At 42.6% G+C, this 67,708-nt stretch overlaps 1 protein-coding gene across 1 annotated transcript; it reads right to left on the bottom strand.

Moving 5' to 3' along the window:
• Positions 1-11,176: 11,176 nt before the first annotated feature.
• Positions 11,177-47,617, bottom strand: Ccdc81 (coiled-coil domain containing 81). Its single transcript, XM_028873416.2, has 15 exons — positions 47,052-47,617; positions 42,328-42,389; positions 40,770-40,926; positions 36,123-36,379; positions 33,090-33,169; positions 31,300-31,421; positions 30,189-30,312; positions 26,211-26,301; positions 25,666-25,812; positions 23,997-24,101; positions 20,768-20,940; positions 19,256-19,334; positions 18,841-19,061; positions 14,640-14,765; positions 11,177-11,438 (listed from the first exon to the last, which is right to left on the bottom strand). Exons 1-15 carry the CDS (start codon positions 47,128-47,130, stop codon positions 11,297-11,299), a joined length of 1,965 nt encoding a protein of 654 aa, XP_028729249.1. The 5' UTR covers positions 47,131-47,617; the 3' UTR covers positions 11,177-11,296.
• Positions 47,618-67,708: the final 20,091 nt, after the last annotated feature.

Raw genomic sequence — 67,708 nt, 5'->3', positions numbered from 1 at the left:
GGAAGACATAAAATTTTTCAGATAATATATACCCATACACCGTTTCACTCTGTTTCTTGGGATAGATGATTTGTCACTTTTCTTCAGTTGTCTCATTTGTCCAGTGTTCTTCAGATTCCTTAACCTTCATTCTCCTAAAAGACAAAAACAAAAACCTTTCCCAAGACTAATTTTGGGGATGTTTCCTTTTGACAAGTTATTATCTGATTAAATGAAAAGGCATGTGTTATTGATACAAATTAGTTTAAATTGGATGTTCATGCTGGTTGATGAACTATCACATCCTCAATTAAGAGGTCTCTCTTGTTCAAATCGAACCTTTATCAATTTTGATGGTACCCACAGCTTATCTTCTCCTGTAGAAACAAAAGCAAAACCTCGTCCCCAATGTAATACATACCCTGGTTTCCATTCTGAGGTCAGCACATCCTTAAAGTATATAGGCTGATTTAATTCTGTAGTTTTTTCTATTATCCAATGTCTCTCTGCAGCTGTTGTTTCTTTCTCATTAGCATTCAGAAAATTAAAAGTTAGAAGAGCATTATGCAGTCTATTTCTGGGGGTTTTTGTTACCCATTTCTGTTTATTTAGCATATCCTTTAGAGTTCTGTTTGATCTTTCTATAACTGCTTGACCTGTAGGATTATGTGGTATGCCTGTAATATGCTTTATATTGTAATAAGCAAAAAACTGTTTCATTTTAACAGAGACATATGATGGAGCATTGTCAGTTTTGATTTGTGCAGGTATACCCATGATGGCCATAACTTCTAGCAAATGAGTGATTACAGAATCAGCTTTTTCAGAACTCAAAGCAGTTGTCCATTGAAATCCTGAATAAGTATCGATAGTGTGGTGTACATATTTCAATTTTCCAAATTCTGCAAAGTGAAACACGTCCATCTGCCAGATTTCATTTCTCTGAGTACCCTTTGGGTTACATCCTGCTGGTAATGGCGTTTGATTGTAGAAGGAACAAGTAGGACATTTCTTTACTATTTCTTTGGCTTGTTGCCAGGTTATGGAAAAATCCTTTTTTAAACCTTTACTATTAACGTGATGTTTTTTTATGAAATTCTGAGGCCTCCAGCACATTTCCTATCAATAATTTATCAATCTCATCATTGCCTTGTGCTAGAGGCCTGGCAGACCAGTATGGGATCGAATGTGAGTTATATATAAAGGATGATTCCTTTTCCTGATTGTATCTTGTAATTGAATAAATAGTGAAGTTAATTCTGAAGCATCAGGGATAAATTCTGCAGTCTCAATATGTAACACCACTCTTTCAGCATACTGAGAGTCAGTTACTATGTTGAGAGGTTCTGAAAAATCCATTAATACCAACAGAATAGCATACAATTCTGATTTTTGAACTGAATTATACGGACTTTGAACCACTTTACTTAAATTTTCTGATTTGTAACCTGCCTTTCCTTCTTTGTTGGCATCTGTATAAAATGTACGAACTCCAGATATGGGTTTTTGCCGTACAATTCGAGGCAAGATCCAATCAGCTCTCTTTATAAGATCAATTCTATTGCTTTTGGGATATTTGCTATTAATTTCTCCCAAAAAATTACTGCAAGCTCTTTGCCAAGGTTCACTTTCTGTCCATAATTTTTCAATGTCCTCCTTAGTTAATGGTACGACAATTTCTGCTGGGTCTATGCCTGCTAATTGACGAAGTCTCAGTTTTCCTTTGTAAATCAAGTCAGAGATTTTTTCCACATAAGTTTTTAATTTTTTATTTGGTTTATTTGGTAAAAATATCTATTCCAATATAATATCTTCCCTCTGCATTAATATTCCAGTAGGAGAACGCCTAGAAGGTAAAATAACCAAAATGCAATCCAGCTTTGGATCAATACGATCCACGTGTCCTTCATGCACTTTCTTTTCTACCAAGGCCAATTCTTTCTCAGCTTCAGGTGATAATTCTCTTGGACTATTTAAGTCCTTGTCACCTTCTAAGGTTCTGAACAAATTAGTCAGTTCATCATTTTTTACCCCAACAATAGTTCGTAGATGAGAAATATCTCCAAATAATCTTTGAAAGTCATTAAGAGTCTGTAGTCTATCTCTCCAAATTTGCACCTTTTGGGGTCTAATTTTTTGTAGCTCTATTTTATATCCTAAATAATTAATAGAATCTCCTCTTTGTATCTTTTCAGGAGCAATTTGTAATCCCCAGCAAGGCAAAATTTTCTTTACTTCTTCAAATATTATTTCTAAAGTATCTGCATTTGAGTCAGCTAGTAAAATATCATCCATATAATGATAAATTATAGATTTAGGAAATTTTTTACGTATCACTTCCAATAGCTGTTGTACAAAATATTGGCACAGAGTTGGGCTATTCAACATTCCCTGAGGGAGGACCCTCCATTGAAATCTTTTAACCAGTTGAGAATTATTATAAGTAGGCACTGTAAAAGCAAATCTTTCTCGGTCTTTTTCTTGTAAGGGTATTGAAAAGAAACAGTCTTTTAAATCAATAACTATGAGAGGCCATCCTTTTGGTAACAGAGTAGGCAAAGGCATCCCAGATTGTAGAGAGCCCATTGGCTGAATTACTTTGTTAATTGCTCTAAGGTCTGTTACCATTCTCCATTTACCAGATTTCTTTTTAATAACAAATACAGGAGAATTCCAAGGGCTGGTTGATTCTTCAATATGCTGAGCATTTAACTGTTCTTCTACCAGCTCTTCTAAAGCCTGGAGTTTCTCTGTTGTTAAAGGCCATTGCTGGACCCATACAGGCTTGTCTGTTAACCATTTTAAAGGTAGAGCTGTTGGTGTCTTTGGAAGATCATCAGTTATTGTGCCCTGTTCTTGTATAATATGGATGGCTGGTGACCACTCATTAGAACAATATCTTCTAATATTTCTCTCAGTAACATGTGCTAGTTTATGATTTGTTTCTGAGATTGGAGGGATGTTAATCTGAGTATTCCATTGTTGCAACAAGTCTCGACCCCACAGGTTCATAGTTATGTTAGCCACATATGGTTTTAATTTTCCTCTCTGTCCTTCTGGACCTATACATTCGAGCCATCTTGCACTCTGTTTCACCTGAGATAATGTCCCAATTCCTAACAGTTGAACGTTTACCTCCTGAAGAGGCCAAGTTGGATGCCAAAATTCTGGTGCAATTATGGTAACGTCCGCACCTGTGTCTACCAGACCAGACAACAAAACACCATTTTTTTTATCGTTAATTTTGGTCTTTGTTCATTAATAGAAGTTTGCCAAAAAAATTTCTTTATGTTTTCTCCTGAATTTTCTATTCTCTCTGTTTCATCATCCTGACCAGCATGATTTATTCCAATAGGCATTTGGTTATTTAATCGCTCTCGAGAGCAGGCATTTCCTCTATGGCTGCAGGAAAGGTTTGAACAGGATTTGCACTGGGGGCCTGCCTGAGGCCCCTCTGGGAGTTTCCCGAAGACTGAGGCAAAAGGATTACCCTGTCTGTCCTTTGTTGATCTACATTCGTTGGTCCAGTGTTTTCCCTTACCACACCTTCTGCATACTCCAGAAGGAAGGGGCATTCTGTTGCCATTGTTCCTTGAAGAAACATTGTTTCTGGGAATGACCTGTCTACAGTCCCTTTTCAAATGTCCTTGCTTTCCACATCCAAAACATCTAACACTCCTCAAACCTTTTGAAATTACTTCTCCTACCCATGTATCATCATGCTCATCAACCTCAACATTAATTGTTTCTCTAATCAAATCTTCTATAGGTGCAGATCTTGCCCTTAATGGCCTGATTATTCTTTTGCATGCTGCATTCGCATTCTCAAAGGCCAAAGATTCAATTATTGCCTTACTAGCTTCTGAATCCGAGACCATTCTCTTTACTGCTGAAGCCAGTCTTTGTAAAAAATCTGTAAAAGACTCTTTTGGGCCTTGCATCACCTTTGTAAATGACTCAGATTTTTTTCCTGGTTCCTCAACTCTGTCCCATGCATTCAAGGCTGCCGTTCGACATAAAATTAGGGTTTGGACATCATATAAACATTGTGCTTGTGCTGAAGCATATTGGCCTTCGCCCATAAGCTGATCCTGGCAAACTTGTATTCCTTTATCCCTCCATTGTTTTTCTATGTTTTTAGCCTCCTCCTTAAACCAAGTCAGAAATTGAAGTCTCTGGCTGGGTTCCAGAACACCTTGTGCAAGGTCCCGCCAGTCCTGTGGTACTATCCTATTATATGTTGACCAAGAGTTTAACATTTGCTTTACATATGGGGAATGCATGCCATAAGATACTATTGCCTCCTTAAACCTTTTTAAATCCAACATTTCAATTGGAGCCCAAGTATTTTGTGTAGCCATTTGATCAGGCATCTGCTGTACGGTTACAGGATAAATTAAGGGTGACTGTGTGAAAACAGGCTTTCTTTCTGCAACCTTATGATCCCGACTTGAAACAACTTCACTGTTAATTTCTTCTGTCTGAATTTTTACAGGTTTAACAAATTCTTCTAAAGCTTTTATCCTGGCACTTAAATTGACTATCTTTTTAAATATTAAAATGTGGATTAGCATAGTGATAAGGTGCATAATTCCACCAATACTAATATTATATAGTTGTTCCATTGCCAGACTGCCTAAAATTTCGAACAAAAACCAATTTTCTTCCAATGTACATATAAAACCCATTTGTTTTTTAATGTGGAAAAAATTCTCTTTTAGATAGTTTCCTTTAAAATATCTGATATGTTATGACTTACCAAATCTGCGTAGAACAGTAGAAATCCGAGGGGATTTTCAAAGCAGCCACCTAGTGTCCCAGGTGTAAATCCAAAGAGAAAGAGAGAGAGAGAGAGAGAGAGAGAGAGAGAGAGAGAGAGAGAGAGCAAGAAAGCGTAGCTGGCTAAAGTTTAAATGCAGCCACGTGTTCCCTCTTGTGCCGAGTCAAGGCTTGGGTCTGGCTTCCTTAAGCTCCGATCACGTGCGTTGGCTTTACAGGCAGGGCCCTGTTCGGCAGGGCAGGTCTAAGTTGTTTGTAGCACCGGCTTTAAGCAAGCTGCTCACAGACCTAGGCCCGGCTAGAAGCTGCCACTCGGACTAGGAAGCCAGCAGCTCGGACTAGGAAGCCGGCAGCTTGGACTAGGAAGCCGGCAGCTCGGACTAGGACTCCGGCTGCTTCCTGCCGCTTCCTGCCGCCGCCTGCCGCCCTTGCAGGAAAGCGGACCTGCCGTCAAGCCAAGCAGTTTTTAATGGATTCTTGTCACGTTGGGCGCCAGATGTTGATGTAACCAACCGTCTTATTAAATAAGAAACACAGAAACAATGTAAAAGAGAAAGCCGAGAGGTCAGAGCTCAGAGCTAAAATCTCACCCTTCCTCCTGCTGTCCCAGCTTCGCGAAAGAGACCTACTTCCTGTCTGTTCATTTTTTTTTATAGTATGTTGTTCTGCCTTCTCATTGGTTGCAAACCCAAACACATGACTGCCTCGTCACTGTCTGAATGTACAGCCCCCTAGGTCTTAAAGGCATATGTCTCCAATGCTGGCTATATCCCTGAACACACAGATATCTATGGGATTAAAGGCATGTGCCACCACCGCCACACTCTTGCTATGGCTCTAATAGCTCTGACCCCCGGACAACTTTATTTATTAACATACAATCAAAATAATATTTCAGTACAATTAGATTACCACCACAAGACACAGTCAATAAGACAAAAAGACAGCCAACAGAATGGGAAAAGATCTTCACCAACCCCACATCTGACAGAGGATTGATCTCCACAGTATATAAAGAACTCAAGAAACTAGACATCAAAATACTGAACAGTCCATTTAAAAAATGGGCTAAAGAGCTAAACAGAGAATTCACAAAACAAGAACTACAAATGGCTGAAAGACATTTAAAGAAATGCTCAACATACTTAATCATCAGAGAAATGCAAATCAAAACGACTCTGAGATACCACCTTACACCTGTCAGAATGGCTACGATCAAAAAACACCAATGACAGCCAATGTTGGAGAGGATGTGGAGCAAAGGGAACACTCCTCCACTGTTTGTGGGAATGTAAACTTGTACAACCACTGTGGAAATCAATATGGCGGTTTCTCAGAAAATTAGGAATCAAACTACCTCAAGACCCAGCCATCCCACTCTTGGGCATGTACCCAAGGAATGCTGATTCATACCATAAAGATACATGCTCAGCTATGTTCATAGCAGCACTATTTGTAAGAGCCAGAACCTGGAAACAACCTAGATGCCCATCAACAGAAGAATGGATGGAAAAAATGTGGTGCATATAAACAATGGAGTACTACTCAGCAGAGAAAAACAATGAAAGCATGAAATTTGCAGGCAAATGGATGGAACTAGAAAAAAATCATCCTGAGTGAGGTAACCCAAACCCAGAAAGACAGTCATGGTATGTACTCACTCATAAGTGGATTCTAGATATAAAATAAAAAACAATCAGACCTCAACCCATAGAACCATACAGGCTATATATATATCATGGAGGTCCCTAGGACGACTGTGGCTTATAATAAATTTCGGTTTTACTCAATTATTGAAAAAAAATAGCCAAACGAATGGAAACACATGAACTATGAACCAAAGGCTGAGGGGCCCCCCAGCTGGATCAGGCCCTCTGAATAGATGAGACAGTTGATTGGCTTGATCAGTTTGGGAGGCAACTAGGCAGTGGGACCAAGTCCTGTGCTCATTGCATGAGTTGGCTGTTTGAAACCTGGAGCTTATGCAGGGACACTTGGCTCAGTCTGGGAGGAAGGGACTGGACCTGCCTGGACTGAGTCTATCAGGTTGATCGCAGTCCTCGGGGGAAGATTTGCCCTGGAGGAGGTGGGAATAGGGGGTAGGCTGGGGGTAAGGGAGGGTGTGGGAGGGGGGAGAATAGGGGAACCCGTGGCTGATATGTAGAACTGAATGGTATTGTAAAATAAAATAAAATAAAATAAAATAAAATAAAATAAAATAAAATAAAATAAAATAAAAAGTTAACATTTTCTGATGAGGTTTTCACTGTACATAATTGTAATACATATGGTTATAGTGTGAATATGTAGTTAACAAAAGAGGGAAGAAAAAAGTGCTTGTATTTGCAAGGACCTGAGGTCAATCTCCAGAGCCCACATTTATTTAAAAAAAAAAAACAGGAGAGGAGCTGGAGAGATGGCTCAGAGGTTAAGAGCACTGCTTGCTCTTCCAGAGGTCCTGAGTTCAATTCCCAGCACCCACATGGTGGCTCACAACCATCTGTAATGAGATCTGGCATCCTCTTCTGTATATATAATAATAAATAATTCTTTAGCTGGGCAGTGGTAGCGCATGCCTTTAATCCCAGCACTCGGGAGGCAGAGGAAGGTGAATCTCTGTGAGTTCGAGTTCAGCCTGGGCTACAGAACAAGTTCCAGGATGGGCTCCAAAGCTACACAGAGAAACCCTGTCTTGAAAAACAAAACAAAATAAAACAAAACAAAACAAAAAGTTCCTGATTGAACATCTTGGTCAGCCCTTTGATGGGAACCTAAGTCCTCTTCAGCAGTGCATGGAGCCTAAGAACAGACATGAGTAAAACAATGAGAGAAGGGGGCACCTGCCAAGCCAGCCAGCCTCTCCCCACAGTGCATACTTATTTCTGCAATATGACCAGGATGTAGAAATGACTGGACAACAAAATGCATCATGGGAGATCTCCAAGGGAATGGCATTCCTTGGGACATTAACTAAGTCCCTGTTGTCATTAACTAAAACACTCTGACAACATTGCTCTGAACCTCTGAGGTGATGTATACTTCCATAAAAGTCTAAGGTTGGCACTATTGGGAGGCAGGATTGAGAGAAATCAAGCCCAATTCACTAGGAAACTCGCGCTGCCAGCTGGCTTACATCGTACCAGAAGATGCTGTGCATGCTGCTAGGGGTGAAAAGGTGGCAATGGCTCCACCAGCACTGACTCCAGATGCTAAAATACTCACCAGCCTGGCAAGATGGGGCCACTGGCACCATAGCGGCAAAACTGTTACTGGAGGTAATCAACTGCTGTTCTGATTGGACCTGAGGTCAGCCCCACAGAAGGGAATTCATGCCTGGCACTGTAAACCTGGTCAAAACTCCATAACTAAGGAGCTCATAGGTCCTAGTGGGGGAATTTGCTATTGTTTGACTAAATGTCCATGCTGTTTGTTTGTGCCCATAGATGTGTGTGCTCAGAAACTTTGATTAATGCTGCCTCAGGGATCCAGCCTCCAAGGCAGCACACAGGGCTTAAAAGGAATCCATGGCATTGGTGTAAACTAAGACTTTTCTATCTGAGGGGTTTTAGGAATCAAGACACTGATGCACTCCCTTGGTGGTTCCTTTCTTTATTCTCTCATGTTGTTCTCACCATGCTGTTCTCTCATTATGTTGTTCTCTTTTGTTGCTCTGCTCTTGTGTCTTTTTACAGCTTATGTACCCCAACAAACTCTTTCAGGCAATACAGGAGTCATAAAAAGGTTACATTCCATTGGTAAAGACATGATTAAAACAGAGTCATCAGCTGGGTGGCAGTGGCGCACGCCTTTAATCCCAGTACTTGGGAGGCAGAGGCAGGTGGATCTCTGTGAGTTCCAGGCCAGCCTGGACTACAGAGCAAGATCCAGGACAGGCACCAAAACTACACAGAGAAACCCTGTCTTGAAAAAAAAAAAAAAAAAACAACAACCAAAAAAAAAAAAAAAAAAAAAAAAAGAGTCATCCCAACAACTCAAATGCAATACATCTAAGTAGCCTGTGATGAGCAATCAAAGAGCATTTTTCTCAGCCAACCCTTTTGTTGACAGGCTGCAAATTGTAATTATAAATAATCAATTACTTTATTATCTATCTTGAGAGGTAATCTTGTAAGGAATTTTAAAAGAATCACAAACCTAAACTGCTGAAGAGCTCCAGAAAATAAGAAAATTGTGTACTTGCAACCTATCTGAGGGTATTAGCTGCTTTGACCTTATGCCCTGCAAACTCTCAGGCAGAGGAAAAGCAATTTAAACTGACTCAATGACTATGTAAACATATTGAACTAACACCCTGCAATTAGAAGGTATCTAGAGAGTGCTGAGTCTCCAGGCAAGAGACACCATAAATCCTCTAATTTAGGCTCAAGTCAAAATTCCTGAGCTACTGTAAATCTTTTAGCATCAGCTTAAGTCTGCACTTCCAACATACTATGACACATTAAAACTCAAAATGTACTTTCTGCCCTGTGTGTGACTCCTGACTATCAAAAGAAACCTGTAGCCCTTATTTTGGGGCTACAGAGTCAAAATATTTTTTGTAGCCTTAACTAGTCAGAATTTATTTTCACAAATTGAGGTCAGGAATGGGTGCAAGGAATTAATCACTTGCCAGCTGGCAATAATTAGGCTGTTTTGTATTTACAGCCTAACCAGACAGCTCAGCTGTGTCATTGTGAACTACAGATTGTTTTTCTGGGAATGTTTACCTTAAAAACCATTAGCAAGGCCTCTGGTCTAATCTAAAGGTATTTTGAAACTTTTTCTTAACCTAATGGTGTACATGAAATCTATGACTTCATTTCTCAGCATTAAGATTAAGGGAATTTGAGCCAGCCTGGCTCATGAATTCAAATGTTTTCCTAAATCATAAATCATAAATCATGAGCTGTGATCTAAAGCAGCCCCTAAGTGGGACTCATAGGCCTTGTGGAACTCATAGGCCTTTACTATGAAACATACCCTTGTATTTATTTTTATTCATCAAAACTCTATCAATTATACAATACAGCTTAAGGAGGAATCATCTTCCTGACAATCCACAGATATAAATGCCCAATAGATCGGGATGTTTTCATGAGATAAACACACTACAATACAGGCAGTGGGGGACTCCCCACATCCAATATACACCATGTCAGATACCAGAGAAAAGACTGTAGCAGCAAACATGAAGAGGGACAACAGAAGCAAAAGACATTCTGGAGTTTGTAGCCTTGTAGCCTTGCTTAACAATGTTTGCCCATCAGAGAGTTTTCCTCCTGGTGGGCTGACACCCTGAACCCCAACTGCCACCTGTTGTTTCTCTGACATGGCTACCAGCTACTGGCATTTGATCAGGGAAGCTTTTTTTTTTGCAGTGAGGAGAGACTAAACTGGTCAAAGTGCCAGGTATAAGTAACTGTGAGTGCTCAGCTGGGTGGGTCATTTATATCAACCTCCCCCTACCCAAGATTCAGGGAACATTGCTGAAGAGGAGGTAGAAAGGATGTAAGAGATATCAGATAGGGAGGAGAGCTGTCAACTGTTGACTTCATGGCATGGCTGCTGCACATATCAACTTGCAGCAACTGTGGTTATCTGCACAAGACCTGCATAAGATCAGTGACTCGCTGGGCGGTGGTGGCGCACGCCTTTAATCCCAGCACTCGGGAGGCAGAGGCAGGCGGATCTCTGTGAGTTCGAGGCCAGCCTGGGCTACCAAGTGAGCTCCAGGAAAGGCGCAAAGCTACACAGAGAAACCCTGTCTCGAAAAACCAAAAAAAAAAAAAGATCAGTGACTCAGAATTCTAATGGATCACCTAATGGATGAGGGAGAAGTTCTTGAGGCAGTTGATGGCTACTGAGGGAGGAAAGTCATTCTCCCTTGGGGATATGCCCATTCTCCTGTGGACAGCCCCACGTCCAAGCACATATGGGCAGCATTAATTGGATTCAAGAGGTTAGTTATTAATAACAAGAAACAAAGGAGGACATAAGGTTGGTAGGGATGTTGGGTAGGATGTACTAGGGAGAACTGGAGAAAGATAGTGATAGATGGATCTGATCAAAATATATTGTATAAGTACATGAAATTTTCAAAGAATAAATAAAAACATATTTTAAAAGTTTAGATTTGGGGAGGGGATAAAGTGCGCCATTATAAATAATCATGCATACTCAGCATTTTAAAAGCATTTATTATATTTATTACAGATGGGAAAATACGAAGTTTCTAAAAGAAGTCACGGAGCTATGTCAGTATCCCAGCAAGAAGTTGGGTCCCGTTCCCAGTCCCTATAGCAAATGGGCTCTAGGCTAAGAATTATTCTGACACTGTCACTGCTGTCAGAGCCAAGTTCAGGGAATACGCAGGGGCGAGCGGAAGGCAGAACACAAAGGAAGTAATAGTCGACAAGAATTCAAGAAAGGGTTTAAAAGCACTCATTTTTTTTCCTCTGAGGTACAAATATAGACACTCTAAATATTCAACCACTCCAAATAAATGTTCCTCAGAATACATAGGTTCAAACTTTGTGTTCTACACGAGCAATCGAGAACCCTGCAGGAACTTATTCAGGGGCCATACGTTGCTCTCGCCCACGTTGGTGGTGCGTCTCTGGCACTGCCTGCAGCGCCGGTACTTCTCACACTGGTCCAAGAGGAACAGCTTGTCAGAAGCCCTGGGGAGAAGAAAGCAAGAGCTGATGTCATCAGGTGTCCCCCAAGTCCCTGGAAGCAGAGAGAAGGAAAGTGATACCCCAGCTCTGCCTTTTCAGCTCTCAAAGTCCACCTGCTGCCTGCTGCTGCTCATCCCACATCCTGGCATCTATTGTCTCCTCCTTTTCACTAAATCAAAGGCTGTGTGCAAATTCCCAACAGTTTGACCCTTCCTTCATGCCTAGCCACACATGCCTAACACCAATACATGAAGTCCAAGGTCACCCTCACCATCTAAAGTGTGGCCTTGGTGTTTTGCCATATTTGCACTATTCTCACTCCCTGGAGACCTTGTCTGAGAAGGGGATGAAGCTACTGACTGACAGGTAATCCCTAACACCTGCGGAGAACTAAGGGTAGCCTTGCAAAGAAAAGCCCCAAGAGGCCAGAGCTTCTGGAGAGTTAAGCACCAGAAAGAAAGCAGAGACAAAGAAAGGAAAAACAAACTGGAAGTGGAGATGAAGGACATCGGTGACTGAGTCTCCGTTTTGAAAGTTCTTGGTTCTGCAAGTCAGTTCCAAGCATGCTCTCGTGACCCATCAACATTTCTGTAAGGACACAGAATTCTGTAAAAGTCACAAGGCTGCGTCAGTACCCCCTCCCAAACCCAGCAGCCAGCAAGAAATTGGGTCCCAACTATGAGGAGCTGGAGGGAGAGCTGTCAAAAAAGTGTTGGCTGTGCAAGCATGGAGACCTGAGTCTGATCCTCAGAACCTGTGTACCAGCCAGCCTGGCTTAATAGACGAGCTGCAGGCCAAGGAGAGACCCTGTCTCAAAAAGCAAGGTAGATGGTCCCAATTAAGGTTGACCTGTGACCTCCACCGGCTGATGCTCACAAAGGCACATGCATACACACATGTGAGAGAGGAGAGAGAGAGAGAGAGAGAGAGAGAGAGAGAGAGAGAGAGAGAGAGAGAGAGAGAGAGAGAGAGAGAACCTTAGAAGGAAAAGAGTAATCTTGGAAGAAATAGGGAAGACCTATCTGGATTACACCAGAAACGGGACAGAGCTGGCATGTGCTGACTGCATAAACATAAATCTTGCTTTTGTTTTTTGTTTTGTTTTGATTTGATTTACATCAACTACTTCCTTCTTCCTACCTGCTTCCTGCTTGCATCACTGCATACCACAGCCTGGCTTCAGTAGTGACGTCTCACTTCTGATGTGTTACATACACCCCCGGAGCACATTTGCTAACTGGAGCTCACAATCATTTCCTGTGACCCCTCTATCCGCTATCATCATGTTGGCCAAGCATTCTTTGTGAATCTAAACAAAATCTTGCTGGCAGAAGCCTCACTGCTTCTCACTGTTTTTCCAAAAGATTGGAAAAAAAAAAATAGTTTGAACTCTCCCACTCCCACACTCTTCCTCTTCTCTGAATCAAACAGCCCCACTTCTCCCATGGCAGCTGATTGTCATACTATCCCTCATACTTTCTCCATGATTAGGAAATCAGATGAGAAGTGCCTTTCAAGAAACTCGAAAAGGAAAGTGGCAGATCTTCATCCATGGCTGTTCAGCCATGATTAAAATGATGATGATGATGATGATGATGATGATGACGATGATGCTGGAGCTGGAGAGATAGCTTAGCAGTTAAGAGCACTGGCTGCTCTTCCAGAGGACCTGGGTTTGATTCCCAGCACCCACATGGTGGCTTATAACTGTCTGTAACTCCAGGTCCAGGGAATCTGACACCCTTCTTCTGACCTCCTTGGGAACTAAGCACACAGTGGTACACAGCCATATATGGAGGGAAAAAAAAACTTACACATAAAATAAATCTTTAAAAAGAATTTTTTTAAGTCAAGGTCAGAGAGATCAGTTAAGAGTGCTTGCTGCTCTTCCAGAGAACCTGAGATTGGTTCCCAGAACCAAAAGTGCCTCATAGTTGCCTGTAACTCCAACTCCAGGGGCTCTGACACTGTCTTCTGGCCTCCTCAGATACACATGTGTACACACACACACACACACACACACACACACACACACACACACACAAAATGAAATCTTAAGCAGCAGTGGAAAAGCAGCTATTTAGACTGGTTTTGGTTGCATTTGATCCTGATAATTTGATTGTATAGATTGGATCAGCTTCATTGGAATCTTAACATCTTAATGAAATCTTTTTTTCACTTTATAAAATCTCACCTTAAATTTCTAAAGGATTTCTATTATTTCCAAAATATAACCATTTCCCATCTTTTTATTTCTTTGCCCCTAAAACTCCTATGCTAGCTTGGTCAGGCAATTATTTCCTTTCACAGTTTACAAATTTAAAAATATGACTAGTGTTACAAGCCTTTTCAAAGTTAGTGCTAATTATAAATGACAGATTCACACAGTAAATACACAACTGAAGAGAAGCCCGGCTCCCCTGTGTGCAGCTTGTTCTTCCCATTATCCATCTTTCCTTGATTCTGCTCTTAGAACCTAACCATAAAGGCCAGGCATGGGGGTGCACACCTTTAGTCCAAGCACTCGGGTAGCAGAAGCAGATGAATCTCTGTGTGTTTGAGGCCAGTCTGATCTACATAGCAAGTTCCAGTCCAGTTAGGACTACATAGCAATACCCTATCTCAAAAAAAGAAATCCATAAAGCTTGGGAGTGTTCAGAGCAGAGCTCATCTTGCTTCAAAGCAGCTCTATCCAAAGAGAGTTACAGCCTTCAGCAAAGTGGAACCACCAAAGCAGAAGCAAGGATCAGGGCAGGGTCAGTAAAAACTTAACATACAACACAGTGTTTTTCAGACCCTTGCTCATAAAAGACATTGCTAATCGATTACAGCAGCATTTCTCACTAAGCAGATGTTTTTCTCCCCAGAGAATTTTGTCGAGGGCCATACTAATCAAACGGAGGCACTCAAACCCTCCGCCATCCTAGAGTTAGACATGCATTGGTTCTCAGCCTGGGGGTGACATAGTAGATACCCTGTATATCAGATACTTCTATCACGATTCATAACAGTAGCAAAATCACAGCTATGAAGTAGCAGTGCATTAATTTGGGGGGGGGGGGCAGTACAACATGAGGAACTGTATTCAAGGGTCGCAGCAGCATGATGGTTGAGAGCCACCGGGATAGAGGAAAGAAAACGTGAAGCTGATTTACAAGGAAGTTTCTTGCGAGCAAAGAGCAGCTGGTTCCCATTAGGTCTTACCGCTCAAAGGCCTTCTCCTCCAGATCCCGCTGCTTCTTCATGCACAGGCTCCTGTCCCAGTCCTCCTGCAAACACTGGTTGATTCTGTTCACTCGGTCCAGCTCAGCGACTCTGTCTGCCAAGTGCCTGGGGAGATAAGAACAGCCTGACTCCATTCATAATGCTGGGAAGGGCCTATGACCGCCCTGGGAGCCCCAATTCTTTTCTGCTAAATGAGACAGAAGGCATTCTGGTTCTGTTCAGGAGTCTTTGAACTGTGCAGAAGACATGGATGCTGTAGAAGCATGGTGAAACTGCTAGCTGTCAGATAATGGATGGTTCTAAGATCTCTCATCTTGAATCCTGGCTTACATTAGCAGGATTTAAGTCCTATTCCAACTAACAACATCAGCTTCCACAGCCATTAATGTCCTTTGGAGCTAGTTTGGCTCATCTGAAGGATCATCCTAAATGGATTCCCTATACTGTGTGTTTCTTCCCAATCAGTCTACACATTGCTACAGGCATTTGGTTCTTGTAGGTTTTTTTTTTTTTTTTCTCCTTTTCAGAGAAGTTCTCTGTGTGGTTCAGGGTGGCCTTGAACTCTACATCCCCCTGCCTCTCAGCCTCCAGCGTGCTGGGAGCACAGAAGTGTGCTATCACACGTGGGTGCCGCAGGCATTTGAGGAGACAGTGGAGAGCCATACAAATGGAAGTGGAGAAAGAAGAAACGACTTGTAAGCCAGAGGAAGGAAACAACTACCCAGCGCTGACAGGAATGCGTGATGAAGGACATGTCACCCAGGAAGAGAACGCTTGGCTGTGTTGCCATCCCTGCTCTCCACACTGGCCATCCCTGCTCTCCACACTGGCCATCCCTGCTCTCCACACTGGCCATCCCTGCTCTCCACACTGGCCATCCCTGCTCTCCACACTGGCCATCACTGCTCTCCACACTGTCCATCACTCCTGTCACAAATCACCGTAAGTCTGGTTCACATTATTTATGTGAATCTGCTTTTGCAAAAAGCGAACCTTTTGCTGTCAGTTCCTATTAAAGTGTTCCAGGAGCTTCATTAAATGTGACCACTGACTCATGATACTCTGGCAGACTTTATGTGAAAGTGACACCTGCCACTGGGTGTCAGGGCCCTCACAAAAATCAGTACTGTCTTCACCAGGGTCACTTTTTCCTAAAGCCACCATTAACCTAATTGCCATTGTGTGGCTACCATGCAGATTAGATGATAAAATATACCCAACATGCCATACCCATCACAGAATGGAACTCTTTGACAGGTATCTGTTTTTCTCCTGAGCTTTTTCTTTTTATCCCCATGTGTGTTGATGGAGAGGGAGAGAAACAGAACTACTGTTTCATCCAACAATGGGATGGCTCTCAACGCCATTTCTCCTGAGACAAGCCAGGTGAAAATATACACTTACTGTATAGTTCCATTGCATATCTAAACTAAATATATATGATATATATATATATACATGTTTACACACACAGTCCAGTTACATCTCAACAGTTATTTTTTTTTTTTCCGAGACAGGGTTTCTCTTGTGTAGCTTTGCGCCTTTCCTGAAACTCACTTGGTAGCCCAGGCTGGCCTCAAACTCACAGAGATCCGCCTGCCTCTGCCTCCCGAGTGCTGGGATTAAAGGCGTGTACCACAACCGCCCAGCTTGCTTAACTATGTTTTAACAATCCTCTTATGCTGCCACGCTCTCTCCTCCCGCCATCAAAATGCCCACAAAGCCTTTCAGGAGGAGTGAGTTATAACCTTTGACTCTGCAAGCCCCAAACCTGGTGATTTCTAAACCACAGAATCTGTAGAAAATGAAATAATAAGCTTGGGTAAAAAATAACACTAGAGTCAATGTCATACACTCACACCATCACGGCCCAAGATGCCGAGTCAGAGTCATGGGAAAGCCTTGTAGCACAGGCCTTTGCAATTACACTCCCACAGAACGGAGCAATGTCTTCACATGCAGTGCTTTGCTGGCTATGACTCAGTAACCTCATCACCGCTTCACCACCCTGCACAGAGGCAGAGCTACTGTAGCCTTTCTGCAGCCAATTCTTTGTGCAATTTAATAAAGATTTTAGCATTGTCTCTTCTAAGTAGAACATTTAGGATCGCTTGTTTTTATATGCTAATTAACCGATGAGGAGTCAGCCCAAGGAAGACCTCCAAACCGAGCACCTATTGAAGGGCAAGATGGATGTCTTAGTTAAGGTTTCTTTGCTGTAATGAAACACAAAGACCAAAAAGCAACTTGGGGAAGGAAAGGGTTTATTTGGCTTACACTTCCACATTACTGTTCATCAATGAAGGAAACCAGGACAAGAACCCAAACAGCATAGGAACCTGGAGACAGGAGCTGATGCAAAGGCCATAGAAGGATGCTGCTTACTGCCTTGCTCATCATGGCTTACTCAGCTTACTTTTTAATAGAACCCAGGACCACCAGTCCAGGGATGGCACTATCCCCAATAGGCTGGACCTCCCCCCATCAATCGCTAATTTAAAAAATGCACTACAAACTTGCCTACAGCCCGATCTTATGCAGGCTTTTTCTTAATTGAGGCTCCTCCTCTCAGATGACTTTAGTTTGTGTCAAGTTGACATAAAACTATCCAGCACAGTGGGTCAGCAGATAAAGGCTCTTGCTGCCAAGCCTGATGCGCTGTACTTGATCTGGCTGATCTTCCAGAGGACCTGGGTTCAATTCCCAGAACCCACGTCGCAGCTCACAACTATCTAACTCTAGTTCCAGAGGATCCAATACCCTCACACAGACATACATGTAGGCAAGACACCAATGCACATAAATAAAAATAATAATTTTAAATATAAAAAGGTGTCCTGGCAGCCTAGGTAGAAAGGGTGTGCTTGTCAGGCTTGGGACAACAAAACCTATCACTGAGTATGGAAATATGTCATGATTTTAGAAACTTGATATGTATCAAAGCAAAGCTCTTGTCCTTGTACAGATTAGACTAAAACAGGAAAGTGTGTAATGCAGATCATGATTCTAACAGGACAAACTTCACAATTTAACTCCTCCCACACCCTCTCTACTAGCAGTCAACCCCACGGTGTCACCTTCAGTCTGTCACTCAGCTCATGTCCAGCCAAGCCAGCACAGAATATAACAGACCCATACACTATCCCACTGGGACCATTCTAATATTTATAAAAATGTAATAATAGGACTTTTGGTAAGTACCACTACCTTCTAAAAAGAGTGGATTCCTTGGCCAGAAGCCTTGGAATGGATGATAATTTTGGCTCATCAAAGATATGAGCTGATAAACATTTACAAAGAAGAAACTAGTTTCCTATGACAATCTGGGTTTTGGGAAGTAGGAAATGGATGATGAAAGGCTAGGAAGGAAACATGAAGATGCTGTGAGACTGAGAGCCAGTGGGACCTATAAATTTTCCCCAGCAGCTAGGTGACCAACTGGACATTCTGAGAAATCACATGTCAGATGTTTGAACTTAGAGATCCAGGCACTGAGACAGAACCCTCTTCCCCACCCTCCATGATGGAAGCAGAAGATCCTGGGAACTGAGGAAGGATCTGGCATCAGATCTTGATTCACATGAGTGTGGCAGCATATTTCTAGCTCATTTAATACAACCAATGGGCAGTGCTGATGTTATGACTCTTTTAAGAAGTTATACTGTTGCCAGGAGTGGTAGTGTACACCTTATATCCCAGCACTTGGGAGGCAGAGGCAGACAGATCTATGAGTTCAAGGCCAGCCTGGTTTACAAAGCAAGTTCCAGGACAGCCAGGGCTACACAGAGAAATTCTGTCTCAAAAAACAGAGGAAGAAAGAAGAGGAGGAGCAGGAGAGGAGGAGAAGGAGGAGGAGGAGGAGGAGGAGGAGGAGGAGGAGGAGGAGGAGGAGGAGGAAAAGAAGAAGTTATACTTTGATATAAGGGGAAATGTGGAGCTGGGACTTGAAGGAGAAGTGGAGATCAAGAGAGGGTACTTTTTTATTTAATAACATTCTCTTCATTGGAAGAATTATAAATATAAAACTGAGTGAAATATGTAACAAATTTAGAAGAATGGCTTGCATAACTCCTCAGTGTGTTAGCCACATTTCTTCTCTGCTATTGTTACCAAGAAAGAAAGAGTTGGGGGGGAGGAAGAAGGCAGGGAGGCTGGGGAAGTCAGACCAGGCTCTCCTTACTCTCTCTGTGTCCTCTGAAGCATCTGCAGATCCCGCCTCTGGTCCACCAGCTGGTTCAGGATGGCGTTCCTCTTGAGGCTGGCAGCTGCCTCCACCTGGTGCTTCATGCAACTCTGCTCTCGCTTTCGCCTGTCCACCTCCATTTCACCCTCGTCCTTACCAAAGATGGGCTCAGCAGAATCGGGCTCAAACATGGGCAACTGGGAGGGCTTGTTCTTTAACTGAAATGGACAGCACATAATGGACAGTTCTACAACTTAGTAAAATACCAACACTGAGGCTTATGGGAATGAACACGGGCCTCAAAACCTACCAAATGAATAGCATGTATGTGTGTTTACGTCACTGTATGCTTATTTAGAGAATAGTGTTGATGCAGTGCGTAATTTTTAAGTAACGATCATCATCTCCCTACCTGCGCATCCAAAGCTCTCTTGTAGTACTGTGTTTCTTCCATCTTCTCTTTTAGGTATTGGGCTCTTTGTGCAGCAAGCCTGATATTTAAGAAGCAGAGAGGGCGAGAGAGCCACTTTACAGTTTGAATACAGCAACACAAGTTAGCCTTATCAAAACGTGTTCGGTATTAACAGGAATGTGTACATGATGCATAAAAACTCATCATCCATTCTGGGAGCTCTCCTGATAAGAAAAGGTAATTCAAGTCTACAGGTTATTGGACACTGTGTTCACATAAGGCAGACAGGACAGGTGGAAGTGGAGGGTGGGCCGTATCATCCAGATGGGATGAATATGTCAGGTACCCTCCCCACCCCATGCACATACACAAATGCTTTTTTAGATCTAGACAAGAAGGCAATGCCTATACTTTCTATAGGCAGATTCAATATATAATTCTTCCTTAAGAAAAGTAATCTACCCTATTATAATTTACAGTCATCATATAAAACCTTCCAAAAACTAGTAATGATCAATAAAATTGGTATATGGAGCTGATAAATTTTAGGACAGTATATTCTTTTGGGCGCAGAAACTAGCTTATTGTTTATTGCAGCAGTCTCTGTTCATGCTACACAATTACTGTTCTGGCTTCAGCAGCAAAAGTAGGAGCCCCCTAAGGCAGATAAAAATCTCATGCCCCTGGCCATACCCAGGGCCTCGGACAACTCAACCTGAACAATAAGATTCTCCTTCCTGACAATTTAGAATTGAGACTAATATTCTCCAAGCTCAGCCGGGTGGTGGTGGTGCACAACTTTAATCCCAGCACTAGGGAAGCAGAGGCAGGTGGATCTCTGTGAGTTCAAGGCCAGCCTGGTCTACAGAGCGAGTTCCAGGATAGGCTCCAAAGCTACACAGAGAAAGCCTGTCTCGAAAAACACAAAATCAAAACTATATAGATAGATAGATAGATAGATAGATAGATAGATAGATAGATAGTTTTGTTTTTGTTTTTTATATATATTCCAAGCTCAAGGTGGAATAAAGGTGGTGCCAAGTAAAAAGCTGTGGGTGTGAGCAGAGGGAAAACTGATCCACATTGCTTTTTAATCCCTGGTTCTAATGCCACCTGTGCCTGTGCCCTTGGGCTTAATGGAACATGCTACAATGCTTATAGCAAGACCTCAGCCTTGCCATGAGGTCCCTTGAGCATCTCACAGTTGGCAATGATGCCTGCTCAAGCTATGTTCCTCCCTGAATCTACCAGAAGCATTGGCAATCATAAAAGTACAAAACGCTTCTCTGTAAGTACAGCGCTCTCAGAGCCTGTCATTGCCGTAACTAGAGAAATGGTGGCCTTCTCTTTTTGATGCAGTTATGCCTGTGGTACTGGCTGTCATTTGGGTGAGCTTGTTCCCTCGGCTACAGAGGTAGGTGCTAACGAAATGTTGAATGCTTATTCAATCCCACAAAGAAATTAGCGTCAACACAAAACTTCCGTCTTTCCAGGCCCGTGTGCTGGACTCACTCCTCTGTGAGCTGCACTTGTTCCAGGCGATCCATCAACTCTTTGTTTTGTCTTTGCTTTATTTCCTTCTCCCGTTTGCTTTCCATTTGTTTCAGGAGGCTTTGAGAATATTCCTCTTGCTTAAAAGCATTAATCTCAGGACTAAGTGGTCGTTTTTCAAACAGGAAGGATTTCTGAAATGAGGCACAAGCAATCCTCTTACCCTCATGCACCAAAAAGTAAAGTTAAGGACACAAACTAAAATCCAAGCATGACTTAATTTCTAGCATTTGCCCACCCCACTCCCCAGACGTTAGCCAGCTAGTATTTAGACAACACACAGAGTAATAATGACATGAGCATGGTCAGTGATAACACTGAGCTAACACATGTTCCCAGCCCCTCTCTCGGAAAAGATCCTGAGCTGGTAATAACAACATCCTTACAAAGGAAGGGAATTCTGTGTGCAGAGGCATGGGCAAGGACATGGCGGGGGTGGAAAGAGTCTACTGCATATCTACTGTGAGCCTAGACATTCTAGAACTGGTACTCCTCCGTCAAGATCAAAGATCAGAGACCTTGCTCTCGTCAGCTGCATTCTGCTGTAGTAAACAGACAGAAAGTGACAGAGTCATCTGGTCATTTAAGGTTGTAATAAGTGCTGTGAAATCCTGATCCCAGTGAGAGTCGGAAGACTGTACGAATTGCCTGACATTTTTCCATGGAGAGGAATAATTGCCTCCACTGCAAATACCCAGGGGTCCTCTGTCCCAAACAGAAGGAGTCACAGGTGCTAAGAGACCAGCCATGGCCAGGGAGAGAAAGTGGGGGATGCGTTGCTGAAGCATAGTGAACAAGAAGCACAAGTCAATAAGCTAAGGGGGGATGGGGGAGGGGAAGAGGAGCCACACAGGGCCTGATAGGGCAGAGCAATTTGCCTGTGTCCAAAAATCTAAAGCAATTTGGATTTCATTTTGATTCAATGGGACACCACTAGAGGAATTAAACGGGAGAGTAATATACTTGGATTAGGAATTTTTAAAGGTCATTTTAGTTTTGTGTGAAGAAATGATTGTAGGGGAGTAATTATTGGAGGGCAAAACAGAAGTATGCCTGTAATGTGTCCTGGAGAAAGACAGTAACATGGATGATGAAGAGCTTGGTGCAAATATTGGATATGCCTGGGAGACGAATGCAACTGGACTTGTAGATAGTTGCTTTTGCCGGAGAGAGAAAGAAACCAGAAACCAGTCACTCCTACAGTGCAACGCACAGAAGCTAAATTGTGTAACATTAACCTAGTCCAATCAACTTACTAATATGAGAAGACAGAGAAGAATGGAGGAGGATAGAATCAGAAGCTCTTAGTCTTTCTATGAAGAGGCAAGAAGTAGGCGGTCATAACTGTAGTCTGTAGCTTATCCAGTAGGGAGGCAGTGATCAGGTCTAAATGGTAGCCTGGTACTTTCTTCCCCTCCCTGATGCCCTTGCAGGAAAAGCTCTTCCTTCCATTTTTTCATTGCCTTACTCTTACATGCAGGAATCACCCCTCAATCTTTTCAAAGATTTACATGGTGGTTAGGCTGCACTCATCCCTCTGAGTGTCTGTCTCCTCTAGACTAAGATCTCATTACAATACGAAATGTGTCTGCTAGATACCAACAGAATGGCCAGTCCAGAGGAGCTCCATGTGTGTCTAATGGTGAACAAAGTACACTCCTATTATATCTAGGTGGAGAATAGCAGATTGTATCAATAGTGGTATTAAAAAGATTCAGGCAGGCCGGGGCGGTGGTGGCGCACGCCTTTAATCCCAGCACTCGGGAGGCAGAGCCAGGCGGATCTCTGTGAGTTCGAGGCCAGCCTGGACTACCAAGTGAGTTCCAGGAAAGGCGCAAAGCTACACAGAGAAACCCTGTCTCGAAAAACCAAAAAAAAAAAAAAAAAAAAAAGATTCAGGCAGGAACAAAGGTAGATTCAGTGGTTGAAGACAGGAAGTGAAGCAAATAGCTTGCCTCCAGCTGAAATGGAATTCTCAAACCTTGAAGCACTCAGATCACCTGGAGAACTCACCCTAGTCCAAAGCCACTTGGTGCAAGACTAGGGTGAGTCCCTAAAAGTTTTCATTCCTAACAAGTTCCCAGATGATGTCAATGCTGCGGCTTTCTCTTTAAATCCTAGGGCTGGGCATTAGGGCCTGTCCTGGGGCCTGACTGGCACAGTATAATTCGCAAGAGTTGTAGCGATGAATAGATCTCATACTGTGACTGAGAACTGTGTTGTGGAGACCGACCCTCGACAGACCTACACAGGTCACTTTCCAACTTCGTTACTTCAGATGGTACCACCTGCAGCATAGGATATTAGCTTCCAAGTCTTACAAGTAAGCAAATATTAGCCACAGAAATTTTTATGTGATGAAAACAAAGACAACGTTAATAAACTGCGAAGAGATGACCGCTGCCTTATTAATATCTCAACACAAGTAGCAGAACTTGGGGAGTAAGCGCGGCAGTGCTGAGCAACCATTGGTCCAAGCTCTGAACAGGAAAATGCCAACCACCCAGAGACAGTTCCCCCCAGCGGAATTACAAATACTTCTCGAAGTTACAAAAGTCACTCATTTCCCACAGAGAAATACATATTCAAACAACAAAAATTGTTTTAAAAATTAATAGCTGGGCATGGTGACGCACACCTTTGATCCCAGCTCTCAGGAGGCAGAGGCAGCAGGAGCTCTGTGAGTTCAGGGTCAGCCTTGTCTATAAAGCAAGTTCCAGGACAGTCAAGGCTATTACACAGAGAAACCCTGTCTTGAAAAATTACACACACAGCCGGGCAGTGGTGGCGCACACCTTTAGTCCCAGCACTCAGGAGGCAAAGCCAGGCAGATCTCTGTGAGTTCGAGGCCAGCCTGGGCTACCAAGTGAGTTCCAGGAAAGGTGCAAAGCTACACAGAGAAACCCTGTCTCAAAAAACCAAAAAAAGAAAGAAAGAAAGAAAAAGAAAGAAAGAAAGAAAGAAAGAAAGAAAGAAAGAAAGAAAGAAAGAAAGAAAGAAAGAAGGAAAGAAAAACTATATACACACACAAAAAAAAATAGAGATTGAGAAAGATCCAATTATCAAAAAAAAAAAAAAGGTATTGCTTAAGTGATAAAAAGTTTAATAGGAAACAATTTGGCAGAAAACACACAATCTCTTTTTTTAGTGTTGCTTATATGCTATCAATAGAAATTTTAAAGAGACTCACATAAAATTCGGGTTTCTCATTCTTGTGATTCCTTATAGCTTCAGCGACTCCAAGATTATAGGCAGCATTTTTCTGATTCTGCTCTCTAGCGGCCATACTTTTCACCTATTGCAAACAGGGTTTTTTTATTTTTAATTTAATAACAAAATATAGTCTTCAAAGCCCTTTATTCTGCCAGGAGGTGGTGGTGCTTGCCTTTAATCCCAGCAGAAGCAAGCAGATCTCTGTGAGTTTAAGGCCAGCCTGGTCTACAAGGCGAGTTCCAGGACAGCCAGGGAGACACAGAAAAACTCTGTCTCAAATCAACAAAACAAAAGCAACAGCAACGACAACAGCCTTCATTCTATATTAACTCTATAGTAACACTAATTAGTTCTGTTCTATTCTTTCAAGTCTATGTCATTAACATATTCCAGCCAACACAGAAGCCTCTTTGGATGCAGTGGCACTTTCTGGTGTCCCTAAAGAATTATAGACATGAGGTAAGGTTTTTGTTTCTTATTCCCCATTTTTGGATTCTGAACATCATCACTCCAACTATAGCAAAAAGGAACGGAAGATTTTTACTATAAATGCAGGAGACAGTAGCAGCAGTATTATTGGAGACTATGGACTCTGCATAGGGAAAGTGTAAAGGTACCATTCTGTGTCGTTTCTCACACACACACACAGACACACACACTTTGAGATAGACCATGATTTTCAAAGGTATAAGATTTGACCAGATTTAGCCTGGCAGTGGTGGCCAGAAGCAGCAGGATCTCTGTGAGTTCAAGGCCAGCCTGGTCTACAGTGCGAGTTCCAGGATAGGCTCCAAAGCTACACTGAGAAACCAAAAATAAATAATAAAGATTTGACCAGATTTATATTTTATCAAAATCAAATAAATAAATAAACCCATCATTTTCATTTTTTTTTAAAGGCAAGGTGCCACTATGCAGCCCTGGCTAGCCTGGAACTCACTATATGTAGACCAGGCTGACCTCAAACTCACAAAGATCTGTCTGCCTCTGCCTCCTGAGATTAAAGGCATGCACAACACCTTTAAAACTCAGCCCTCTGGGTTGAGGGGAAGATTTATAATGTATGCCAACGTTAAATACAGGGACATTCACCAGTGAAAACTTGGACACCACCTGTCTTAGTTAAGGTTTCTATTGTGATAAAACGTTATGACCAAAAGCAACTTGGGAGGAGATGAGTTCAGTTTAACTCCCAAGTCGTACTCCATCGCTGAGGGAAGTCCGGGCAGGAATGGAAGGCAGGAAGGAATTGAAGTGGGGGCCATGGAGGAACACTGCTTCCTGGCTTGCTCTCCACAGCTTGCCCAGTCTGCTTTACACAACCCAGGACCACCAGCCCAGGGGTGGCACTGTCTCCACTGAGCTGGACTCTCCCACATCAATCACTAATCAAGAACCAGCTATATAGACCTGCCTGCAGGCAAATCTCATGGAGGCGTGTTCTCAATTGAAAGTCACTCTTCCCAAATGACTCCAGTTTGTATCAAGTTGACATAAAACCAACCAACACACCACTTGTGTTAGCAAAGCAGCACACAAATGATTAAGTGTGTTACAGGGTAAGCATGCGCAGTATGCTTCTCAGTCAAGTCTGAGAATGGTGTCCAGCCCACGTCAAACCCTCTGCTGTTAAGGGGTTAGTCTACCTGGTTTTTGAAGAAAGCCTCCTGGTCTTTCAGAATTTGGTACTGCTGCATGAGTCGCTCGTCCTCTATCTCTCTCCTCCTCCTGTCCTCTCCGTAGTACAATGGGAAATTCCGTTGCGCTCGTTGCAAACACACATAGCACATTTCCTACCATTCAAATTTCAGGACAAATTATACATTTTAATTTTTTGTCTTTATGTACTTTATTCTCTTCACAAGCTTTCTAAAGACCAGGTGTGTCAAGAAACGTGTTTCATAAAAGAATTTATATTGATGAAATATAATATCTAATATGCGATTAGCAAAAGAAGGTTTACCGAGTAAACCTCTAAAGTAATTAAATTGGATTTAATGAACTCCCAGAAGAGCTGAAAATTAGAAGGGATTTTCTAGCCCCTTTGTCTTAAGTAGGCACTCTTGACTAGCAGGCAAATCTCAGTCCAGACACTTGAGTGTGCCCATAGATTATATTAAAGAATTCTCTTGGAGAAACAGAAATCAGAGAATGAGCCTGAGTGGACTTTATTCGGCGAAAGGCACTATACCTGTCCTGCCTTATTATGATCCTGGCAAGCCGGGGCAGGAGATGTTTTGGGCTTCTCGTTGTCATTTTTCTGACCACCTGGAGAGGATAAACTTCAAAGACAATGGAACACAAATTATTATTTAATATAATCTAGCCTCTAGAGCAATGGTTATTTTAAAGATTCTTTATACTATGTGAAGCTGTGTGTGTGTGTGTGTGTGTGTGTGTGTGTGTGGGTGTGGGTGTGGGTGTGGGTGTGTGCACATGCGTGCAGATGACAGAAGAGTTTTGAAGCCACTGAAGTCGGAGTTACAGGTGGTTGTGAGTCACTTGATATGGGTGCTAGGACTCAGGATCTCTAAAAGAATGGTAAGTACTTCTAACCAAGGACTTATCCCTCCAACCCCAGGAGAGTGATAATTTTAGACACAAGTGTAAACATAAGACAAAGGAAAAAGGACTGGGCATCAGCTGCTGTGGGATGTTCTGTATGTCCTGTGGGAGCCCGTTCTTGGGTTCCTCATGGCTTTACCCAGCAGGTCCGCATAGAGGAAGATTAGGACCATGGGCCTGAGTGCAGGTGTCTGAGATGGTCTGCACTTGGCTGTGTTGTGGGATGGTCTGTATGGCAAATGTGTTGCTCTGATTGGTCAATAAATAAAACCTGATTGGCCATGGCTAGGCAGGAAGTATAGGCGGGATTAACAGAGAGGAGAAATAAAAGAACAGGAAGGCAGAAGGACTCACTACCTGCCAGACGCTACCCTGACAAGCCGTATGTGAAGATGCCGGTAAGCCACAAGCCTCGTGGCAGGGTATAGATTTGTGGAAATGGATTAATTTAAGATATAAAAACAGTTAGCAAGAAGCCTGCCATGGCCATACAGTTTGTAAGCAATATAAGTCTCTGTGTTTACTTGGTTGGGTCTGAGCAGCTGTGGGACTGGCAGGTGACAAAGATTTGTCCTGACTGTGGGCAAGGCAGGAAAACTCAAGCTACACATCGTGGCTCCTGTGAGTTCAAGGCCAGCCTGATCTACATAGCCAGGGCAGGACAGCTAGAGTTACATGACAGAGAGACCCTGTCCTAAGAAGAAAAAGGAAAAAAAAAAAAGAAAAAGATACAGAAAAAAAGTGTCTGAGTGGTTTCCTTTAGAATAGCTGCATAGGGCTGGAGAGATGGCTCGGCCATTAAAGGCTAGGCTCACAACCAAAAATAGAATAGCTGCATGCATCCAAGTTAAGAACATATACTTTGTGTCAGAGTTGGGTTTGAACTCATTTTGTGGCTTGCAGGTAGATGACATGACCAAGCTATGTCATCTTGGAAATCTTGTTACCACTTCTGCAAAATGGGGATAAATTCATTCATTTCACAAAAATATAATGCCTGCTTGCTGTGTGATTCTTTAAGATGAGGAAATGCAATGCAAACAAAACCCAGTCACACAGAAGTCCTTATCCTCAAGGATTTATCATTCTGATGGAGAGAGCCAGGCAGTAATAAAATAAGTATATTCCATGATGATTGTAAATGCTATGCACTGAAGAAATGGAATATTAAATCACAAATAAAATTCCCGGGGGGGTGGGGGGGGTCCCACTAAGAAGGAAACATTGGCATAAATACCCAAAGGAAGTGAGAGAAACAACGGGGATTCCCAATAGGAAAGACATTTCAGAAGAGCAAATGGGACCATGTCCTGGAGGTAGGGGCATTTCTGGATCCATGGTGTTGGAGGGAGATGAGTTAGGGATGAGAGGCACAGGAGAAGTCAGAGACCAGGCAGGACCCTTGCAGCCAGGAGAAGGACTTTATCTCTTACAGGAAAGTGGGAAGCAGGAAGGGTTTAGGTCGTAGATGCCATCATCTGTCTTACACAGGATTATTTTGGCTACAGCATTGAGAGAAAATTAAGTGGGGACTGTGGTGGCTAAATATTAACTTAACAAGATCTAGAATCATCCAGGAGACAAACCCCTGGCATGTTTATGAGAGAAGTTTCTAGACTGTTTTGACCTAGGTGTTAAGACCCACTCTGGTACTGGAGATACCATCCTATGGCCAGGATGAATAAAAATAACAAAGAAAGCTGACCACCTACATTCATTTCTCTCTGCTTTCTGGCTGCAGGAGCAATGTGACCAGACGCTTCAAGCTCTCGTGCCATGGTGTGCCCATCCTTGATCTGTGAGCCAAAATAAGTCCTTCTTTTCTTAAGCTGCCTTTATCAGATTTAGTTACAGCAACGAGAAAATAATACAGAAGCAAGGGCAAAAAATTATAGAACAGAATTCTGATAACTCAGAAGAAAGTGGTGTGGACCAAGGTGGTAGCAGCAGAGGGCATAAGAAGTGGCTGCATTGTGGATATGTTATCTAGATGTGTCGGAAGTACAGGTGGCTGAATTTTCTAATAAGATAAAGAACTTTTGCTTTCTCTCCATTTCACAGAGTGTTTCCTACCACAATCCTAACCCCGCACCCCGCACCCCCCACCCCCGATCAAACATAGTCTCATTCTCTTACTTCACACAGGCTCCAGCCCTTTGTTAGAAACCAAGAACTGAGGTCACATAGGATGTGGGGATGGTTTCCAACATTACCCGGGAAAATAGCTTTAAATGTTATTATAAATATTTGCCAGTGTTTTTAGCTATACAATGTGAACATTATGCAAACAATGTAACAGAGAAAAACACATGGGGAAATATTTCTGCACAGAGCAAATTCCCAAAACAAAATTGCCAACATTTTAAGTATGTAAGAACCAAAAGAGAAGCTGTCGGCAGCCCCAACAAATGAGGTAATTCAGACCCACGGAAATAAAGGCAATGGCACAATGAGAGAGAACCCCACTATTGAACAAGTGTACTGAGAGAGATGAACTGGAGAGTCATGGGAAGTAATTAAAAGGGAGACCAAGGAGCTGACAACATGGTAGAAGGGAGAACCGACTCAGCCTGTGGACCTGAGTTCAAACCCTGAATCCCACATGGTGGAGGAGAGAACTGACTCCTAAAACTGGCTCCTCTCATTAAAACAAACAGAGGAGAAACAAGAAAGATGCATCCTATATATTAACAAAATATATGATATATAAAAATACAAACTATGTATTTGAAATAAGGATGAGAATGCTACTTTAAAAGCAGCACAAAAGTAAGAGAAAGAAAAAGGTTTTTTTAATAGAGGAAAAAACCCACCAGATTCAGGTGCTCCAATATACATTTCATAGGAGCCAAAATGAAACAAACGAAATGATAAAGAACAACATTCTAGAAAACAATGGCTAAGGATTTTCCGGAAAGCCATAACTACTATGAAGAGTGAGAAATGCAAACACTAAGAAAGGAAATGTAAAAGCTACAAGAAGGAAAAACTCAGAGGTCTCTTTGGGACCTGTCACAGGAAAAAGTAGAGGCATTTCATTAAAATGCAGAGGAAAAAATAACCATCAACCAAGAATCAGCAACACAACACTCGTCCACTTAAGCAGTAAAAGAAATAGAGGGAAAAACATAAAAAGAAGAGTAGGAAAAAGCAGAGAACTTACCCAAAGAATCATTACAGAGCACACAGGAAGACAGCATAAAGCAAATATGTCAGAGCACTGGTGAATAAAGAAGTGATGGAGTGCCAGGCCTGTGTGACAAGCTTACCTTCCATCTGATGTCCCTATAGAACTGTCATGAGATTTGTACACCCTCAGAAATCAACAATGCCTGCAAAGTAGTAGTTTGTGAGAGCAGTCAGGCCTGCTGAACTCTCCCTGTGCTCGAGCTGCCTCAGCTGAAGAACATTCATTCACATGTACCTGGATTTCCCTTTAGATATGAGCCCTGGTCACCTCTATAGTCCCCATCACCTCCCACATGGAATGTTCTCAGTAATACTTAACAAAGTAATGGAAGAATTACTAAGATTTCCTCAGTCAGGGGAAGACTTCAAGATTATATTTAGCAAAGTGCAGAAGCAATAAAGGTCAGCGCATTACTTTTCAGAGGTCATGGCCTTCCCACCATTCCCACTTCGATCCAACTTGTCCAGCAAGCTGACACTTGTCACTTTAGCAGGAGAGATAGCTTGCCTATCACGATGTTTCTTGGGTGATGAGATATCTAGAATAAATAACAAACACAAGTGACAGTCTCTTCGATTTTCAAACAGCTAAATAGAGAACTAAATACATACATAAATTCCAACAGGTTTTTACCAAGGAAAAGTTTGGTGTAGGACATGCTCTTTTCTTTAAATATCTCTTACCCTATTGAGACAGAGTATGCCCTAAAGTCCACTTCATGTGTTTATGCTGTCTATCAGAACCTGCTCAAGCAACAGGGGGTCCCACCAAACAGATAGCAGTGTAAAAGCTGGGAGCCACAGGGTTAAGGCAAGATACAGGGTTCCAGGAATTAAAAAGTGTTTCTAAGAAGAAGAAAAAAGAATACAGTGGCTATTTGTGAATCTAAAAGTTGCAATTTGAATGTGAAACGTCTCCCATAGACTCCTGTATTTTTTTTAATGTATTATGTATACAGTGTTCTGTTTGCATGTATCACTGCAGGCCAGAAAAGGGAGCCAGATCTCATTACAGATGGTTGTGAGCCACCATGTGGGTGCTGGGAATTGAACTCAGGACCTCTGGAAGACCAGTCAGTGTTCTTAACCTCTGAGCCATCTCTCCAGCCTGACTCCTGTATTTTAAAACACTCAGTCCTCAGTGGGTGACACTATTTGAGAAGGCTAAGAACCTTTGAGAAGGTAGGACCTTGCTGGAAAAAAAAAAAAAAAATGAGTCACTGAAGGAGAGCCTTGAGGTTTTACAGGTGGACTCCACTTCCTGGTCACTCTCTGATTCCTATCTCCAGATACAATGTGATCAACTGGCCTCCCACCCTGCCATGCTTAGCTCCTGGAACCCAATCACAAACCAGAGTAAAGCTTTCCTTCCTTAAGTCACTTCTCATCAAATATGTTTCCATGGCAACAAGGAAAGTAACTAACACACTAACTTTATTTACTTTGAGCATATGTGTTCCTAAGTAATACCACCTAGTTCATAAAAGTCAAGAACAATAGCCTGTACCCACAAACTATTGGCCTACCCCTGGCTCCTTCTTCTTTGTCTGACGAGTCTTTCAACTTGGTCTTCCTTGGTTTGTTCTCTCCACCTTCCTCTGCAATGGCCTCCATGGGTGGTTTGTTCTCTGTCTCTTTGTGCTCAATCCTAAGAATAAATCAAGATGTTTGTCCTCTGCACTGATCCTGAACAGGTGACTGTGTGGACTCACAATTCTGAGAAGCAACCCACCACCTCTCTGATTTCACAACAAGCCTACTTCCTTCAAGGGGGTGCAAGATTTGCCTTGTGAAATATGTAGCATGAACTCTCCCTCTCTTTGAGGCCAAAACTGGCAGCCTAACAAAACCACATACCCTTGTATTATGGGCCCCAAAAAGAGCTTGATATAAAGAAATTGCTTGAACACCTCAACTTAAATTTTTTCCCTTTGGTTTCAATTTGAGTTTTTCTGTCCTTTCTACATCTGTGAGAGATGTCTGTCAGCTTGAAGTCAAGAAATCATATCCTGATAGCCAGATTGCACCCTGTAATAACCATTTATGCCCTTCCTCCTCTCCATTCCCCATCTCTCCCTGCGTAAAAAGAACCGTGAAGAGACAGTTTGGGAAGTGCTGTTCCGTTGGTGTGTGCAGTTGAAGGTTCTTCGGTCTCAGGTGTGAGTTCAGGGCACTCCCACTGGAGTGAGAGCCTGTGCTTTGAAATAAATTCAAGGGCCAAACTTTACAGAAATAAACTCTAACATTTGTTTTGCATATTTGAGTCTTCATACCCATTTCAACACTCTCAAACCTACAGAACTCTTTAACCACCCCCTTAGAGGGCTTATATAATGAAGACTGACTATAATGCTATTGAAAGAGTGCCTAAGAGTTGAACACTTGCTCCAAGGAGCAACTACTAGTGCTACGTGTTACAATTATCATCTCCAGCAGCAGCCCCCAGATAACACTCTCCATCTTCTTGAAGGTACAGACTCAGCATGCTTAGTCCTATGTGGTGATATTTTATTTGTGCTGAAATGTGATATTTTATTTGTATGTTAATAAAATTTGCCTGGAGATCAAAGGTCATAACCAGCCATAAATAGAAGTCAGGCGGTGGTGGTACATGCCCTTAATCCAATCACAGGGCAGGCAGAGTCTCTGTGTGTTCAAGGACACAGCCAAGCATGGTGACACATGCCTTTAATCCCAGTGCCAACCATAGAGACCTGGAGGTCTGTATAGACAGGCAGTGTCGAGGAAGCGACGGTGGGGTGGTGAGCTAAGGTTAGTTGATGGGTATCACGCTGATCTCTACAGCTTGCACCCCTGTATTTGGCTCTGTGTTTCTTATTTAATAAGACTGTTTAGAAATTCGTCTACAGTCCTAATAGTCAAAGCTTAGATAGGAGGTGTGCTAGGAGCTGGAAGAAAAAGAAGCTGGGATGGAGGAAGTAGGGAAAAAATAGAGGAAATCTAACAGGCAAGAGTATTACAAATATTGCAGGAACCAAGATGAGTGGTATGTAGGGTCAGAATCATCAGGGAGGGGTCATTTTCTAAAATTTAACCATAAAAATATATGCAATAAACTCTTGCTTGGGGCCTATACAGAGTTGGGGGAGAGAGAAAGAGAGAGAGAGAGAGAGAGAGAGAGAGAGAGAGAGAGAGAGAGAGAGAGAGAGAGAGAGAGAGGAAAGAAAGGGGTGAGAGAAACAGAGAAGGAGGCAGAAAAGGGGAAAGAAGCTGGAAAATTAGTTTGGAAAACAAATGCTGCATAATAAGCACAGAGAACCGGTGCCTGGATTAACCCCCAGAGCAAAGCACTCACCTTGGAAAGGCCAGTGCGCTGTTGGGACGCTTTCCAAAGCCGTCTCTGCTAGACAGCACTGAGTCCATGGTGCCAGGCCGCTGGAGGACAGAGACAGAGATTGCACCTGAGCTGTGAACCAGAACAGACCAAGACACACAGGCTGCCTCCAAGGCAATGCTACCACTGTGCTGTTTCTATTTGTTCAGCGCTTAAGTCCAGTAAGGAGTGACCTTCCTCACTAAAGTTCACGTGGGACGCTGAACAACAGTTCCACAAATGCTGCCTTTTCTCAAACCATCTCCTCTTTTTGAAAATTGCCCTGGGAGTTGAAGCTTCTTCTACACATCTTTGGAAAGTGAGCAAACATCCAGAAACTCTCAGACAGTGAAAACCGTTCAGATTCCCCTCTTGACCCACAGGACTCAAATGTTAGGCAGTTCAGAGGTCTCTGAAGTCAAGCGGGCTTGTGTCCCCTGCACACTGCTAGCTGCTGTGTCCCCCCAGGCACAAGCTTTGTAGGGATGACAATTGGAGCTATCTTGTAGGATTTTAATAAGATATTCTATGGAAATGTGTACAGAGCATGCAACTAAGAGCTATTGTTGTTATCACTGCATATAATATATACAATTATTTCTGAATGAATTCTATAGCCTACAAAAGGCTTTAAAGAAAATTCCAAAGGGGCTGGAGAGATGGCTCAGAGGTTAGGAGTATGGGCTGCCCTTCCAGAGAATCCGGGTTCAATTCCTAGCACCCACATGGTGGCTCACAACTGTCTATAACTCCAGTTCCAGGAGATCTGGCACTCTTAGACATACATGTAAGCAAACACCAATGCACATAAAATAAAAAATCAATTGTTTAAAAACTTTAAGAAAATTCCAAAAAGGTGTTTTGTCTTTGTTTTTTTATCACCAAACTATGTGCATAAAGTTCCCAAAAGGACTATTTTCAGGACCCTACTCAGGTTTAAATTATAGGACATCTGCCGGTCAAACTAGCACTCCTCACCACACTTCAGTGTTTACGGAGTGAATGAGATGTTAAGGGGTATGATTAACCCAGTGTTCCAGGGCTAAATTCATGTCAAGCCAGCTGCAATATACCCTGACTTCTCAGCTCCGTAACACACCGCGCACATGGTGCCTCTGTCCACCAGGACAAGGGACACAGAACAGTTACACTTTAGAGTTCAGTGGACCGATAGAACATCGGCTCCTCTTTAAACAGTGTCCAAAGTTCAGCAGAGTCCTCCAAAGTTAGGAAGAAGCCAGCCGGCCACTTTGGCCCTTCTTGTAAATTTGCAGATCCTGCCCTGTGTTCTCAGTTTCTATTTTCCACACAGTGGGTCAGCATCCCCCTTAGTAAACCTGTATAAAATAAGGTTATGTGGAAAACTCCAAGGGGCCTCCTTATACATGGCCCCATCTTCTCAATACCCACAGCAGAGGTCCATGAAGGGAGAAATGGACAGACAATTTTCATAGTCTTTTCATTGTTAAAAAAAAAAAAATCAAACTTTTGCTTTTGGGATTTTGTGATGATTCAAATAATTCCTGTCATTTTTATTAGCACCCAGATGTGCACATAAAGCCATTAAACCCTGAATAAATGCTACTGATTAGCTATTTCTTTGCCTCTTTAAACTCTGCTATATCTAACTTAGCGTGAACATCATGCCAGCTACTTAATGGTTGACAATGGTGGTGACAGTTATGAAATGTATTTTAAGAGACTACAAACTAAAAGCTAGAAAGAATGAAGCTGCAGAGATGGCTCAGCAGTTAAGAGCACTGGCTGTTCTTCCAGAGGACCTTGGTTTGAGTTCCAGCACCCGCACAGCGGCTCACAACTGTTTGTAACTGCATTCTCGGGTATCTGGTACCCTCTTCTGGCTTCCATGGACACTACACACATGTACACAGACAGCATGCCAGCAAAACACCATAACATAAAAAATAAAGTGAAAGGACAGAACGCTTAAAAGTATGTTTGCATGGCTTGAATTAGATTTTATTGTAAAATTTCTTAAGATGAGATCGTACAAGCTTCAAAAATTGAGTGCTGGGCAACTCTGGGCTTGAATTCCTGTGCTGGCTGTATTGGCCACTGACTTGGGCTTCACAATATGACCACTCGGACCCTCTACATTCTGCATGGGAAATCAGTGATGATCCTACAGTGCTGTTTTTGTGGTATTTTGAGATTGAAATGAAATAATGCATGCAGGAGAGTTTTTTTAGCGATAAGGTACTATAAAATGCCCAGAATTATGAGTTTCTATTGCTTTTTCCATTCCTTAGGTAGCAATGATTTGAAATGTGGTTTGAAGTTCTTTGTCTTACTTGTCAAGGAACTGGCTGCCTATAGCCACACATTTCCACACACTTGAGAAAACTGTCACTTAAAATATGTCAACGCAAGCTTTTCTTTTATTTGTTTTTTTTGGGGGGGCGGAGTTGAGACAGGGTCTCTTTACATACCCTAGCTATCCTGGAACTCACTATATAGACCGGGCTTGCCTCAAACTCATGGAGATCTGCCTGCCTCTACCTCTCAAGTGCTGAGGTTAAAGGCATGCACCACCATGCCTGTCCTGCCCCAATAGACTTTCTTAATGAAAGTACAGCCACATTTGATTCAGAACCACAGATTGAAAGACGGGTTGTATGATGGCTAATTTTAATTGTCAACTTGATCTGATCTAGAATTCCTAGGAAGACAGTCTCCATGAGGGACTATCTGGTTCAGGCTGGCCTGTGGACATGTCTGCAGAGGACCGTCTCAATTGCTTTCATCGATGTGAAAAGATGCAGACTGACAGTGGACAGTATCATTCCCTAGATTTGGCCCCTGGACTGCCCCAGAGTGCAGACTGTGGATGTGGCGTAATTAGCTGTTTTAAGTTCCTGCCACCATGACATCCCTACCCTGATGGACTGTCGCCTGGAATGTGAGCTAACAAACTCTTTTCAGTTGCTGTTCATCGGGCTCTTTTATCACAGTCATAGAAACAAAACCAGGGAAGATTAGAAGAAAACAATTTACATTTGCAAGGGCTTTAGTCAGGGCACCACTTCCATCCATCGTACAAAGGAAGTCCTTAGAAAATCTCATCTTCACTTTGCTGTCTCTGATGGAAAGGACCCCGATTCCTTTGAATGTGAACTCCACGTTTTGTTTGACAGATATGGATCGTGATAGAAAAAGCAATGTCTCCTTCACGCATCCTTCTATTGTATCCCTGTTAAATGGGCCCTCCAGAGATATCATGACAAAGTTAAGTGGGACAACTGGTATATCACCTGGAGGAGAAAAAGACAGGGTTAAGAGGAGATTATACTAAAGACACAGAATAAAGACTGATTGTGAACACTTTTAATTAATTACTTTAATTAATTACCTGATGGATATTAAAAAATAGAATTGCCCATTTTCCCCTTATACTTGTAATATTATTTCAGATAATGAATATAACTGGTCATTAATATATAGTGATCAGTTCAGTGTCACCTAAAAGAATAATGTAATTGGTTCATGATAAAAATAATTGGCCACTTAAATAGTCTAAACAAGGATTTCGTTTTCTGGGAGCAGAGCAGTGAAAAGTTGCTTCTATTCATCATTTTCTGAGGTTTTCAGATCCCTCTTCTTCCATAACACTCTGCAGCTGTATTTATGAATGTTTTCTTGCTGCCATGGCATCTTTAGGTAATTACAAATATTTGTAAATATTAAATGTTTGAAAAGATAGCCATCTTATCTTTCCTGAAACTAGGTCTTTTTTTAAGGATTAAAGATTATTTATTAGTTGAATCTACATTGGGGGCTTATACACATCCCAGCACTTATCAGACCCTAAATTCTCAGTGTGTGAAATACTTAAACCCAGCCCCAATGGTCATGCATTTCCTCTCTGCTGTCTTTATAAGCTGTTTACCAAACTGAGATCATATATTGTATGGTTCTGTACTATGCATTTGCAGTTTTTATCAAGTTGTTAATTATTCCACTAAAGCCTTATTTCTATAATTGTTGTCTAATATAACATGACATGACCATATCACAGTTTTAAGTAATTGCCTATTGTCAGACATTTAGGATGTTCCCATTTGTTATTATATTGTAAGCAATGTTGACATTAACATATGTTCATAACCATTGTGCTTTTCTCTGAGCATTGCCTTAGGATCTGTTCCTAGAATTCGAATTTGTGACATGTTCCCAGACAGGCTCAACACTAATTACATTAGTAAAGCCCAACCCCACCATCGTGGACTCTGCATGGTTTGCCAGAGCTTGGCAGCTACTGCTAAGAAGATCACAAGAAACAAAAGCACTCATAAAACTTCTATTCTTCCACACTATGGAGGGAGGGGCCACAGTTCCAGCGTTTCTGAAGAGCCATTTGGCAAACTGTATCAAGAGCCATAAAAATGTTCACACCCCATTGACTGAGAAACTAAGTCTTAATACAAAAGTATCCGACTAGAGGAGATGCAGAAAGCCTTCCTTTCCAAAGAGCTTGAAAACGACAGGGCAAAGGAACAAGATTGTGTGTAGCTTGAAGGAAGTGGGGATCTATTTACCTAGAACTGATGTAGGGGCTGTGCAAGGCCCACAGGTCAGAAAAAAGTAAACAGCAAAGATGGCGGAGATGATGATGACAAAGAATGGCCATAACAAGGTCCACTGGTGGAGGAGCAAGACGCAGAGGGCATGCTCCAAGCGTTCACTTAGCACAAATTATTCTTTCAACTGCCCACTACTGCTGAGTGATAAGAATTAGCAGCTCCACCGGTGTGGCCTACACTGTATCAGCCCAGTCTCTTGCACAGTGAACAATGGTTTCTTAACACCTCCCTCTGCTTCTTTTTTATGCATGCTTCTTAAAATAGAAAGTCAGATTGCCGGCCTTCCCATAGCCCATTGCATTTCCACAGCCAGTCTTCCAGTCCATGTATGCCAGGAAAGACACTTTCTCTCATGGTGGATGAACCAGTGGATACTTGCAAATCTCCTCTCATGGCCTTTCAGGGACATACCACTCCAGCCCTCTTTTCCCTTGCTTCTCCAGTTCCTCTTGGTCTAGTTGCTGGCTTTGGTCTTTTACTCCTTATTATACTGAGGGGCTTGCGGAGTTGTTTTGATTTTCACGTGTATTGATTTGGGAGAGTTTGTTTTTCCACTCTAGCCTCACCTGCTTCTTCATATCCTCTTCTGGAGAGTCTTATTCAAACCTAAATCTGTGTTCACCACGTCTCTCCTAAGCTCTGGGATCACCTCTGTCTACATATCCCTAGAAGAATGCCAGGTTCAATGTGTCTCAAAACGAGCTTGCTACAACTACCCATCACCATGAGCATGTGCTGTTCCCTCACAAAAAATCTGAGTTACTCTAAGTAACTTCCCCGTTCTTACCTGGGCCCATCGGCTCTCACCTGAACTGTATCCTATTCCTTCCTCACCGTTTCTGCCTCCACTTGAGCTTTTGACTTATTTCACCAATTTGCTATAATCTGAAGTGCTCCTCTTAAGCTGAAAACTGACCAGTACCAAAAGTGCACCGCTTCAAGCCTGTCAGTGGTTCCCAGTGCCCATAGGATGATGAATCCTAACACCCTTATCACTCCGGTAATCTTTTCCTACCATTTTTTATCATAATTACACCCCTCCAATTTGCCACAGGCAGTTCTGGCTACACAGGAGTGCCAGAATGTTCGTAACAGGGTTTACTCTGTCTCCTAGCCTTGAGTTGTTCATACACTTCCTGAGATACGGTCTCATGTCTTCTCTGCTGGCAAAACCTCCCGCAGATGGAGACAGGTATAATCTCCTGTAGACCTGCATCACATTTGGTCCAGTTCTGACCAAGGATGCTTTTGAAGCACTAAATCCTAAGAGTTTCTAAGAAAGAGTCATCTCTTACTAATTACTAAAAACCAATCTACAGTATTTGGTTACATAGTTAGTTAATAAGGAATAATTTTTAACTAAATCTAAGATGTAGACAGGGTTGTTCTCTTGGACTACTTAATTCTGAAATTTCTATACTCTGTAAAAAAAAAATGAGTTGTAGATCTAAACTACATTTTAAGATTATGATACAAGATCCAAGTGGAAGAATAAACTCTTAATTCTAAAGCAAACGTTTTTTGTTTTTTTTTTTTGTTTTTTTTTTTTTTTTTTGAGACAGGGTTTCTCTGTGTAGCTTTGTGCCTTTCCTGGAGCTCACTTGGTAGACCAGGCTGGCCTCGAACTCACAAAGATCCACCTGGCTCTGCCTCCCAAGTGCTGGGATTAAAGGCGTGGGCCACCACTGCCCGGCTGCAAACATATTTTTCAAAAGAAACCCACTTTGTTTCCATTTCCTTTCATACTGTTTGATGAAACATACAATTTTAGGTGAATGGCTGAAATGTTTTCAAACCCACCACATTGAATATATACAATGTAAATTATATTATAGTCTTGGGTTTTGTTTTCCCAGTATATGTTTTGTTTGCTTGTTCGGCAGTTTTGTTTTTTGAGACATAGTCTCACTCTGTAGGTCCAACCAGCTTGGAGCTCGCTGGCCTCAAATTTGTGGCAATCCTCCTGCCTCAGGCTTGCTAGTGCTGAGATTACAGAGTGAGCCACTGTGCCTGGACAGTTGGCTTGCTTTCTCCTTTTCATAGAGAGTTACCCTGAAAACCAGTTTTCTGGAGAGTTCACTTAAAGGAAAGTTAGAGGCTTTTCACCTCGGCCACCAAGGGCACACCATTTCTCTTTAACCACAGCTGAATGTGATGCCACCGGAGACAATAAGGAACACAGAGCTTGGCAGCTAAGCCCTCGGCCGTGGATAACCAGCCCCTCCAGTACGGTGAAGCCCACACACTGAGGGTGGACGTAAGTGTGCAAATACAACACGGGTTATGTTTGTTTTGTTTACCACTGTAGCTCTGGAACCTATAGAGTTGGCCCTTGATAAACATTTGTGGAAGGAGAGGAACAGAAGGGGGGGGGGAGGAAGTAGGGTATGAAAATAAAGAACCTGTAAGTTAATATATATTAAGTGCAGCACTATTAAATTTTAACTTTTAATAATTTAGATTATACATATAATAGACATTTTTCTCACAGCTAACTGAACAAGCTTTTTTTTCTCATTACCCAGAGACTCTAAATTAGGTTTCTCTTCTTTATAGTCACTGATAGTCTCTTAGGACCTAAACATGAGTATAAGCCTGTAGAACTCTGTAGCATGACTTTTAAAAGAGCTTGGTCTTCCTGTGCCTGCCTCTTAAGTTACTAGTGTCTAAAATGGACTCCAGGGGCTGACAGGATGACTCATCGAGTAAGGGCACATGGTGCCAAGCCTGAGGACCTGAGTTCAATCCCCAGGACCTACAGGGCAGAAGGAGAGAACAGACTCCCACAGGTTGTCCTCTGATCTCCACACACACACACACACACACACACACACACACACACACACACACAAACACACTAAAATAAATATTTAAAAAGTAAACAGAATGAACTTTAGGAAGACTCCACCCTGCCTCCTCCTTCTGCCAAAAGTGCCCTGTGAAACCTGAGTCTCTCAAACCAGAACCTAATGCAGCACTGACCAAGCTTTGCCTTTTCCGTTAGTCTCCACAGGCCAATACATTTCTGGGGGGAAAAGTCTCAACTGTTAAAATGATTTACCGGGAGAGAAGACTTTGTTCTGTTTGAGTCCATGGCTCTGCACTAACTTCTCCGCCATGATAAACACTGGCCTCTGCACTAGAATAAACTTGTTGTTTCCCACCTCAAGCTTCTGCCTCGTGAAGGTGAAAGTTCCGAGTCCTGAAATATGAACTCCCTGAAAGGGAAAAAGAAGACAAAAGAGAAGAGCACACAATGTTCCATTAAAGGGTGAAGTTTCATAACCATCCAATCAGTAAAAAGAAAGTGAAGATTTAAGCTTACTGACAACATTCAGTAGTCTCTGTGAGCGCTTTTGGGTGTAATATTTCTATGAAAATGTTTATGAGTACCGTAGCTTTTAAAAATCTATAGCAAATATTATCCTTCTCCTAAACTGTGGCAGAAGTTCAGTCATTTCCCATTTAATGAAATCTTTGTTTTCTTCTTCTCTCAGATTTTATGTTCCCCATTTAAAGTCAGACAGCTCACTAGTGGAAGAGGGCAGTGGACGGCTGAATATGAGCAAGCCCAATCATGTATGTAAGAAAAGGTCACAATGAAGCCCAGTGTTTGTGTGTTAACTGACGAAATGGGATAAGTAGATGAGACGAAATGGAATCTGACAAACCAGCACCCAGGAATTTCCTACAATATAACCTTGGCCATTGAGTAAACACAAATACCTCTTGACCTCAGTTTGGTCTGTGATATGACATGTAATACCCTAAGATATCATACACCAGTAGTAACAAGCTCATATCTATAGAAACAGAAAAAAAAAAAAAAGCCAGGGCACAAAGAAAGCTAACTAGAATTTGCAGTGGCCAGGAGATGCATGCTTCATGTAAAGGGAAGAACACATCATGGCCTGCATCCATGATCACATACAAATATGAAAGACCAATATCATTAAGCCTGTTGAGTTTTCAAGAAAATGGCAAGAAAAATACAAAGCTTTACAATACTTTGCCAATTTTAATTAATGATAAATAATTCAAATTCCCAAACCAGACAAAATAAGTTTGAAGGGTTCATTCAGCCATGGACTGTCATCATTAGGACATATGAGTAAGGTATAAAAGTTCCACAACCTCCTAACTGCCTCCAAGCTCCTTCCAAAATCCCTACCTAGTTCTACAGCATTTAAACCCAAGACTTCTTCACCTGAAGAAATAGTCCAACCACAGGCAGTTTCATATTTTGCACTAGCTGAATTTAGTTTCTGTATTTATATATTCCAATTAAAATTTATTTCCAGCAAAATGGCAGAACAAGAAATTTCTTCCTTTCCACGCTCATGCCAAGAACTATCAGACCACAAACAGTTTCTTTACACAAACCCAGACGGAGCAACACTGTGCTCTCTGTATCATTAAAAGAGATTTACAAATGTGTTATCTAAAGATGATACCCAGCTTGCCATGAGTTCTACATGTATCAAAAGACAAAATCACAAAGGAGAGACAACAAAACAGAACGGCTCTGAATCTACTGCACTATTCCCAGCAGAAGTCTGCAAGTCTGCGGAAGAAATGGCTCTCGAATTGCTGTGTTGAAACTGGAGTGTAAAACCTACCTTATGCATAGTGAGCTGCTTTTCCACAAATTCTGAAACATTCCCCCAGATGGTAGAGACTTCTGAAATTCAAAGGAAAAATGAAAACAATTTATGTGAGCAACCATGTGATAGTATTTTAATCCTAATAAGCAAAAGTGTAAATATGAAAATGGCAGTAACTTCTAGTGCATATAGAACTAACAGAAATAAAATCATTCCCCCAAATTAATTTTCCTGTTAACTAAAGCCTGTGCCGATGAATCCCACAGATAGGGCTTTAAGTACAGTAATGGGACCGGGGCCTGTGGTTTGTGTGAGGCCCTAGGTTGACTCTTCAGTGCTACATTGAGAGGGGTCTTGTGTAACTCAGTAATAGAATACTCACCATGCATGAGGCCCTGCATTCAGTCCTTATGGACTAAATAACAGTAATCATAGTGAAAATAACAAAGAAAAACCTCTCTATAATAAAGGGAAATAAGTCATGTTTCATTTTGTCTAACACATGGAGGGTTAATCAACTATAATCTATTTTTTCTTAATGATTCATTCAACGGCTATTCCTAAAGTGTTTGCTGTGGCCACCTGATTAGTATGAGCAAGAGCTTTTATGCTGTTCTATAACACAGGAACAAGGCCAAGGGCTACTGACACATGAAAGGCTATGTGCCTGCTCTGTCCACTAACTGTCAGAGACGCTTTTCATGTCCATGTTTCACTGTTAGATACCAGCTGTCCTGTCTCTCCGCTGCTGTTGTTCCGAAGGCTCCCTGCTCCTCCCAGTTTACTGCTGCTAGTCCGATATGTTCTGGAAACAACAAATACACTAACATATATCTACAGTGTTAACTTATAAACACTAACTATGGGGAGGGGCCCCAGGCTCTTTTGTTTGAATTAATATACAGACTTCATAATTCTCCTCTGATCTAAAGACTTTCTTATTTTCTTGTACTAACTTGAGTTCTCTTCCCCCTAACCCCCAAAAAACTAGCAAAAAAAAAAAAATAGTTACCAATGTTGATGTACAAAATAAATATGCAGTCTGGATATGAGTGGCACTTAACAATATAGAAAATTATGTCTGTATTGACCTCACCATCCTAAGTCTAATTAAATATTTATTATTGGTGATAATTTCTAATTTAGGAACTTTTTACAGATCAAGAAGGCTAAGTTTTAATTATTAAAATAAAGGACTGAAAAAAGTAACTTCTACTGGGCTACCACTTGGGAACATGGAAGAAGCTAGCAACAAAAGGCCAAACCAACAATGCAAACTGGTATTATTTTTATCCTTAATGGATTAAACCGCTAACTAAAGCGAGAAGATTACAGCCTTCAACTCGGATATACCAGGGCTGTAAAATACTTTTTACTAACAATGTGGCAGGAAACAGGCAAGCTTGGTGGACAGAAATCAGTGCTTGTGCTCCTGAGCATCTTGGAACAAGTTTAACAATGGAAACTCGTGACCAATGAAACGGGGGCTACTTGCCACGGTGAACACAAGGCCCACTGGGAACCAGTAATTGCTGTTTCTATACCTTTGCCTTTCCCCCCGACTGTGCCCCATCCTACAGTAATCACCCCCTCCATCCTTACCCAATAACCCAAAGGATTCTACTCCTTGCTGCTAAAAACTAAGAAAGTCTACCGAAGACCAGGTGTGGCGCTGCACACTTTTAATCCCAGCACTTGGGAGGCAGAGGCAGGTGGATCTCTGAGTTTCAGGTCAGCCTGGTCTACATAGAGAGTTCCAGGACAGACTGCTACACAGTGAGACCCTGTCTGAAACAAAAAGGAGGAGGAAGAGAAAGAGGAGGTCTGTCAATCAATCCCAACTATATACTGAGTTAAAACTCTCTTTGACATGATAAAAGTAATTAACTCACTAACAGAAATCTTATTATCCTGATTGACATGGAGAATTTTCAGGTTTATAATATAAAACTGATAACAGGGCTGGAGAGATGGCTTAGCGGTTAAGAGCACTGACTGCTTTTCCAGAGGTCCTGAGTTCAATTCCCAGCAACCACATGATGGCTCACAACCATCTATAATGAGATCTGGTGCCCTCTTCTGTATACCTAATAAATAAATAAATCTTTAAAAAAAAAAAAAACTGGTAACAAGTCTACGATGCAGCTCAGACTTCAAGAAAACTATCTATACCAAAGAGGAAATGATTTAAACAGGGCCAGGGGAAACTATGTACTTTGTAACCAAACCCTGGCGAAGTCTTTGATTTACCTGGGAATTCGAGCATGCCCTGTGTTCATAGAGATGGTGTATTGAAGTCTATGTAATGTTTTATTCAATAAAGTAGGTCAGGCAGAGTTACACAAGAGGAGAGTTAATTATTTAAACTGAAGTTTGATATTTCTCACTGGAAAAAAGAGGCTTTGGGCCCCTGCAATTCAATTAGAATAATTTGTAAATGTTACCAATTATGGTTTCTAAACCATTTGTTCTGATAACCTAGTTTTAGGAAGATTATCACTAAATCTCAGAATAAAAATAATTTCAACCCTATCTAAAGATCAGTTTAAATGTAACCCATGACAACAGGCTAAAAAAGAAAAGTCTGCTCATTTGACAAAATCCAGCACCTCCCCCCTACACACACACACACACACACACACACACACACACACACACACACACACCTCACAAACTAGTGTGTTCATTTACTTTGCTTAAGTACAATGAAATATCCAAAGTGGCTAACTTATAAAGAAGTTTATTGAACTCAGCGTTATGAAGGTGTTCCAAGTTCAAGATCAGGCAGCCCCAGTGATTTGGGCTTTGTGTCATGCTACATCATGGTGGGAATATTTGTGCATGGAAGAGATTGCATGGCCAAATATGAAACTAGAGTTAGGGAGAAGAGAAAGACTGGTGTTCTAGAATGCTGAAGACACACTTTAATGATCTTTGGGGAGAACATTTTTCAAATGAGTTTGCCTTTCCACACCCTGGAGCCATAGATGATGCTCTTGGGTCACCTTCCACATTGTCCCAGCATTAAGTACAGGATTTTCTTTACTGATGTAATCTCTTTAATAGTTAGAGCAAACTTGAACTCTTTCCAGCTCTTTTGCTATGAAACTGGATGTTCTTTTCTGCTTTACTTTTTTTATTTTTTATTTTTTATTTTTTATTTTTTATTTTTTTTTTTTTTTTGAGACAGGGTTTCTCTGTAGCTTTGGAGCCTGTCTGGACTAGCTCTGTAGACCAGGCTGGCCTCGAACTCACAGAGATCCACCTGCCTCTGCCTCCCGAGTGCTGGGATTACAGGCGTGCACCACCACCGCCCAGCTTCTGCTTTACTTTTTTGTTCTATGTTCTCACCATAAATCAAGGTAAAAATCAGTGAGTAATAACTATGGCATAGCCTGAATGTTACCCTATCTTGAAATTCCTTCTTCTAAATAAATCACTCTGTATTTTTAAATGCATCTGTACTCAAATCTCCAGCACATGAGCAGAACACAACCACTTTTACTTTTCCAGAATTCAGCACAAATGGCCTCTCACCCAATTCCTGATGTGGTCTTATTTCTCTTCTGAAATCTTGTGAGCAATCTCTATTTTCCACATTCCTAGTCATATTTTTGTTTTCTAACTCTCACCAGAATGAGCCATTAAGCTCTGAGAACAACGTACTAGGGGCTTCTCTAGGCCACATCTCAGAACTTCTCTACGTGCCTCCTATAAACCAGTTCTAATAGTTCTATGCACACCATGGTCAGGTTAATTGCAACAATGACCCTACTTCTCTGTATATTCCATACTCAACAAAAGAACCTAGGTAGGAGTTATTTGACTCAGGGTATAGTCCATCACGGAAGGCACAATGACCAGAATGTCTCAGTCGGTGGTGGCAGGAGCCTCTACCTGAATCAGGAAGCAGAGAGCCCAGACTGATCCATGCTATAAAAGAATGCCCCAGTGACCAGTCTTTGCTATCTAGGTCACACGATGCCCCAAACAGTGCCACCAGCTGGATCTGGGTGTTCAAACATGTAAGTCCATGGGGGCCATTTCACAATTAAATCATAATTAGCAAGGTTAATAGTTAAAAGTGAATTGTCTATATAGTTGCAATAAATAAAGAGAATTTAAAAAGTAAGCACAATATAACATTAGAATTCATTAAAAATGAATAGGTATAGATTTTTAAAAGTATATAAAATCTATGAGAAAATATTTACAAAACTGATGAAAGAAATCGAAGAACTACGTATTAGAACATTTTGTGGATAAGAAGGTTCAGCATTGTGAAGATGTTAGGTTTCTATAGATTCAGTACAGTCCCAGCTTCCCAGCAAGCCATTTTTTACACATCGACAACCTTATTCTAAAGCTTACCATACTTAAAACGGACTGTGTCTTGCGACTGCCCTCTGAGTTTTCTATGAAAATTGTCAAGAAGCATCACTTTCCACTAACACACCTGCAAGGCGTCAAGGACAATACAAATATCTGTGCCCTTCGTAAACTCAGAAAAGGAGCCATTTGGGACTCCGGTTGGGAACGCTTTTGTGTAGGTAGCCACAGGGGTTTTCATCCACCCTAGGTTAGGTGGGGGAGCTTGTTCTCAGTACTTAGTGCTAATCAGACCATGCGGAAGAAAAAAACGCCTGAGCAGGTTCAAATCTGGCAACAGCGAAATAAGCTCTGAGTCAGCCTTGAAGCACAGTAAAGTACAGCCCCAGACACCACATGAAGTCGCTTACCCTCCTGGCTCAGCGAAGGCAGTGTGGGCAGCACCTGCCTGCACAGGTCCTGAAAACCCGGGGCAATCCTGTCCAACATCTTCCGTTCCGATTGACTCCGTGGTGGGTCCTTGATGGATAGTCTCTGCTTTGTTATATGGAGTTTGTGCTAAAAGGATTTTCCCACCCTCCAGCCCTCTTTGCCCTGAATTTAGGGTGTACTTTGAAATCGAAAATTTGCTGTCAAAGTCTTGATATGTTTTGATATTATTTTTCCTTAAATAAACGTTCTTTGTCGCCGTCCCTCCCCTAGGTGATCTGGCCCGCGGATAACCTGTTCCCCCAACACGAAGCCAGAGCGCTGTCCCTCGCTAAGCTAAATGTGCAAATCCATGCCCATCCAAACAGCGAGGACCTCGGGCAGGCGGAGGGCTTGGAGGGTCGCTGAACCAAGAAGGCATTGGGAAGGGGAGGGCTGAAAGCGTTGCTATGACGCGACAAAGACTCGCTTGGTTGCTAAGGCTTCGAGGCCCCGCCCCCTCAAAGAATCCGATCTCTAGGCTGCTGGAGAACTCAGGCAGAGAGGTTAGAAAGTAATTTTTTTTTTTTTTTTAAATTGTTCCCTCCCACTTGTCCAGGGCTGGAAGAAGACTTGGCCTTCAAGGTGGTCCATGTCGCAATCATCCAGAGCGCATGATGGTGGGGCAGGGGTGAGGAGGGCGAGAGCGCATTTTGTGTTCTGCTGAAATTTATTCTTGGCTTTGTTTTGTTTTGTTTCCGGGTGCCTCTCTAGGAAATGGAGGGCTGGAGAAGGAGGGCAGAGTTTAGGCGTTTATTCCCCACTCCCTCTTTTTCCCTTCCCTATAGAGGAAGGAATGAGACAAACCTTGGGATGACCTTGGTGTCCTCCCTCCTGCAAAGCCTGCACATGTCAGCCCCACACAGGTCAAGAAACAAGGCTGTCAGTACCACAGAAGTGTTCTTCCTTCCCCTGAGATCATTACCCCACCCTAAACTTTGTATTAGCTTTGACATTACTGGAACTTTTGAAGACATGTAATATATATATTTTGTCTATCTCTGTTACATATTTTGTGACAGTCATTTATTTATGCTTTCTGTGGTAGCTATTTGTTCATTTTGACTTTCTGTGTGAATAAAGGACAAGCTTTATCCTTTCCCTGTTGAGCATTTGAGTTGTTTCCATTTCTGGCATTAGGAAGAATATGCTAGTGCAAGCATTCTCTACAAGACTTTTAATTTTTTTGCTAATATATACTCATCTCTGATGTGTATATAACTCAGAGTACATTGGTAGGTCATGGGAAAGGCATGTGATTGGTTTAGATAGTGCCAAGCACATTCCCACAGCAAGAGGAGCTGTTGGCATGTAATGTGGACAGAGGTCAGACGTGATAGATCACTTGAAAGGAAAAAGGAGTTGTTCCATGGTCACCATTTTTAAACATTTCATCTGATGTCCATGTAAAATCCAAAACCAAAAAAGGCTGCTTTGCCGCTTAGAATAAAAAAGCTGTAATCCATACACTTGAGCCAGGCTGCTTTTGTATAAGCTGCATTCATAATGATTATTATACAGATATAAGTTTGTAATAGCATCATTATGCCTTCTAGTAGTCATACTTGGACACTGTCTTAGTTAGGGTTTCTTTTGCCGTGAATAGACACCATGATCACAGCAACTCTTATAAAGGAAAACATTTAATTGGAGTGTGGACTTACATTTTCAGAGGTTCAGTCCATCATCATCATGGTGTGACATGTTGGCATGCAGACAGCCATGGTGCTGGAGAAGTGACTGAGTGTCCTACATCTTGGCTTGCAAGCAATAGGAAGTAGTAGACTGTCACACTGGGCAGTATCATGAGCATAGGAGACCTCAAAGCCTGCCCCACAGTGACACACTTCCTCCAACAAGGCCATACCCACTCCAACAAAGTCACACCTCCTAGTAGTGCCACTCCCTTTGGGGGTCATTTTCTTACAATTCACCACAGACTCACACACATTGAAATACAGTGTTTGTGATGGTTAAGTCTTAATTGTCGACTTGATGACACGATGTGGACTCACTTGGAAAGAGTCTCCATGAGGGATTCAGTAGATTAGATTTGCCTGTGGACCTGCTTGTGAGGGTTGTCTTGATTACATTAATTGATAAGGGAAAACACAGCCCACTGTGGGTAGTTCCATCCCATAGGCAGGGAATCCTAGACTGGATGTGTGGAGAGGGGGTTGAGCACAAGGTAAACATGCATGCACTCATTTTTCTCTGCCCTAACTAACTATGGATGTAGCTAACGCTTGAAGCATCTGCTATTTTGACTTCCCTGATAGGATGGGCCTATAACCTACCTGATAGGATGGGGCTATAACCTAGAACTATAGGCTGAAATAAACCCCATATTAATATCCATATTAATCAAAAAATAAAATAAGTTGCTTTTTTATCAAGGTATTTTATCACAGCCACAGAAATAAAACTAGAGTAACATTTTACTGTATATTACTTTTAATGCATCTATCGTGCTAGAGATATTATATCCATTTTTAAATAGTATGGGGAGGTCAGCTATACCTCCTGGGCATGTACCCAAAGGACACTTTATCCTGCCATAGAGATATTTGCACATCTGTGTGTACTGCTGCTCTATTCACAACATCAGGGAAAGGGAACCAGCCTAGTTGTCCATCAACAGAAGAATGGATAATGAAAAGTTGGCATATATACACAGTGGAATTTTGCTATTAAGAAAAAAGAAATATTCAGGAAAATGGAAGGAACTAGAAAGAATATGCAAGTGAGGTGATCCGGTCTTTGAAATACAAAGATCATATACTGTGTCTCATATGTAAACCCTAACTGCAGGTTTTGTATGTGTGTAAATAAAGGTTGTGAGATTGGGACAGGCTATGAAACTGTGTTGGGAGTCATGAAAGAGGGAAGGGGGTACTAAAAAGGGGCAGGGGGCACTGTGACATGAGAGGGGAAGATAGGCTGCTGGGGATAGACAAGCACGGGAGATGGGGACAGGGAGAGAACAAAACAAAGCAACAATACATTTGGAAAACACGGTAGTGAAGCCTAATTGTTTGTAAGCTAATACTTGAAAATAGTACGAGTATACACCTGTGTTACCTATGCATCTCCTCCCGGGAAAATAATGAACCTGTGAAATATTTCTTATACAAAAGAAGCTCAGAACTAAGTTTTGAACTTAAACTAGCTTTTCAGGAAAGTAATTTCCCATCCCACTCTCTAGTTTACAGCCTGACTTTCATCCTTTAGTGTGTTCATAGTGTTTGGATAAGAGGCCCTTGGATACTTTGAGGAGCTGAGGAGACAAATGTCTATAATCCTAGAACATGAGAAGTAGAGGTAGAAAATCAGAGGCTCGAGACCAGCCTCAGCTATACAGCAAGTTCAAGGACAGTACGGGCTATGCTACATCACATCTCAAAAGCAACAACACTGCTGTGGGACGGTCTGTATGTCAAATTGCTCTGATTGGTCAATAAATAAAACACTGGTTGGCCAGTGGCCAGGTAGGAAGTAGGTGGGACAAGGAGAGAGGAGAATTCTGGGAAGTGGAAGGCTGACTCGGAGAGATACTGCAGCCGCCGCCGCCATGACCAGCAGCATGTGAAGATGCCGGTAAGCCACCAGCCACGTGGCAAGGTATAGATTTATAATTTATAGACTAATTTAAGCTATAAGAACAGTTAGCAAGAAGCCTGCCACGGCCATACAGTTTGTATGCCATATCTCTGTGTTTAGTCTGAGCGGCTGTGGGACTGGCGGGTGACAAAGATTTGTCCTGACTGTGGGCAAGGCAGGAAAACTCAAGCTACACAACACAAATCCTTTAGGTGTACGCCTTTAATCTCAGAACTCAGGAGGCAGAGGCAGGTGGATCTCTGAGTTCAAGGCCAATCTGGTCTATGGAGTGCATAAAAACAAGAAAACAAAAAAAGAATCCTTTAGAGAAATAAATATAATATTGGAGTTTGTTTATTTTTAACCATACTTTATTTTATGTATAGCAATATAATTTACATATTAAATAACACTATGTAGAATGATTTGATATACTTTTAAACATAAAAAAGAAAAATTATTTCAGCCAGGGCTACAAAGAGAAACCCCATCTCAAAAAAAAAAAAGTGAGAGAGAGAGAGAAAGAAAAGAAAAGAAAAAATTTGCCCAATTTGCCCAGTACTAAATGGTCAGCTCTGAAAACATACATACAGGTAGCACTATACAGACTGAGGAGGTTGTATTTGTGTGTTCAGGAATATGTACACATACACATATGTGATAGCAATTAATGATAAAAGAGGCCATGAATGTGGAAAGGAGTAAGGAGGGGTACATGGGAGGGCTTGGAGGAAGGAAAGGAATGGAGAAACTGTGTCACTATATTCTAATATCAAAAAATAAAGGGCATAATTTTTAAATAACTATATAAAAATAAAAATTTTAGATTAAAAGTGTATTTAGTGACTACTCATGTCTAGTCCTTGTCACACTCATGGTCATTGGAAATTAGAAGGAAGTCCAGTTTTTTTTTTTTTTAAATATTTATTTTTATTTTAAGTGCATTGGTGTTTTCCCTGTGTATATGTTTCAGATCCCCTGGAACTGGAGTTACAGACAGCTGGGAGCTGCCATGTGAGTGCTGGGAATTGAACCCAGGTCCTCTGGAAGAGCAGTCAGTGCTCTTAACCACTGAGCCATCTCTCCAGCCCCCCCCCCTTTTTTTTTTTTTTTTTGGTTTTTTGAGACAGGGTTTCTCTGTGTAGCTTTGCGCCTTTCCTGGAACTCACTTGGTAGCCCAGGCTGGCCTCGAACTCACGGAGATCCACCTGCCTCTGCCTCCCAAGTTCTGGGATTAAAGGCGTGCGCCACCACCGCCCAACCGGAAGTCCAACGTTAAGGAGCAATCCTGTTGGATTCCTTTGGAATACAAAAATGGTTCCTGCTACGGCAACACAGAAGAAAATAAATTATATCCTCTGTTCCGACTGTTCTCCCCTGCATTCTGTCCTTGTCACCTAACGTTACCCTTCCATGAATAAGCAAAGCGATGGACACTTTTGGCTTCCCAACGTGAACAGGCGCAGAGCAGCACAGTGGAGGCCCTGAGGAGAGTTCAGACCCATGAGGCCAAGTGCAGGTGTTCTCTTACAGGTTTCAGAATGACACGGGAGAGCCCATGTAGAGGACCAGTAACCCGTAGTATGTACCTACAATCAGGTTGTGTCTTTTTCCCAGGCATCAGGCCCTCTAGTTAATGTGTGTCCATCCTATGAGATGTGCCACTTGTAGTCTCTGCTAGCTTTAGATGCTTGACAAACTTCCTTTGGGCAAGCAAAAAAAAAAAAAATCACAGACTCACAGATACCACAGCAGGATGCCTGCCATTTCGTTTACATCAACTGTAAGGACAGAGGGGGAAAGAAGACTGAATGGCTTAACCCAAGCCAGACTGGTTCTAGATTATTCTTACTAGTTCCCATGTATCCTTACTTGCTTCCCCATAGTTCATGGCCATCTGTTGGTTCTACTGACTTTAGTCTCAGCACCATTCAGAGAGGCCAACACCAGACACAGATGACTTAACCAGCTCCTACGGCATTGTAAGAGCTTATGACCACAATAAACTCCTCATTCTCTATCACCAGAGAGGTTCTCCTTCTCTAATTGAACTCTCCTATGGGACTGGAAGTTAAAACTCAAGAGGGATTCTATGACCAAGGGGCATCAAGATTATGAGGGGAAACCTACAGAGTCAACAAAACCAAACTAGTGGGAACTCATGAACTTTACACCAACAGTTGTGGAGCCTCCATGGGACTGGACTAGGCCTTCTGCATAAGGAGACAGTTGTGTAGCTTGATTGGATTAAGGGGCCCCTGGCAGTAGGATCAGGATCCATTCCTGGTGCATGCTTTCTGGAGCCCATTACCTATGGTGGGACACCTTGCACAGCCTTGGTGCAGGGGGCGGCTTGGACCTGCCTCAACTGAATGTACCAGGCTCTGCAGACTCCCCATGGGAGACCTTGTCTTTTTGAAGGAGGAAATGGGGGATGGGTTGGGGAGGAGGGGAAGGCGGGAAGTATGGGAGGAGGGAGGAGAGGGGGATCTGTGATTGGTATGTAAAATTAAAAAAAAAAATTCCTTAATAAAAAAAAAAACATGTACTTTCAGTTTTATTTCAGCTACAGTCAACATATATTAACTGCTGTACACTGCAACTCTCTTTAACAAACATATAGTGTCATGTTCAAAGTCTAAAGACAGTAGAAAGGGACTCCAAGGAAAGAGATGCTCTACAAATAAAGAAAAAGCGGAGGGGGAGAAAGAGCCAGCCATGGTGACCCATGCCTTTAGTCACCAAGAGGCATAGACTGGGAGATCTCTGTAAGTTCAAGGTCAACCTAGGCTTTAGAGAGATTTTCAGGACATCCAGGGCTACATAATAAAACCCTGTCTCAAAAAAAATTTTTATGTGGGCATTTAGTACTATGAATTTTCCTCTTAGAACTGCTTTCATAGCGTCCCATAAATTTGGGTATGTTGTACTGTGTCTCAAAAAGACCAATCAGTCAAAAAAAAAATTTTTTTTAATAGACTATGTCAAAGAAGAAATAATATCGTCACCATTCTCCTGCACTCTCTGCAGGACAGAAATCATACAATAGGACTTCGCCATGTATAATAAATGTGATCTTGATTAATAATAAATATGATAATGATACCCATACATACACCACTATCCACTTATAAACAGGATGGAAAATGGATATTTAATCCCTACCCCTGACCTGCTCCTCTTCCATCCCCCACCCCACCCCCCGAACCCCACCCCTCTTCTGTTTCATATACACAACAGTAAGGAACCCAGCATTCAAAGGCCTGCCTTTGAGCTTAACATTAATATAAATGGGCTTATGTAGTAGATAAATATTGATATTTCTGAACCCAAATGGTCCTTTTTCTATACAGCTTCATGACAAAGAATGTTATAAAAAAAGAAACCCATCCATCCAGATAAAAGGGTAAACAGGACAGGGTCCTCAGGGGTCCCGTACACTGGAGCGTCTGTCCCCATCAGGGAGTTAGAGTGTGCTATCTGTTACAGCCTGGATGTTAAGAGCCCCCACAGGTTACTGTGTTCAAATTCGTGGTCCTCGATGGAAACTTTGTCTAATGGGGTGGGGCCTATCTCTAGGAAGTGGGTCCCTGAGGCGGGAGTCAGACCTTGAAGTCTGTAGCTTGACCCAGCTTCCTCTCCCCGCGGAGCTTCCTGTTCCTCTGCCCTGGGGCTGAGGGAGCGGCTTGTACTGCCTGCCTGTGGCACAGTGAGAACCACACCTGGTTGGGGATTTAGCTCAGTGATAGAGCGCTTGCCTAGCAAGCTCAAGGCCCTGGGTTCCATCCTCAGCTCTGGGGGGGGGGGGGGGGGGAAGAGCCACACCTGCTGGTACTTAAGGAACACCGCGGACTACACCCTTTAAACTCCAAACCAAAATCAGCCTCTCCTCCCCCAGTTGTTTCCTGTCAGATATAGGACCACAGTGGTGAGAAAACCAACTCACACCCCGTTGTTCTGGCATGCAAATGAGTCTGCTTACCAACCCAGGGGCTTCTTACACCTCTTCCTCTAGGGGTATCATGGAAGTTCCAATTTATAAATATGATTAGTAGTCGTTGGTGATTAAGTCGGGTTCTACTCCTTATCAATAACCTCATCAATACTTTAACTCGCTGGTGAACCCCTAGCTAGATGAGTCATTAGGAGATGGGGCCTAGTTGGGAGGAACAAGCTATGATGGATGTGCCTTCGAAGGGTTCTTTACTCTCCATGTCCTCCTCTCCACCTCCCTCCTTCCTGGCTTCGATGAAGAGGGCATCTTCACTCTGCCCTGTGCTCATGCCAGGATGTGTGCCTTTCCTCAGGCAAATCCAAAGCAGTGGAACCAAGTGACTATAGACAAAAACTGTGAACCAAAGTAGAAGTTTTCTTCTTGAAGGTGATGTTCTCAGTTATTTTATCACAGCCACAGAAAGCTGCCTAACACAGACTGGATATATATATATATATATATATATATATATATATATATATATATATATATATATGTCAGTGGATAAACAGTAATATATCCAGATGATGGAACCCCGTCGTCGGAGACAGACTCAGAATGAACTACTATAGGCAACACCAGGAAACTTCAAAGTCACCATGCTCATAGACACAAGATACAAATAATGACTACTGTGTGATTTTATTTTTTATAAAACTCTAAAAATGCCAAGTAATTTATAACAATTCAAGAAATCAGCTATTGGACAGGACCAGAATCATGAGGAAGATGAACTGCAAAGGTACAAGAGTATGTCGGAGAGGAAGGGCCTACTCTGCATCCAAGTGAGTGTGGTCTCACAGACTACAACGCTGTTAAAACTTACCACAGTGTGTACTTTCAGTGAGTCCATTTTATTGTGTGTGAAATATACCTCGATAAAGACTTTAATTAAAATCGCAACTCAGAATTCTGTGGAAGGTAATACTGATTAGTCACATGTACGAGGAAACTGCCTGTGGTACTAGGGAGAAAAGAGTCAACCAAAAGATTTGGGTGAGAACAGTGTCCTCAGATCGTAAGGCCCAAGCAATGTGCCTGCTACCAGCAGCCAGAGGAGAAAACCTCTTATTTCAAGAGAAACTTGGTGCAAAGAAGGAAAATTAACGGGACCAAATGCTCCGGTTCTACTCAACAAAGCTAAAAAGACCAGAACAAGCTCCCTGTTTCCAAACGCCTATGCTGCAGTCCAGAAGAACCTTCCATGGTGTGGCTAGAAGTAGAGAAGTATCAACAAAGGAGCATGATGAAATCCCTAGCGTCTAACATCCAAGGGAAAGGATCTTGCATTCAGGGAAGTAGAACACATGACCTACAAGGAAGAAGTGAAATCAATCCGTTGCTGGGCCAGAAATAGCTCAGAGAGTATTAGTATAGGTCACCAAAACTAAGGATCTGAGGTCAATCCCCAGGGCCTGTGTGGTGGAAGGAGAGACCCAGTTCCCACAGGTTCCTCTGATCTCCACAATGTCACACACACACACACACACACACACACACACACACACACACACACACATTTTTAAAAACTGAAACAGAGAGTTTGAGGATATAGCTCTATTGGTGGAGTATTGTCTTTCATGCATGGGGTCGTGGGTTGGATTTCCAGCACAAAGAAAGAAAGAAAGAAATTCAAGAAGTGGCTGCTTTCTGGGCCTGCTAAAATGTAGACTGGTGTCTGTCAGGTAGATGCTGAAGGAGACCTTGACCAGTGGGGGCTTCCTTCCCGACCCGGATTAGGCACAAACCACACCCAAACACCTGTTTTCACAGAGAGATCCTTATTAAGTGGAGAAGAAAAGTTAAAGTGGCTGCTTTCTGACTCAGGCAGGAAAACAGCGGCAAATGACCTTGTGGGTGTGATTTTTAAGAAGAGAAAAAGAGGAGGTCTGTGTTAGAATGGGCGAGGATGTGGTGGTCGATTTTGATTGGGCTTTTAATTAGGTGAATCAAAGGGGGTTTTTGATTGCTGGACTTTAATACTTCCATAGCTGGACCTTGGTAATCAGCCTCAGGAGGAGGAAGTGGCCAAATAGAGCTTGGTGGCTAGCTTTAGGAATGTAATCTAATGGGTTTTAGCAAGGCAGAGGGGATAGGAGAAAAGGGCAAGGCCTGCCAGAGCTACCTACTCAAGTCAGCTAGTGTCCTTAAGAGGCTTTGGAAGGAGTCAACGGAACTTATAGATTCTTGTCCTTCTGTGACTTTGTGCTGATGTTCTCTAGAGTTTTCTTCACTTTAGTGTCTTTCCTTATTTGATCCCAGGGTTCCTTCTTTGCCACACAAGCTTTGCAATCTCTGGGCTGATCTAATTCGCCTACCCGTTGGAGACTCCCCAACCCGTTGGAGTTGGTATTAGCTCCCTAGGTAGCTAATATTCTAGTCAGGATGTGCCTCTAAAATGCTCTCAAAATGGGGAAGCAAAGACAACATTGAAGTCATATAGTCAGACTTGTCTCCTACTTTCAAAACCTGCTAAGAAAAAATAATCAGTCACTGTCCAATTTGAGGTTCACACCACAAGAGGGAGCCCATACCTGACACTGGAGGGCCAGGAAGCAGAGACTGGATAGCCCAGAGACCTAGGATAGAACCAAACATGACTGAGCAAGAAAGGGAAAAAAAGTCAATGAAATGATTCTTATGAGGGGTAGGTTCCCCATAGCCAGCCAAAGCTTTAGAGACAGCCCCTGCTCCCACTGCTAGGAGTCCCATAAGTAAACCAAGCTACACATCTGTCACACATACACAGAGGGCCCAGGTCAGTCCTATGCAGGCACTCTGGCTGTTGATTTATCACCCTGCACAAAACTCAAGACCAAGTGGATCAAAGATCTCAGCATAAACCCAGTTACACTGAACCTGATAAAAGAGAAAGTGGGGAATAGCCTTGAACGCATCGGCACAGGAGACAACTTCCTGAACAGAACACTGATAGTACAGGCTCTATGATTGACAATTAGTAAATGGGACCTCCTGAAACTGAAAAGCTTCTGGAGCAGGCTCTATGATTGACAATTAGTAAATGGGACCTCCTGAAACTGAAAAGCTTCTGTAAAACAAAGGACACTGTCAATAGGACAAAGTGGCAGCCTACAGAATGGGGAACCTATTCCTCATACTAGGTTGCCTTGCCCAGCCTTAATGTAAGGGGAGGAGCTTAGTCCTATCTCAACTTGATATGCCATGCTTTGATGATACCTTTGAAAGGCCTGCCCCTTTCTAAACGGTAACAGAGGAGTAGATTGGGGGGTGGGGCATGGAGAGGAGGTAGGAGAAGAGGATGGGAGGAGAGGAGGGAGGGGGAACTGCAGTCAGGATGTAAAATAAATTAATTAATTAAATTAATTCACCAACCCCACATCTGACAAAGGGCTGATCTCCAAAATACATAAAAAACTCAAGAACTAGACATCAAAAAAACAAATAATCCAATTAATAAATGGGGTACATAGCTAAACAGAGAATTCTCAATAGCAGAATCTCAGATGGCCAAGGTACACTTAAAGAAATGTCTAACATTGTTAGCCATTAGGAAAATGCAAATCAAAACAACTCTGAGATTCTATCTTACACCTGTCAGAATGGCTAAGATCAAAAACACAAGTGACAGCTTATGCTGGAGAGGATGTGGAGAAAGGGGGACACTCCTCCACTGTTGGTGGGAGTGCAAACTTGTACAACCACCTTGGAAATCAATATAGCGCTTTCTCAGAAAATTGAGAATCGATCTACCTCAAGAACCAGCTATACCACTCTTGGGTATATACCCAAAGGATGATCAATTATACCTCAAGGACACTTGCTCAACTATGTTCATAACAGCTTTATTCATAATAGCCAGAACCTAGAAACAACATAGAAACCCCTCAACCGAAGAATGGATAAGGAAAATGTGGTACATTTACACAATGGAGTATCACTCAGCTGTAAAAATAATGACATCATGAAATTTGCAGGCAAATGGATGCATCTGGAAAAGAGATCATCCTGAGTGAGGTAACCCAGACCCAGAAAGACAAGCATGGTATGTTGTAGCTAGAGTTTTCCTGCCTGGCCCACAGTCAGGACAAATCTCTCTTACCCACCAGTCCCATAGCCGCTCAGACCAAATCAAGTAAACACAGAGACATATTGCTTACAAACTGTATGGCCGTAGCAGGCTTCTTGCTAACTGTTCTTATAGCTTAAATTAATCCATTTCCATAAATCTATACCCTGCCACGTGGCTCGTGGCTTACCGCCATCTTCACATTCTCCTTGTCCTGGCAGCAGCTGGCAGTGACTCCTTCTGCCTTCCTGTTCTTTCTCTTCTCTTCTCTGTTAGTCACACCTATACTTCCTGCCAATCAGTTATTTATTGACCAATCAGAGCAACACATTTGCCATACAGAACACCCCACAGCAGTATGTACTCACTCATAAGTGGATATTAGCAGTAAAGGATAACTATGGTACAACCCACAGGCCCATAGAGGCTAGGTAACAAGGAGGGCTCAAAGTGGGGATACTTGAATCTCCCAGGGAAGGGGAAAGAGAAGAGACTTTGTGGGTGGACTGGGGGTGGGTAGAGATGGGAACCTGAGGATCTGGTTGGTTGGAGGTGGATGTTGGGCCCTGGCCCCTGGTCCTTGGGTAGATGTTGCCTTGCTTGCTGACCTGGATCAGATGTCCTCCCTATGCTAAGTCCTTGCCAGTTTCATTCCTCCTAAACAGCTTACCAAAGGTTCTTTGTTTCCGTATCCTGCATAGTGGTGTAATGCTAGAATGTAAAACATCTGTAGGGAACTTCTGCCCTCCCAGGTTCTTCCACTGTGCTGTAAGTCTGTATTTAAGGCCTCCTCCCTCCTTCAATAAAGGGCATTCTACTGAAATAAAGGACCTGCTGTCTTCTCTCTCTTTTTACTCCTCAGCCCCTCGCTACTGAGATGAAGGGTCTGCTGTCTTGTCTCTCTTTTTAAACCTCAGCCCCTCGCTCGGACATGGTGAACGTGTAGTAACACGGGCGGGGGTGGGGGTGGGGGGAGAGGAGGGGCGGGTGCGTTGCTGCAGGTGGATAGGCAGGGAAAATACTCAAAGAGATAGAGATGGCGGGAAAGGGGGTGCATTTCGGGGTCAGGTGGAAACATGGTGCCAGGGAAACTCCAGGAATCTACAAGGATGACCCCAGCTAAGACTCCTAGCAACAGTGGATGCATAGCCTGACCATCTCCTGTGACTGGGCTGGAGTTCCAGTGGAGGGATTGGGACACTGGCCCAGATACACAACTTTTGACCTACAGTCTGTCCTGCCTATGGAATGTGGGGGGCAGGGTAGGGCGGGGAGCAAGGGTGGAGATTGTGGGAGTGGCCAGCCAATGATTGGTCCACCCTCAGACCCATACCACAAGAGAGATCCTGCCCCTGACACAGCCTGGAGTGCCAGGACCCAGAGGCCTAGGATAGAACCAAACACAATTGGGGGGGGGGGGAGGTCAATATAATGATGTCTAACAGTATTCTGCTATATTCATAAATTGGTGCCTAACCCAATAGTCTTCAGAGAGGCATCATTCAGCAACTGGTGGAAAGAGATGCAGACCCACAGCCAAGCATTGGGCTGACCTCAGAGAATCCTGAAGAGAGGGAGGAAGGATTGTAGAAGCCAGGGAAGTCAAAGACATCACAAGGGAACCCATACAAACAACTAACCTGGCCTCATAGGAGCTCACAGAGTCTGGGCCGACAGCCAGAGATTCTCCATTCTTAATCCACCACCTTCAACTCCTGTAAGGCATGGCACTTTCTCAAGCCACTTTTACCCCTTAAGATTCTTTTTTTTTTTTTTTTTAAGATTTATTTATTTATTATGTATACAGAAGAGGGCGCCAGATCTTATTACAGATGGTTGTGAGCCACCATGTGGGTCATGGAAATTGAACTCAGGACCTCTGGGGGAGCAGTTGGTAGTTGGTGCTGTTAACCTCTGAGCCATCTCTCCAGGCCCCTTAAGATTCTTTCTTTTTTTCCCCCACCTTGGTTTTTTCAGACAGGGTTTCTGTCTCTGCCTGCAGAGTGCAGGGATTAAAGGTGTGATCCACCGCTGCCCTGCTGGGATTCTTTTTTAAATTGGAGATCTCCTTCCAACCTCTACCCTGACCTCGTACCCACGTCTCAAATGTTATTAGGAACCTTCCTCTGCCCATCTTTACGGGTGGGTTAAGTTACCTTTCTTAGGGCTTGAATTTCTTCAATGTTTCTTCTTGAATGGCTGGTTAAGCAAACTTGTGAAGTGTCCTGGACTCTTAGCCGGGATCCGTGCACACCAGCCATCTGTAAAGCGCCATCTAGTGGTGAGAGAAAGTAACTAGTTCTCGATTGCCTAATTTGTACTCCAGCTTTCAGAGACCTTGTAAAATTCTGTGAGTCACAGCAGTTCTCAACCTGTGGGTCACGATCCCACGAGCGGGGGATCACATATCAGATATCCTGCATTTCAGATATTTACATTCCGATTCATAACAATAGCAAAATTACACTTAGGAAGTAGCAACGAAATAACTTCTTGGGGGGGGGTGGGGGTCACCACAACGCGAGGAGGGTTGAGAACCACAGTTGGGGTGGGGGGATGAGCCAAAGGGTCTACATGAGTATGTTATCTGAGGCCAAACAACTTTTGAGAGACTGTGTTCTATTCTTCTGCCCACTTATATTTTCTTTCACTTTCCTCCCCATTTTGTCCCCTCTTAATTCCTCGATCCTTTTCTCCTACATTCGAGCTGTTCACTGGAAGAATATGCTGGCTTGCATTTGTAATGTTCTGGCCCCTTAAGAACATCCACTGTGCATGATCTAAGTGGGACAGTATTTCCCAGTGGCCACACTTGTGTTTCAGAAGCTGAAGGGAACAGACCTTACCTGTCCCTGACTCAGCAGGACAGGGAGCCAGGCATGTGACCGAAGCTCGTGTGAGAAGATGGCTCAGGGGTTCAGACACAGACAGCAGAAAAATCAGACGGCACCGTGCAGACAGGGCATGTTTTCCTCTCTACCCGGATTTAAGAGAAGCCAGGGTTCATAATGCCACCTTTCACAGCGCCCTCCATTCCTGCCTGTCTGACTCCTGAGGCTTCCATCTCTCTATAGCCTCCCCCACAGACTTCCAATAACTCCCGTTAGACTAGTGTGGGGGCATCAAAGGAGGCAGGCATCCACTCTCCCACATCATGATCGGATTAAAGAGATCTATTTAAATCCTACCTTGAGTTAACCAGGTGGCTCCAAGGGCCTCGCATGCTATTAACATAATGATCCTTCGAAAACCAGAGAAAGAACAAAAGCCAATAGGAAGATTGTGCTTGTCTAATGTAGATTAGATCGTGTGATTCTGGAATAGAAATTAATCTGCCTGATGGCACATCAAATCATCTACTTTATGAGAAAAACAGTTGCAGCTGGGAAGGACTCCTCAGCTTGACCCTGCTCTCCCCACCCCCACTCCCCAAAATGATCCTCCTTCCCAGAGGAGCAAATAGAAACAAACGGGGGGGGGGGGGGAGGAGACGGTTGTGCTCATGCACACAACCAATGGGTACATTGGGCAAGAGAGTTTATAAGATACAAAGGGTCTGGAACTTTATTCTGCCAAGGAGTGGCTTGCATGAAGGAAACAAGCAAGATTTGTTCTTGAGATGTTGGACATCTTGTGAACGCAGGCCTCCCTGGCTCTCATACAAGGTGAGGGAGAGACCAGTTAGAGCCGAAGGCTGCTCTCCATCTTAGACTCCAAGTGACTCAGGGGAATTCAGCTGTCCCATTTGAAAAGAGCTGCTCTGGATTCTATTAAAGACTAGCTAATATTCAGAGAAAAGAGCCTGGAGCAGGGAGATGGCTTGGTGAGTAAAGAATGCTTGCTATGCAAGCGTGAGAACCAGAATTCAGATCCCCAACACTCAAACAAAAAGCCAGGTGTGGCCCAGAATAGCTGTAACTCTGGGGCAGAGACAGGAAAATCACTGGAGCTTACCGACCAGCCAGCCTAGCTGAGGGTCACCTCCAGGGTCAGTGAGAGATTTTACTGGTCTCAAGGGAATATGAAAGAAAATGATAGATGATTGGGGATTTAGCTCAGTGGTAGAGCGCTTGCCTAGCAAGCGCAAGGCCCTGGGTTCGGTCCTCAGCTCCGGGGGATGGGGGAAAAAAAGAATGTCATGTTTCTACCCAAGGCAGAGATAAACTATTCTTTTGACCAGGAAGCCTAAGGAGTAACAAAGTTGATGTTGACCTTTTTAGTGTTACCAGGGAAGTAGGAGGTAGGGCCCAAAGTTGACCATGGAGTCCATCCTCAACAGCCTCTAAGCCTGCTGATCCCTGTTAACACTCAAGTCCACCTGTCTCTGCCTTCCCAGTGCTGGGGTCACAAGCAGACACTCCCACACCTGGCGTCTTCATTTCTTTTCTTTCTGCTGTCTTGACAAAAGCAACTTCAAAGGAAAAGCATTTATTTGAGCTGTTCACAGTTTATGGTATGGCCCATCACCACAGGGAAGTCAGGGCAGGAGCTTGGAGCCGCTGCTCACATTAGGTTAGCAGAGAAGAGAGCAATGAGTTCACGCTGCTGCCCGGCTCCCTCTATCTGCTTACACAGTCCAGGAAGTGGCACTACCCACAGTAGGAAGGTCTTCCCACCTCAGTCAAGGCAACCAAGATAATCCCCACAGATACACCCAAATGTCCATTTCCCGGTGATTCTAGATTCCATCAAGTTGACAGTTAAATTTTCCCTTGGGTGCTGGGAATCAAACTCAGGTCCTCATGTTGACAAGGCAAACCCTTTACAGGCACAGGCATCTCCCCAGCCCTAGAATTAAAACTTGAAATGGAGAGCTTACTAATGATGTTTTCTTATGGTCCCAAAGGACCTTGTCCAAATTTTTAGCATCTTATTCTCATCATATTAACATCTGTTTGCCATATCACAGGAGCTCACAGAAGAGAATTGTGTCTAATTTATTTCATCTTTGCTTCTGCATCACCAAACCACAACATCTGGCATATTAAACATAAACAAATGCATACTGTACTTCTTTTAATGAAAGGTGACAGACGCTCTATCATGTTGTGTAAATGTAAACATCACAGAAGATTTTGGATTCTTAACCAAGCAGTGGTGGCACATGCCTTTAATCCCAGCACTCAGGAGGTAGATGCAAGTCAATCTCTGAGTTGGAGGCTAGCATGGTCTACAAAGCAAGTTCCAGGACTCCAGAACAGCCAGGGCTTCACAGAGAAACCCTGGCTTGAGAGACAAAAAAAAAAAAAATCAATTCTTGCTATAATCCTTTGAAATTTTTCATCATTTATAGTTGATTTCCAGGTCTTATTTCAGACCTTCGTAGGGGGTCCTCTAGCAATGTCTCTGCCAATGCTCTTCACAAAAGGCTCTAATTTCCAGGCTGGCAGGATTGCTTTAATGTGGTTCTCCAGGCTCTAAAGGCAATGTTTACATTAGCTACTCCTTTGCCAACCTGCATCTGGGCTTGTTTTCCAACCCTCTGTCTCCTGCTCTCCTCTTGCCTGTCTGTGCACACTCCAAGTCTGCTATTAGTTATAAGGCAGGCCTTTGTCATCCGGCCCTCCCAGGCTGCAGATGGAAAAGCAATTATTTGAAGACCCCAGGACTACTTTTTCTGTCTTGACTTCTCACTATCTGAGCTCCCCAAGAACAACCTAACCATGAGCATGCAGCTGCTTACCACGTCCTCGTACTGGCCTGGATAACTACAGGTTGGTATAACCAAAAGAATGAAGCAGATGAGTAAACAAGCCCTAATAAAATTCCAATAAAAACATGAGACTAGAATATAAAACAAAACTTTTGAAATTACACATAATAACTTTTGCCACTATTTCTTTTATTTTTAGTTAGAAAACACATATAAGAATTTAGTATGTAATCATTCTAAGAGTAGAATACAATGGTGTTAGATTTGTTTACATTGTTTCCAGCCGATCCCCAAAGCTTTCTTTTGCAAAACTGAAACCACAGCTGTGAAACAGCTCTCCTCTCTCACCCCACACCTTGATAACTGCCATTCCCGGTTCTGTTTCTATGACTGATACTAGATAAATGGAAGTGGAAGCGTCCAGTATCTGTTTGGTAACTGGCTAGTGTCCTTGTGGTGTAACACATGTGGAAAATCCTTCTTGTTAAGGCTCACAAATCATACCACTGCATGAACAACACAATCTGTTTACCCATCCATCTATGCTGAAAACAAACTTGTCTTTTTCTTTTTATTGTTTTTGTTTTGTTTTTCCAAGACAGGGTTTCTCTGTGTAGCTTTGCGCCTTTCCTGGAACTCACTCTGTAGCCCAGGCGGGCCTCGAACTCACAGAGTGCTGGGATTAAAGGCGTGTGCCACCACCGCCTGGCTCAAGGAGACTTTTTAAGGGCAGCTTTAGGTTTATAATAAAACTGAGCAGAAAGTGTAAGAATTTCCCACTCATCTGCCAGCCACTCAGCCCTACTCCCACATTACTGTCCTCACTCTCCCAGAACACAGTGGTGCATTTGTTATTACTGGCAAACCTACACTGACTCTTTATGGCCTAGAATCCACGATCTGTATTAGTGTTGTAGATTTGGACAAATGCACAATGGTATGTTCATCCATAAGATGAACATCACTAATCTGAAAACCCCCAAATCCAAAAACTCTTGAAGGTTAGTGACAGCCCAAGATTAAGATTTTGGAGAACTTAGAGTTTCAGACATTCAGATTAAGGGTAGCTAACCAGCAAAGCCTATGAAATAATTTTAAAATAAAAACCTCAGTCTGAGACACTTTGGGTCCCATGCATTTCAGACATTTCATGCTGTACTAGTATATGGGATTTTTGATGCCCTAAAATCCTCTCTATCTACAAATTCCCTTCACCCTCCCCTTGGCAACCTTTTAGTCTCTCCATAGTTTTCCCTTTTCTAGAATGTCATATCATATGTAGTCTTTTCAGATTGGCTTCTCTTGCTTAGCTTAGTTGCATGTATTTAAGGTTCCTCCATGCCTTTTCATAGGTTGATAGGTCATTTCTTTTTAGTGATGAATAACATTCCATCAAGAAAGTATGTTTGGTTTTATGAAAAGCTGCATATTCTCTTGCAAGGAAGTTTTATTAGTTTGCATTTCCAACATGAGTTGCTGTTGTTCCATGTTACCATCAGATCAGCATTTGGTGTTGGTATTCTAGATTTGGGGCATTTTAATAAGGTGCAGCAGTATCTCACTGTTGTTCTGATTTGCATTTCCTAGAACATGATATGGAACACCATTTAATGTTTATTTAACACCCACATATCCTTTTTGGAGAGGTGTCTGTTAAAATCTTTAGCTATTTTAATTTTAAAATCAATGTTCTTCAGTGATTAAAAAGTATCAGAGCTACAAAAAATTGAATGACTGAGATAACAAGGTGGTAAGAATGGATCCCAGCAGAGCTGAGGATGTAGCTGGGTGCTAGAGTGCTTGCTTGTGTGTGCAGTGCAGGATTATGGCAAGTGGCAAGCCCTCCACCATGAACTACATCTTTTGTACATGCATTCTCTCCGGATGAAAAGGTTTCTTTCCCTGTATTAATTAATTTTCTATTGCTGAGATAAAATACTGTGACCAAGGTAACTACAGAAGAAAGAGTTCATTTGGGTTTACAATTCCAGAGGGACAAGTCAGTCATGGTGGCAGGAACAGCTGAAAGCATGCATTTTGAACTAAAAGCAGAACAGAGTGAACTGGGAATGGTGCATGGCTCTTAAAACCTGAGAAACAAGTTGTTCCAGTCATGACAGCAATTTACCTTGGCTTTGAACACTATTCGGAGACAGACAAGCCGCAGTGAATTTTGGATGACCTTGTTAACTTTGCAGCCTTCTCACTCAGGATGGAAGAACATCTCCCTGGTGAAATCACAAAATGCCTGTGATTGGTAAAACAATAGCCTGTGTTCTGTAAGGTATGTGATTGGCCTGTTATGTAAGGCTTGTGGAAAAATAGAACTAGCTATATGTGGTTGATATATTGTGCATCCCAATAAACTTATCTGGGGGTCAGAAAACAGAACAGCCGCTATATTAAACATAGGTTTAGGCAGTGGTAGCACATGCCTTTAATCCCAGCATTTCAGAGGCAGAGATCCAGTCTGGATCTCTGTGAGTTCAAAGCCACACTGGAAACAGCCCGGCATGTTGACACACACCTTTAATCCCAGGAAGTGATGGCAGGAAGCAGAAAGGTATATAAGGCGTGAGGACCAGGAACTAGAGCCTTTTTTAAGCTTTTAGCTTTTAGCAAGAGTTCAGCTGAGATCCATTCAGATGAGGATTCAGAGACTTTCAGTCTGAGAAAACAGGATCAGCTGAGGAACTGGCGAGGTGAGGTTGGATGTGGCTTGTTCTGTTTCTCTGATCATTCAACGTTCACACCAATACCTGACTCCAGGTTTGTTTTTATTAATAAGACTTTTTAAGATTCATCTACAGCTACACATAGCAGTTTATGTAACTTGTGCACAAGCATGGCACACTCCCCATCAGGCTATCTAAGCAATCTATCTCTCATGCTTTCCAGGTCAGTCTATAGAAGATTTCTCTCTGGTCTATTACCTTTTGAATATCAGGCCCAAATAAAGCATCTTCCAAATGGTCTTGCATTGCCTCCTTATGGTTTTTATCACCATAGTGGTTTAAGCTGGTTGCACAAAGAACAGAAGAGCTCCTGGTTTTAGCCTCGGGCCCACCTAGCAACTGTAAGAAGGTAGCTAAAGTTTCTCAGACTGACCAGTAGCAGAAATTAGACAGCTAAGATTACAGAAGGGGTTGCAAAGAGCCAAAGGTGAGACTCACAAGTCCCAGTCACTGGAAGATGTCCTGAGATCCAACATGGCTTAAGAGCTGAAGAGTCTGAAATCCAAAACATGGGAGCTTTAACACCAGCTCCTGGGTGCTGGCAGGGTTACTGGCACTCAAAGACAGAG

The sequence above is a fragment of the Peromyscus leucopus genome, chromosome 1 (assembly GCF_004664715.2).
Source record: "Peromyscus leucopus breed LL Stock chromosome 1, UCI_PerLeu_2.1, whole genome shotgun sequence".
NCBI classification, from domain to species: Eukaryota; Metazoa; Chordata; class Mammalia; order Rodentia; family Cricetidae; genus Peromyscus; species Peromyscus leucopus.
This window is presented reverse-complemented; position numbering and strand designations above follow the sequence as displayed.

Excerpts from the sequence above, each read along its gene's own strand:
- Ccdc81 (XM_028873416.2), bottom strand. The coding sequence starts at position 47,130 with ATGTTGGACAGGATTGCCCCGGGTTTTCAGGACCTGTGCAGGCAGGTG. Across the intron at positions 36,380-40,769 it reads GAACAAAGTCTTCTCTCCCG|GTGATATACCAGTTGTCCCA; the intron begins GTAAATCATTTT and ends TTTCTCCTCCAG. Across the intron at positions 24,102-25,665 it reads AGGCTTTCTTCAAAAACCAG|GTGAAAAGTATGGCCGCTAG; the intron begins GTAGACTAACCC and ends TGTTTGCAATAG.